A 71601-nucleotide genomic window follows, 5' to 3' on the forward strand; every position below is an offset into this window, starting at 1 on the left:
TGACTAAAGACCGCGCCTTCCTTCTGGTCTTCCTCCTGTTATGCTCTACAAAAAAGCTTTTGTCAATCATTAGCTGGCATGTTTGCTATCAGCCTGGAAATGGCTGTATTTCATGAATCCTTAACTAGCCTTAACTGGTCTAGATTAAAATTTAATAACAAACCTAGGCTTTCTATGATTACTTCAACAGCGGTGAGCCACAGTTTGGACATTTATTTTTCTCAAGGCAGCTTACTATTTCCGCTTGAAGCATTATTTTCTTCCATAAGGACATTTATGAGCGTTTATCAGAGGCGGACAACAGATATCATCTGCGTCAAAGCTAAAAAATGTCGTTTAACCACACCTGTATCGGCACTCTGTATAGAACTATGTCTTATGTACAACAGCTTTTACGAAGTGTCTCAACAAAATTAAATTCAACAAGCTGACAAATAGGAATAATACCCGATGGTTATACAAGGGCACGCAATGCAAGTGCGGCAATAATGGTACACGCATGGCCATTGTATAGCAATATTAGAGAAACGTCATTTTACATATTTCATTATAAAACGAAATAGCCTGTAACTAGCGTAAGATATCTTGCCCTTTGTAACACTATAGGCAAATGCTTCGGAATCCACCAGGCACTGCGTCATCTTTCAGACGAATTAGCTAAACGCAGAATGTGTACCGTCGCTGATTCACTAGAAGAACGCATTTGCTGAGCAATAATAACAAAAAAAAAGACGATCTGAACATTGCAAATGATGATAACATTTATTTGTCAAGTAGGTGAGGTCTAGTCAACCCTCTTAGATTAGGATGCTTTCTGACATTTTCAACAAGTCGTCTGACTTTGAGTCTCGTAAGAGGAGCCAACTCAATGAGTTAGTGCTAGTGGATTTCGATAGAACCAGTGGCTATGGATCTTCGCTAATGTTTTTCAACAGCGAGAACGCAGCATAAATTGTCTAAAAAAATTGTACTAAATGTAGCGAGGAGTCCCAACTTTATGAACGCCATGTCCTTTGCTATGTACCCTACGATGATCTGTTTGTATCTAGAAAATGGGCTATCGAACCCATACCCTGATTCCCTATCTTCGTTTAGCTTCCAAGCATTCTGCTGGCCAATGGGATACTTTCCTTGTGAGCAGCCGTTTTTCTAACTATAGATGTAGCCGATATCAAGTTTGTGCATATGGCGCTTTATGAAACTAGTTTAAGTTAAGCATAGGCTTAAAACGAAATAAATCTACAATCAGCACTAAAAAGTGTAAAAAAAAATCTTGTTAATATGTAATAAGCAGAACCGTTATTATACTATCTTCCATCTAGATCGTTTAACTAAATGATCTACTGTGTAATAAAAGTGTTGTGTTTCTTTTTCGCTAGCAAGCCCCTTCGAATGAGTTCGATTTGATTTTCCATAAAAATTATATTTTATTGACTATTCTTCGTGTCTGACGTGTATTTGTCTCTATTACAAATATAATAACCATATTACAATCTCTCCAGCGTTTCTAAGCACATACACGGCCCGATATGCATTGAGTGGTAGGGTGCGTGAAAAATCATATGGAGTGGAGTTTCTTGTACATCATACGCTTATTCCGTTGGACGCAAGTGTTAGATACAAGCATTTTTTTCTCCCGTTATGTTGCGCCTTCGCATTCTACCTTATGCACAAGTACCAAAATGTCATCTACCAGCCTCTTGGGAGTAAATCGTCAATTAAACAGCCAAGTCAACATACGCTAGGTCAACTTCTTACTACTGACGATAGGGCTGCGTAGCTGATAACTACTGTTCACAAACTATCACCTCGAGCTATAGGAGGACGATAAATGCGAACTTGGCGAACGTCGTCTTTTGGGCCCTGAACAACCGTTGATCGACAGCCCCTTCGGCTCGTTGAGACTGGTGTGTAGTATCTGTAAATTGGAGACGAAATCAAACATTAATTCAGTCAAAAATTTTCATGGATAAACCGGCACTTTTCTCCTGCCTGCATGCTGATCGGGCAGCAATATAGTATATTACGATTATTGGCGCTAACCCAGACAAAAAAATGTTTATTAAGACCAATCATTGGCCCAATAGGGTAGAATAGCAATAAATGCACTCAGTTATAGCGAAACAACAGTAATGATAATAAAGACATGACAATTGCTTTATCTATTTATAGAAGAAGGTACCCACGTAATCCTTTGGGTCCCTTTTCAACGTCGCAATAGACGATATAGATAAGGCAAAGAACATAACAATTCTGCGTTTTGCAAAATTTTAATTAACGTGAATAAGTGAGTCCAAATGTTTCACCGGCGAAAGCATCGTACTTTTGCGTGGAATTATAACTTCTTAGGTGGGCATTGTTTAAAATTGTAAGTTATGTTATAACTGTTAAGATTTTCCAACTACCTGAGTATACTGTACGTAATGCAACCATGGGATGGTATAGCCTTCAGCGTGCGATTTTTAAGCGAGTGGTCATGGACGAGATAATCTTACTCGATAAAAGTTGAAAATAGCATATGCTAAGTTTGGAAGATGACGAACACCGCAAGCAAGAGGTTGCTTTGCTTTCGGACCGCCAATAGCCCAATTACGAACCACATAATTGCAAGGGCTCCTCCGACGCATAAAACAATCCATTCATCCGTTCACCTGATTCATAGAGTTCATGAAACGAACCACAGGTGTTACCATGAACGGATGTACTCAATTACCTAGGCCAAAAAAAAAGATTGAGCTTAATTAGCAGAGTGTAATTGTCCTATTTGGAGCCAATATTGTTAAAACATGTACATTTCTCCATGGCATGCATCAGAAAGGTCATGCCAGGCTGACACAATTCTTCTGCAATGGAAAACTGCCTTTTTCTCTCATTAGGAACGTTGTAAGGTTTACGGTACTATGGCTTAATGGTAAGTGTGCTAAGGTTAACGACTGGATTCCAAATACCAATAATAACACATTTGCAATTGTCTTCGAAATCAAATGATAATAGTAATAATAACGGCACTGTTTTAGACCAAAGGTGCAATTATTTGTGGATTTTCAATATGAGAGTGTATATAGTGTATGAATAAATTCATTCCGCCGCACTATTCATGGACATAAGTCATTTACACGATGTTCTTTGTATAACTCCGAATTTTAGCAAAACTTTTAGCAAAATTAAATAACAACGAGTATGTTAGTCGCCATTGGGAGCTGTTTTCCATTACAAAAAGAAGCAAAGATAAGCAAAGTTTTATAAGTTCAATAACATCCTAAAACAATTTATTGTTGTTAATGAGTTGACCCGCATTGAGATTCGGAGCTTCCTCGATGCCCAAATCGATGGCGTTGCCGGTCTTCATGTCTCAGTTAAAAAATATGTCTCAAAGGCAAAGCGAAAGATGCATAAAGTTTAAATTAGATTAAAGAAACTTGAAAATTCATTGAAGCCGCACAGAGCGTCACTCTTGATGATTCCCGAGTTTTAATGTAGAAATTAACAGTTGTCTTTGGCAAGAGAGTGTCTATTACGCGGTTCCTCATGCTTTTTCTTGGAGTCGTAGGACAAATTTCGATTCGTCAGACTTTTTTAGCGTGGCATGTTCGAGCGAGGCTTGAGGAAGTTTTCGCATCTCAATATCCTTATTCCAAATGTTTCCACTAAGAAAAAAATATCAAATTGAAAGGAATAATTTCGAAAATTATTGATAGACGGCTCGGCAAACGGATGAATAAATACGTCCAGTCATGTATGGAAACTTTTATCAAATATCGGTTTTTAATTAGATAAGGGCTTTTGAATAGTCGAGAGGAAAATTTTTAGTTTACATACAGGGTGGAAAGAGTTCGTATTTGCAGGAAATACGCAACTTACCGTAACAAAGATTGGATTTAGCTGTGCAAGCTATTGTGTCGTGCAAAAAAGGCGCTCTACTATTATTCTTAGGTATAGAGCAGGACGCTTTGCTGTTAGTCAATAAAGTTATCTGAATGACAGCAGTGATAACCGCTGTATCACAATATTTCAGGAATCGTGTATGTATATATACTTAGTTTAAGTGAAAGCTTGTTCAAACAATTTACGTGTGGCGGTTAGAGGAATGAGGCCGTAAGTTGAATCCGTTTCAGTCCCATCACGTCGAACAAATCCGTATATCGTCGTTCTCAAACTGATGAGCAAGACGACGTAGACTGCAACAAGAAACAACTTTTCTCAATGATTATGGAACCTGGACCATTTTTTCCACTGTTAAACTGGCGATTTTAGTGAGTCCTCTTTATAAAGACTAAGAAATGTGAATTTGTGGACAAGGAGAAGAGATGAACTTAGCGCATATATTGTGAAAAAAAAACGGCCGTACTAAGAGTTTTTAGATAATGTCGAAATAATTTTTTGGTTCACTTTTCTACAATGATACCTCACTCACTTAGGTAATTCCAGCTTGTTCAAATATAGCCTTTATTGCCAATGTAATGTATTAATCTGCGGAATAATTCTCTCCGAAGACCTTTGTAGGATGCCTTCTTCCCTTTGTAGAAAATGTTTTATACTCTCATATAAATTTAATTTGCCCACTGGAGTCTCGAAAATCTAACATGTCCCTAAGAAGGGGAAGGGAACGGTGCTCCTCGCATGGACACATTTGTTTCACTTTCTTAAAGCTCAACCTTTTAAGCCATATTCATAAGCTCCAATTCGACCAAACTATAAATGTCGCTAGTCAGCCTGAGCCAGCTGTTTTTATTGCTTTGTTTATTTCTCACTCTTCCACACTGCCGTCTGAAAAAGATATGTAATTTTTCAGTATTATCCTATAATTATAGTATTGATAGTGACGGTGATTATCATGATCTAAAACAAATACGACGGAAGATTAGCTAGATCCACCAAAAGAATGTCATCTCTGCTCTCCATTGTCATTCAGCACTGATGAGATAAATCGATAGAATTTTACTGAAAAGAAGGCACTTTGGCTGAGAAAGCTATCGAACGGTGATTACGATAGGTATTGTAATTATTATTATAGAACTCTGATTACGATATTCGATTAAACAGGACGTTACCAAATAGACAACAACATGAAGCTGAGTTCCGGGAATAAGTAATCATTACACTCTAATCGATTGCAGTGTTTTAAAGTTGGTACACTTAAAAAAATCACCGGTATGTGCTAGAAAAACCTCTATGGCGCGTAATCTGCCTAAAAATGACCTACCCTAAATAATTAATGACGACACTTCTAATTTCGGACACTATCAAAAATGAACGATCATAAGACAAGCTGCTTCGCAATCTTTAGAATGTTCCCAGTGTGCAAGTACCGAAATGTATAATGAAGACCATTGTATAAAAAAGGCTCAACAGCTTAGCGAACCGTGTGCGATTAATTCCAGTTTTGATTATGTTATTTTACGGATTATTAAAGAAAGGACGGAGTTCAGATATGAGCCGCGTGTTAAGAACGCTCTAAAAGCTATTAAACCAAATACCGTGAGCTCAAAAAGCTTTTATTATCAATTTACAAACACAAAAGATCAACCTCGTGCACTCTCTTTCAAATAGTCGGGTTTCTTTCACACCCAAAAGTAGTCCAGCGTATCGTTTAAACTGACTCTTAGTTAGACATGGAAGTGTTGAAGAAGAAAAAAAAAAAGAAAAAAAAGAAAAAAAACTAGCTTTTGGTTATTTTTTATTTGGCCAATAATTTTCTCTCTTTCTATCTTTGCTCTGTTGCCACTCGGCTGAAATGATTCGAATTTTACGCGCGGTAGCGCCGTTAAGCATTGTTTCGAACGGCTGGCGTCCAGCACAAATTTGCTTACGTCTGTTTTGAATTTAAGCCACGTCTGTCTCTCACCAGGTAATAAGCCAACATGTTTATAACCCCACCATGGCGACGACATTGCTAACTGGCGAACTGTATAATAATATGGCCTTTTTTTAATGAAATGGTATCACAATTAGGTTCAAGCAACTTCTGTAGCCTATACCTATGAGTTATCGACTGAGGAAATAACACGCAAGCTGCCTTCAGGTATTTTCCGAAACTATGGTAAATTGATGATTAGTGTAAAAACCCTACACCGCATAATGTAAATTTCACTCGTCACTTGACAGAAAAATAATTTTTGCAATCGTGTTTTTCATTTTATAATAGATTAATAATCTAGAAAAATGAAATGCCATTTTTTAAGCCTCATAACGTTGTAACCACAAATAGATAATGTTAAGATCATGGGACTATCAATAGTTGATCTTTCGACTACTTTATTAGTGTGTATCAGGTTTTGTCAAAGCGCTTGTTGACATTACTGAACTTTCTTACCGGTCCAAGAATTGCGTGCCCTAGCCTTTTAGCCCGTTCGATACCTTTCCCTTGGCCAAATGATTGAATCGAGTCGCTGTTAAACGCAATTGAATCTCGGCTCGCAGAAATAGCTTCATAGCTATGTATTAGATTTCCACAGAGCGAAACAACGAGCGAGACGAAAGTACAGATCAGCACTGCTTACTTTAGTTAATATTCACAGGACATACAACATTATTTATCGCACGCCTATAGAAATAATTTTTTACAAATCCATATTGTAGCAATGGTTTCTTCACTGTTGAAGACTGGGTACATACAAAAACAATGCTATGAAAATGGCGCAACTGCTCCATCACAGATGACCTTCGAATATATATAATGAAAAATGTTGGGAAACTGTTCGCTTCACTAAGGCTAGACATAAACATTTTGTTTGTGACCAAAACTTTAATTAAACATTAATACAGCTGTAGTGTCACTTATCGTGTCGTTATGCATGTGGTATACAAACATTTGCTGATGTAACTACGACACACTTAAATATGAGCCGCCATTTGCTTTTAATATGAAGTTGAGCCTGAACAAGTGAAATAAGTATTCTATACAGTATCAATAAAAGTAGTGAACTTGTTTCCCTATTACCGTTTGTGTGATCTAGATCCACTTGCTAATGTAACAATCCGATCCTATTTTCTAAGATATTCAAGCGTCAATAATAGGAGCATGCACTGTACGACAGTCGATGAGTCATATCTAGATGAAGTATAGGTGCGTGAATCGTCATTGCTGGATCAAAAAGGGATTTATTGTGTCTCTCTCGCTTGTTCCAATTATCCCTGGATAATTTATAATTGTTTCTCCAATTCTAACTTGTAATTTATAGCGCGGCATTATATCGTACGATGGGGCAGGTGTTGGGCACATCGCCAGATGAAGCATTGTCTGTTTTCCATTCTTTTGTGGAGTTCCTACTCTAAGTTGAGAGATTACCGAGCCTACCCCTTACAAGTTACTGTATGGAAATATTCACTATACTGCATAGTGTTAATACATGAAATAAACGATAACCAATTACGACACTACAAAGAAACGGTAACCTAGGTTACGGCAAAAGGTTTGTCTGTACAAAATAGTTAATTTAATAATAAAATAATTTATATATAAATTATTACAATATATATAAAGCTGTATAGGGAACACACTATTTTGCACTTCGGAAACACATACATGCACGCATATATCTATGTGTGTTAGTAAAGACACAGCCTTAAGTGAGTAAAATTTACAAATATTCAGTCATTTATTCGTAATGTTATTGTTGGAGAGCAGCATACGAAAAAGACAGTCATCATTGATTTGCGGCCATTATTATCATCAAATTAATTGTGCGCTATCTTGAATCACCTACACCGTTCTTTTTAAATTATTCCATGTTACTATAATTCAACACGTAGTACAATAAGTACCACAGAAAGTAGACTAAATTCATTCGCTTACCTACAGCGTGGTGGCACCCTTTCAAACGCTAAGGACATGCATTACGTCCTCGTATGGTTTTTTTAACCCCAATACGTTTATTAAACCTTTCATTCAGCGAGCAAAGATTAAGCCAGCGCTACCAGACGATTCAATATGTGGTTGAATTGTACCACTAATCTGTAGCAGACTGTATCGATTTCGTCAACAATTTTATCACGTGTTTTCTAAAAGCCTCCCATTTTAAAAATTATATGTAGCAGGGCAGTTTCCATAACAAAAAAATAGCTGAATTTTCAATCTAATAATGTAAAAAAAAGACAAAAAATAATATCACGCATTCATTGTTCTCACAATTATTTTTGTTAGCTTAGTTATTAGATCAACAAAACTGTGATAACGAAGAAATCATTAGAAAGTGTCTACCATCACCTATGTTCGTATCGTAACGAAACAAGCGAAAACGGAAAAAGCACTATGTATTTAAGACAATGAATTTCCTAGATTGCATGGCTGACGTACGTTGCGTAAGCATTAGTGGGTCGAAAAACACTACCACGAAAAAATACACGCATCAGTCTGTCTATTTATAACGCATTCTTCGTCACCTTGTTTGCTCTGTAAACTAGCGTGAGCGCACATCCTGTTTGCATCCATATCTGTACCTATTTTCATTCAACTACGAATTAGAACTGATACAGGATTGACACTGGACAAAGGATGCGTTCTATCTTGGTTTTAGTGTTATGCAGTCACTTACTTCTCCGATCAATTTTTATACGTCTCTAAATTTAGCCGAAATTCATTCAACAGTTGTTGAATTTGACAACTGTTTATATTTGTAGAAGTTTGATTGATCTTTGGGCGCGCTTTAATACAAAATCATTCCCTAATCGGTACCATTTGCAGAAACGCAGCGGCCTGACTGGCGTTGAAAGTGGTTAGAAATTCGGCCTTTATTTAGACACTGATTTATCACGCTTTTTATATCAATTTCAATTGTTTCAGTTTCTTAAAACTCGCTAGAGAAATTTAATTAAACCAACCGACTACTTTTGCCGTAAGCCAACTGCTTAACCAATATAATCGACATTTACTAATCGACGTACCGAATCCCACTAAATCAATTGACCTAATTGATAATAGGTCAGTTCAACTAAGTCCTCCCGATTCTTCAATCGTCGGTAGAGTCATTCTCCTAAATCCAATGATGTTGAGGCAGCGTCTTAGCATTCTTTTTTTCTAAACTTCAATCACTCATCAACACAGTCAGCTGCATTTTCATTGGATTATACTGTTGGGTAATTTTTCTTTTCGCGATTTTTTCTACCACATATAGTTTCGTTGTGGCATCTGTATTATCTCAAAGGTCGAGCCTATGACATGCTATACACATGCACATGTAGAGTACCTAATATTATAAATCATAAAGTATATGAGTTTGATCTTCTTCGTCCGCATTGTAGACATAGGCCATAAAAGGTGCAATTTCTGGTCTATTTCGATCGCATGGCACATGTACTACCACACGTTCCTTGTTATATAAAGGAACCGCCATTCGGTGGGTCTACTATGCATGTCTTGAGAAGAATGCAGCGCCGGCTAATATGTTACAAGCTCCTGACTTCATAGACGGCTGGCTTAAATCCTGAACGATAAAAATATTAACTACGATTATTTAAGAGTATGTCTTCGTTAAGCACGATAAGATTGCAAATATCTTTCTAATTTGTAGCCGCTAGCCGGAAAATATATTGCCCGCAACAAGCCTCACGTAGGCGTCTCTTTGCTACTGTCGTGTGCCAGGAAACTGAACCTATTCAATAAATGTGTATATTGTTATCTTGAGCGAGACTTTTTTTGGTCAAATCCACGCTTCGTTAGGATCTTCTACACTTTTCAGATTGACTTGACCGATTTCGCCCAACAACGCCAGCCTGCGTCGGTGTACACACATCAAATAACCGCTTCTTCTATGCGATTTCAATGCTACAGAAATTTTGGCGCTTCTTAGAGCAGCTATTTCCTCCTGTTTTTACTTTCCAGCATGGTTAAGGCCGAATGCAGCATAAAACAAATAGATATTGCTTTAAAAAACTTCAAACTAACTTTGTAATAGCATTCACAACGAAACACTACTAACTTTGATGACGTGCAGCTGACCAAGTCCTGCTCATATTCGGAAATCTCGCCACCTTTCGCCGTTAACCTCGACTGCACCTTATTGCTCTCCATGCTTATTTCAATGTACATGATTTCATGTACATTGAAACGATACGTACATGATTCAATGTACAGCTATTTAGACAAACGCAAAAACCCACGACAGTCAACAGCGTAACTGGTACCTTCTGTGGGCAGACACACGTTTTGCCCATTCACCACCAAGAGGAGCTTGCGAGTTTACTATCCGACTCTATTGTTTAATGGCTAATCTCCTTGACTGCCAGGAAAATCACCTTGATTTAAGCAGATTTCGATGAGCGTAGGATTTTTGGATACTTGCGATATTGCCGACGCCACGGGATACACGAATGGTTCAATAACCTCGATGCTCCAAACGATGATTGCTACCGCACAACTGATCGCTGACATAAATGGCATTTTCTATATGGCAGTCCATTAAGGAAAGTTTAACGGGATTTTCTGGTAGTCTAACAATCTCGATGCTCTACGCGGTTTTTTATTGAGCGAGCACAATTGATACTGCAAAAGTTGAATTGGTCGTATTCACAGTCTTCGTTCTTAAGCTGTGATACGCGAAATCTCATAAAAGATGGTTAGCTGGATTCACAGTCTACATTGCGTAGGACCAGCTGTGATGATGCAAAAGTTAATCTAGCATTTTAATTCGCGTAGAAGTACAACTGCAATATCAAATAGAAATAATTTTTGCTAAATGATTTTTTTTCCATTGCATTTTTTAGTACGAGATATAGGTATGATGACTAAAACACTACGCCCCAGAGCATACGGAGCGTTTTGTCAGGTATGAATTTACAAACACTGCTGCACGTTGAATTAGCCTGAGGTGACTCCTGTCCCTATCCCTACAGATAGATAAGCTTGACTAAGATTTTATATCTCTAGATGTGGCTGTACATGCCTTTGTGTTTGTTTGGTTCTGAGGTTGTGAGGTGAAATGATGACGGCGACTCACAAATAGTTGACACACAATAGCGAGAGGTCCTTCTAGCCACACTGCCACTTCTATAATGGGATCAACCACTCTTCCGCGAAAATAACGATACTTCCATCAATTCTGAAGTAAGTGACTGTTGGTCCAGATGACACTTTAAGCATCACCAGTAGAATCGAATTATCGAGAAAAGAATTCCGAAACGCAACGGCAGCATAAAGCGCACAATGATCTGAGGTGGCCGACTGATTCCCCTCCTCACTTCAGCTGGCGGCGTCCTTTCATGAGTCGTAAGAGGAAAAATAAATATCGGAGCGGCACTGACATTCTGCACCGGCATAATACTTTCGCAATCCAAATGTTGCTAACTAAATAGGGTTACGGTAATAGGTTCTTCTCAGGTACCTCAATTATGCTGCAAAGCATGTAGTAGGTTGTACATCATATTGCACTTTCAACAAATAGGAGCTCAACCAAGTTCTCATTATCGCCAGTAGACTTCTGTTGGGTATTCATCGCGTCATACGACCCTACCCTGTATATATGTATGATGTGGCATTGAGGAAAAACATAGTGGCAGTAATAATAATATAGAAATACAATTTTTCATTGTTGCCGCCAATCACACTAATTATGTTACTTCCGGGAGAAACACTAGCCGTCGTTATTGTGCTATGAGTAGTTTGTTTAAACCCATAATATAAATTTATGGGTTTAAACAAGCTACTCATATATATTATATTATGGATATTTTCGGCTTCCGAGAATATCACGAACAGCAGCGCTGCAAACTTGTATATGCAAGCGCAAGTCATATACTAGCACTTAATTGACGTCTCTAAAATATCTTGTGCGGCCTGACCCTAAAAAGATAGAGCCTCTATAAGGTTAGAGTAAGCAATGAATTATACATAGTGTGCATAATGTTGTCTTGACGCGTGACCATATACAAATATTCGGTATTTCTTTATTAGGAAGAATATCAACGTCGGGTCTAAGGAACAGTAAAATAACATTTTCATAGAATTAAGTTATTTAACATCATAAGAATGTTTGAAAATTGGCGCATTTTAAATTAATCGGTTCTGTATGCTACATGCTTCCTACGAACTATATTGTTATAATACTTAATATAATCTCTTTCCCGTCTCGTACATTGTGACATATTCACACTACAAGTTAGACAAATCTTCAATGTTCGTCGCAGAAGCAAATATGTGTCGTGTACCCATAGAAAGTATAATTATTTTAAATGCGTTGTACAGTCAAATATGGGTGTAGTGCTATCTGTCTTTCTTTTACATATACCATTTATTAGTCGTAAGACTTACATTGGCTGGTGCACTCTCTTCGAAGTTAAAAGCGCTATCCAGTGTCGCAAAATATCGCAACAAAGCTAATTACATGTCTAATACTTCGCAGTGTTTTAGAACTATATAGTCATGAGGACAGCTATGACGTAACATATTTCGACTGATAGGATGATTAAGTGAAGGAAAACACAAAGACTACCACCTATCAAATATATTGGAAAATAGGCCGTCATTATTGCTCATTTTGTAATTTTTATGGAACAACATTGCCCAAGCTTATCCTATCATCTGTTGTTACTGCTTTTCGACTCGCAATGGGTGCATGACCAATCGTTCCAGTTTTTGATGAAGGTTCATAATACCGTTTTCTATTTATGCGTTTCTTTGCGTCGGAACTTTTGTGACCTTGTTGATCTGTGGATAGTACACAAAATTATAATGGGATCGGCCGCTTCAAATTTTCATATGACTTGACATTATAGTCACTGTGAAGTTGTTCATTAAATAGTTGTAGCTTTTATTTACATCGTGCTGTGTTTTACAGGACAATATGAAAGGAGAAGTGCAAAAACTTCATCATTATATATACAGGTAAAATGAAGAGTCACCACGACTGACCTACCTCAGCTAGACAAAAAAATTGTTTCATACAGTCCATTTGACCTAACAGAGACAAATATGCACTTAGCACCTATCCTAGTATTTCGGAAGTTCAAACTCCAGAATATACTTCTTCTGCATTTTCTGGACAATCCTTCGGTATGATATGTGTTACTTTACAGATATAGGCAATTTCTTGTTGCCGACACAATATTTAGCGTTGTTTCAAACGTATGTTTTACAAACGCCACTATTAATCAATAGGCAAAAACAGCCATGAGAAAATTTCAACAAAGTCTTCCACTCTCATATATAACATAGTTCTAGAAAGATATTATTGACCATTATGATCAGATGTTCCTATTATAGACATGGCTACTGTCTAATATGCAATTTTAAAAACCTCTTACAGTATATAACTGAATGATACGCAAACGAGAGCACAAACAACCATTATAACCTTGACAAGATAATTGCACAAATTGAATAATATTAACCTAAATGACTCATTTTATTCGTTGAGTATATGTTACCTCTTTAGGTGGTCTATGAATTTACGTATTATTAAAAAGCTAAGTTAGTTTACTCAACATACTTTTGGGTCCACCGGTCACTCCAACGAGTACTCCCCTATATTGTTATTCATGAAAACTCATTATTATAATAATGCACAGAAGTTACAAAAGCCCCCTAATAAATAATATTAATGTTCACTTTCAATAACATCAACACTGCTACCTAGAAATATGAGTAGTTTTTTGCCAATTATTTCTATTGAAGACAGTTCTCGGCTCTGCATTTTCCAACATTTTCTTCTTCGTACTTTGCTATGTTCTTCATCCTTCAAAAGAGGCTTCATCAAATCCTTCCAGTTTCAAATTATGGGACGGCAGTAATACCCTATGGAGGCAATCCTCTAGACCTTCACGAGGATCAATTTCGGCCATTGCTTGATCGAAGGTCACCCCTATAATAGAACCGACCTTGTCGAACCACGGACCAGGTACGGTCATCTAAAAAAAAACAGAAATGTGATAACTTAACCTTATTTGCACGTTGCACTTCTATTATTGCGATTATTTCATAACTTTATTTCGCTTGTTATATGCACCGGAATTGACGTATCTGAACCGGAAACAATTGGTTAATAGACGTAATGCCTTCAATAAGACGCGTTCACGCATTTTATATCTATGTGTATGCTAAAAGAAATGTTCTGCAGCTAGATTACTTGAGGTTCGTTCCGAAGTTTAGCTATAAGCAATTTCCTGAGCACGTATTTGTAGTGGAAAAGGGTTTTCAACCAGTGTCGAACTATCGTCTCGCCAGAGGTGCCGAAATAACCGCCAATTTCATGCCAGCGAGCAACTCGTATTTGGGATGAAGCAAACAGCGGATTCGTGGAATCATACAGGTAGGAGGATTGCTTTATGAACTTGATCAGATTGTCCAAGGTCAGCGGTTGAAAGGGTGACCTTGTAAAAACTTGTCGCTCAGTCCGTAACAAATTAGGAACCTGCGACGGATCAGCGTCGCTATCCGCCATCTCTCGATGAATTCTTGGGCTGTTTGTACCTGGAAACGTATAACAGCTGGTACTGTTCGACCAAGCCCGAACCTAGATAGTAAAAACAGACATACGTCAATTTGAGTGGCGAAAACAAATGTTTTTGAAAATAACAACAACAGAAGAAGGGAATCTGGCTGGCAAATTTGACTAGTGCGAACTAACATATGCCAAAAGGAACTCCTTGGGTTCTTCAGATGCAGATTTTCTACAGACGTCAAATATTGGTAATATAAAATATAATACGTTGCCAGGAGTAGTCGAACACACCGGCATTTTGCTGCGAACGCTTATATCGTAGTACAAACAACCCGCTGCGTTGATCTTCCGCACTATTCTACCCAGACAGATATACAAATTCTCCCTCAAACTAAAGCGGTTGTAAATTAATCAACTTGAAATTCTAGTTTTTTTGCTAACACTGTGTCAGTCAACTTGTAAATTGATAGAATTGGAATAGACAGAATTACAATACAGAGTACACGCCTTTATTTTTCGACTTCCTAGTTTTTGTGCTCCCTTTATTCGTCCTCTTAGATTTTGATATTTTTTATATTTGTATACAAAATAATTTCGCTCGACTAACTGCGATACTAATTACACATTTGTTTATTGAATAGACTGTGTTCGTAAAGACAGGTACAAGACAAATCTCTCTGGATGAGGGTATTCTTTATTCTTTTTTTGTTTCATTGTATCTAATGACACACATTTGTCGTGTAGTATATGTCATTGGCGCATACGGCTATTTCGTGCGTACGTTTCAATCATGCGCCGACCTAATCGCTTAAATATCTGATCATTTTATGTGAAAAATAAATATTGGTAACTAGATGAAGCGTCGTGACAATCTCGTACTTATACAAAAAGAGTAGCAAAAATTGCAAATATAGAAAACACATGACCACTACCACCATCAAATTTACTAATGGGATTTATTTGTCTTTATGAATTTATTCGTTTTCCGGCCCGATCTAGATAGAGCAGACGGACGTATTTTTGGCATACGCAAAGCATTTCTTTGCAAGGTACAGCACGATTAAATACGTACTTGGCGTGTACGACTGATTAAAGTGTACCGCGTAAACTTTCCCGTCATTGATAACTCTCACACTAACTAGAAGTAAATATTCATGCTTTGACTCACCGATATCAGCAGCGTTTAGATGTACACAACTATACTGTACGCATTGTTTTCCCTCCCGCTTTCTACTCAACGTAGTGTTATTGTCTAAGCAAAAAGAGGGCCCGCCAGTGCCCTCACCCACAGTTCGTTCTTTTATACACACATGTGTTTTTATATATATAAATTATATATATATAAAATGCATTAGTATAAAAATATTATAAACGTGTAGTCACACAATTGTTCTATCAAACGAGATCCATTGCGTTAGCAGCAGACCAATCAATGTCGACGTATTGTTGCTAACTCATATGTGCTAGGTCAAGATGGCTGTATGAGTAACGAGAACACTCAGAAAAACACAGACCGCCTATTTGAGATCGAATGAATGTTTGCAAGATTCCTTGGCCCGTGTGCATCATAGAGATTAATTTTATCGTTTGGAAACAAATTACGTAAAATAAATGAAGTAAGAAACCACAACTACCAAGCAAAAAAATAACAGAAGACACGTAATTCAAATCGATATAGTATATACAGTATTAACCATGTTACTATTATTTATATATTGTATGAACCTTGTCAGTTAGTTACAACTAGCTTTTAGGAGGAAAGATTGTTACCCAATTTTTGGTTTAGTATGTTTTATAATGAAGCCCAACAATATTTTGTAATGAAATTAGCAGAAATCGAATATCAAACTTTCATAGAAGAATTTAAAAATTGCGCGCGTCATCTTGGCGGGTTGTAAAGAGGGGGAAACGTGGGTCTGTCTGTCGCAACACACATCTCTCTCCAATCGTCTCGCGACATTACTCGAATTTTCGATTGATAGCACTTTTCTTCCGCAGTTGTTTGTGTGTGTTAGAACCCTTGGTGTATTATACAGAAAAAGAGCTATCTTATAGCAATGGCTGAAAAAATCCAAGAGGTATGTAGTATCGCATTACGTCAAAAAAGTGCTGTTTTATTCAAACTTCTTATGGGAAAGTATTAGTAGCGCGGAAGTTGCTTGCAAATCGTATTCTCGTCGTGGCCAATCATTGGCAAATTGCGGAGCATTAACAATTATTCATTAATCTAGTTTTCAAGAAAACAGGAACTGACCACTTCGTTAATACTTTAAAACTAATCGATTCAATGAGCACGCAAAAAAAGATTTTGTTTAAAAACTCGTGTAACTGACCACGCAGTAAATCAGCCGTAGGACCAAGTAGTATGCCTGATTTTTAATCAGATGTACTACTAAATTTAGTAGTACGTACATAATGATATCTAGTAATAAAAATTTCAAAGGTATGTGATCGTGGATATTTTGTACCTCACATATCTGTAGTAATCTTCTTCTGTGCATTCTCCCTATAAAAACGTTACACAGTTATGAGTGAAATAATAAACTGGAATTTTATTTGAAACGATTATTGGCTGCACTTACGTGGAACTGCGGGTACAAAGAACATCCAAATAAAGACGAAGAAAACGGACAAAAGTGGATTTGATAAACAGTGCGAAGTAGCACGTACCTTATCGAAGAGGAAAAGTACATTCATAGTAGGTTTAATAGTGGGCCTATGTTGTATAAGAATCTATTTTATTTGAACTTTGATGAGCAATCAACCTAGAAAAACAATATATTTCGAAAATTTTCATTTGAAGCTCCAGCTAGCAGCATCCACCATGCAATGCGGTTCCAGTTACACGCACAGAAGTATGCATGTATTTCTATTAAAACTAAACAAGCTGATTTGATACACTAAAAAATACTAAAACGTACTTGTTTAAAATTTAATAGTGCCAATATTTATTGGGTGATTATAGAGAGCGCTAAGTATTACTTTCGAGAAATAAGATTTAGTAAAATTTCCTTCGTCTCGATAGACACATGTCTGCGTAGTAATCGCACAAAAAATCTACAATACATTCGTACTGACTAGTCGGCTGGTTCTGTATAAATAATTTTACTAATTTTACCAACGGAGAATTCATTTATGCTGCATTTGTTTTCACTGTTATGTTCTTTATAGTTAAACGCAGACATTGAAGAGTTGCGGTCTCTGCTCAAAGTGGCTACGCGTCAGAAAGTGAAGGACGTGCTCGGAATCGAGATTCGGAGGCTCGAAACGAGTCTTATTTTTCTAAAGGCGGCCGAGGAAAGCAAGCCAAATGACCCGTCTGGCAAAACGAAACCTGAAAGTAAACCACGACCAAACAATACCGCGCCTATCTACAAGATTAGAAACTATGGTACAGTTAACATATGCGAATTTTTTTTACATCGTAGAACTGTATATAGGAGCATGCAATTTGGGAAGTTCCTGGACTGTCTTCGCAAACGAACAGAACAGAAAAAAAGATATGCCAAGGTGACAACAGAAGAGATCTGGAGAGATTTGATCTGCGGAGGGAGTACGATGAGGGAGAGGCGATATAGACTACGCTATGATTTCTTCTGCGTGATCGACAAAGCGTTGGCGTTCAGTACAAGTACTGTTGAACTTAGCAAAGTCTCAAATACGGTCCGGGTTAAAGTATTAAGGTTAAAAAAACTGGGATATTCGGGTCAATTAAATACTTCTTCCCTCATTTTATAGAACGTCAGTTAAACTAAAAAGAAAATAATCAGCACTGTAATTGTTTACTATTATTTTTCTGTACAAAGGCTACATTTTACAAAACATACTGTCTAGTCCGCTTACGGTGATTTGTAAGTTCCTTTCAGACCACGAAATGAACAAGTATTTGCTGAATGCGCTATTATGTTGCCTCCGTAACACTGGTTGTTTTTAGTGGTGATCAATGTTGATTTTTAGCTCATCACCTTACACATCAGTAACCCCCATGTTATATACAGAAAAACAATGGAAAAGTTAGAAATCTAAAATACCACAGTGACACTATTTAATGTGTTCAAAAAATCTTTATAGTAGTACATTTCTAAGAATTAACATACATTATTGTGACATGTGTGTTACAGCTTGGGACCAATCGGATAAGTTTGTCAAATTCTATGTTGCCTTGCCCCAGGTTCATGAGCTGGACCCCAGCTGCGTCACCCTCACAACAAGTTCAACAAGTTTTTGTCTGGAAGCGCGGTTCCCTGACAAGGTTCAAATGTTTGGTTTTGAAAACCTGCTTAGTGAGATATCAACCGAAAGGTCACATCATAAAGTAAAGACCGATCAGGTTGTTATCTTTCTTAAGAAAGTGCAGGAGGGCAAAAAATGGGCTTACGTAACGGCCACAGAGAAGCAGCTCAAGGAAGCTCGCGAAGCAGAAAAAATGAAAGATTTTAGTAAGGATAAGAATGAAGACGATCCTTCCGCTGGATTGATGAACCTCATGAAAAGGATGTACCAGGAAGGGGACGATGATATGAAACGGACGCTTGCGGAAGCCTGGACAAAGGCGCAGGATAAAAAAAATTCAATGGATATGTCTGGTGATCTGTAATATGTTAAGACAATAGTGAAATGATAAAATATAGATCAACGATGTATTGGCGTTTGCTCTCACAGAGCAGCACGCGGCATGTGAGGCAGTAGAAAGAAAGGAATATGGAACATCATTCATTGTACGTTTCATGCTTTTGCTTGTTCTTGCTACAGTACTTGTCTTTCTTTCAATCAACATCAACAATCATTCTTTAGTTTTAAAAAGCTGTTAGTGTGTCACGATCGGGCTGGTATACGCTTGTCATTCACTACATTATTTTAAATCTATTAAAGTAGCCATGAGGCTATGGGAAGAACCACCTTTCATTAACTGCCTATATATACGTCCCATTATAAATATAACGTAAATTAATAAATGCTTAATATCTAGTTCAGTTGTTGTTTTTTTTTTTGTTAACAGGCCATGTAGACCTCGTTCTGAATGAGCTATTTTTCTTTTCCATGTTTAGATGCTACTCATTATGAACTGAAATTCGAACCAAATCTGTTGTAGGATTCCAGCTAAAAATGAATTCGCAAGAGAGCGCAGTTGAACAGAGCTGATAACGTACACATATTCTTAATCACTAAAAGCACAGCCGTAGCATACATTAAAAATGTTTTAAGAGCGCTTTTTAAATTATTGATTCCGACAAATTAAAAGTATGGAGGACATCTTGCTTTTCGCTACGGAGTACCACACTTCGTTACTTACGATAATATAAAAATGTTTAACCATGTTCTTCTATCTTGAATACAGACTTCATTTTATATTGTTTCTAGATAATAAGATTCTAAGCTAAATAGTTATAGTTGAGTATCGGCAGTAATAGAATAAAAAAATAATGGTGCTTGTCAATGAGATTATTAATTTATACTAGGGAGGAGTATAGTTTTTCTCCTTTTTCGTAGATCTCGATCTTAAAAATGAAAGGATCGATGGTTATGTTAACGGGAAACATACCCTAGATATGGTACCAAAATAAAGGTAAGGTAGACAAGATCTCAAGTAGAATCCGGTTTTAAGTATCAGAAAATACTTCTTACTCAAAAGGGAAAACCGAAGTCTACTGAACCAATTTCACCTAGCATTTAATTATCATACGTAGCCAACTTTAAAGATCTTTTTATTGACCGGCAATATGCTATTTAAAGCGTATCTGAGGAGCGGCTTAATAAACAACAAAAGTTTAAAAATTAGGGATCGTTGACTTCGCACAGAAGAGTGTAACTCAGTAAAGAAATTATATTATGAAAAAAGTTAACTTTAAAATTTAGCTGTCATTAGAGACACTTCTATTGTAAAGGTATAGTCAGTCCTTCAGTCATATTTATTTACACGCAGTGTTTTTTTAGTGCACACAAAAAGGATACCTTACGTATTCACAGAACCTTTCCTTCATATGGTTTTGTGTTTCAGCCGCTTTTAGGTTCTAGGCACCAGAACACATTACATATAAAATAACAACGTTGAAAAACATCAAGAAGAGACATGCAGTCAACAAACCGCAATTATTTCATTTTTATGAGAAAAAAAATAACATTTTCTACGAAATCCGCCTTCTAGCATATACCTTTTATGTATATATGTTGCCCGACTTTTTTTGCTTTTTTTTTGGTCTTTAGTACCGAGGAAACAAGAAATTCATGAGTGAAGCTTTAAAAGCCAGGAACGTGCAGGACACGTCCCTTCTTCGACAATTTTTTAAGCTTATTGGTAATCTTCGCTTCTCGGCGGGCCAGTAAATTTTGTTTTCGTTTGGCCTGTTTCTCATCCTGCTGCTTCTTAACCGTATCTTGGCGCGCTGCCCACTTTTTCCTCGAACGTTCTTTCATCTTTTCTCGTTTTTTAATGGTTTTCTTTAGTAGCTCGGCATTATCCTTCTTCTTAATGCCTCGAGAACGATCGAGTGCGTCCAACCACATTGATTTTTCTTCGATTGCTGCAGCTTTCTCGGGATTTGATTGCTGGAATTATAACAGTGTAACCATGTCAAATCAATGCAAAATTGTGGTCAACAAAATATAAGATCATTTATTATCTTTGTAATATATACGGTTGAAAGGTCAAGCCTGCTGCTACGGCTTGTTAGATCTACAGAAGATCTTCATAAAAGAAAAAGCATAACGTAAGAATGAGTTCTGTTCACGTAATTAATAAAGCCTCCCATCCCTTTTTATAAACAGCTTACCTAATTCTAATCAATTTGTTCTGTTCTCCCCTTAATAGTGATAGTGCTATTATTATTCTCTTTTTGCACCACTTATTCATATATCCTATCATTAAGGCTCAGGAATTCCATTAGTTGCCGAGGGCTACTTAATATTATTAAATAGTTTAGGTATAGATGCGGTTACCTGTTCTACGTCACGAATATGTTTAGAATTATATTATGTCATTGTATATTTTCCTTTATCTGTATACTTCCGACGAAAAAGCATTTATAAAGCCACACGCAATGTGTCGTAGTGGGTACTGTTAAGGGCACAAAGGAAAAACAATATAAAACTGAAACAGCTTAAACATTGTTCACCCTCACTCGGACATGACTTTGAATGGGTCGTAATAGTGGGTCAGATAATACACAAGGACCATTCGAGAAATATAAACACAATTAATAGAGTAAAAAGTAACTAACCTTAAGTTCTTCGAACTTCTTCTGTTTTTCTTCAATGAACTCTAGTTGCTTTTTGTATCCTTTTAAACCTTTTACATTTGTCATCTTTTTGAGAGCATGATTGTGAATAACAGGTGAATCGGTTTCAGCTGAGTTACTGAAGTCAAATTTACTGAACACCATCTTTCCTTCTGCGTTGTAACTAGGTTTGGCAACACTCGATGCGGTTGCGATCCTCTGTTCGATTTCGTCAGCATCTGGAGGACCTTCTGCAAATAGATGTAAATGACGACGACGTTATAGAACGATACAGCATATATGGAATATAACACCTACACATAAAAATGATATTTTTTCATATATAAGCAATTATAAAAAGCTAAAGCATGTGAAAATTACAGGAGTTTTACATATAGGTTCATTGACTTGAACAACTTGTATGTCAGCCCACGTGAAAGTTTTATCTGCCGTTACTCTTATAACCAACTAATCTGGTTTTTAGTTTTACACCTACTTCTCCTATGCATGCATTGGACAACGGGACGGCGTGCACCTTTGAGGATGCCACCAATGGACTGAATATATAAGCATTTTTGCTGCACTTACGCTTAATTTTGTTTCCGGATTTTTTCTTATTTTTCTGATGTTTCAACTTCTGTAGCTCTCGTCGTGCCCGAATCTTCTCAAGATCCCGGCCTTTATTCATTATCTCAACTTTGGCTCGAAGAGTTTGTTGAAGCGCCTCAATAGACGACGCCCGATCTAGCGCAGCGGAATGTAAAGTGCCGCCTTGTTTACTTAATATATGTAGACGATCTTTCTTCATTTTCCTTTGCTTCCTGTTAGCGATTCCGCGTTCTTGTTCGTCCACCTCTTTAAGAATCTGCATGACACTTTTGTTAATCTGTGGATTGAGCTTGGCGAATTTATGCTTGCCTACCTGGCCCACCTTGAATTTGCTTCCATGGTTACAGCTACCTGTAACGATTTTTCGGGAATTGATACTTAAAGCTAATCGATTGCGAAACAAATGACAAGCAGTAGGTAACATCTTGGCTAATAACTGGGTTACGGTTGAGCAAAATATGCACTAGATATGCATTAGGTTTTTATATAACGATCCGTACGTCAATTATTAAAGGAGCTTGACCATAAATTTTTGCTGGAGTAGCAAAATATATTTGACAGAATAGAGCGGACACTATGATTGAAGCACTTGCATTATTAAAATAAAATATAACTCATCTCTATTATCAGAATCAATGCCTTTTAGGCAGCAGGAAGTTTTACTCTCTCTGTACGAACAGTCATTAGAGAGAACATAGAATATATACATAAGATTCCCTTCGCTATATACATTTTTTGGCACTGCAGCACACAGACAAGTTCAAATACTTGCTTTCAATCAACGATTATAGCACCGAGCGGTGTTCACTTACTAAAAACATCATCCGTCTTTCGTAGAATGTTATCACGGATCTCCTTTGCTGTATCCTGATCGAAGTAGTATCTCGCAGGAATACAGTCCACTAGAGAACAAAAAAACTCGTCATCGCGACGCATCTCCGGCAAGGCCGTTCCTTCCTTCACCATCGGTGAGGAGTTGCCCGCTTCATTTGTCGTACGCATCTTCTACACACTTGCATCCGTCCATGTACAGCTGAACTACACTGTGAAAACGATCATAGAGATCGACATAAACGTTAACCTTTGACCACTTTTGATTTCTGACAAATATAAAAAACAAGAGAAAAAAGGACCACGTTTTGCCTGTGCGGATGAAGTGTGAGCCTCCTGCTTTATGCACGGGAGAGTTACAGACACCGTGTGGATAGACGCCAACGAACGGGCGCTCTTCTCTGTTATTGTGTTCTTTCGCTGCAGCAGCTCGTGTTTGCAGACGACGCCCACGTGGTGCCTCGCACCAAATGTGAATAGTTTCCCCTCCCTTTATTGATTTTTATCCTTGGAGAGATCTTGCGCAAGGATCGGCGTATCATTATAGGAGCGATCCTTAAGGAAAACTTCCGTTTTAGTTAACTTAGAGGTATTACATTGTGTAGCGGTTCAATAAAAGGCGTAACTGCCATTTGTACAGGCGCATCCTCCATCTTGTAAAGGTCTATTTACTAACAGTTACTTTAATGCTGTTGTGGTACGCCGAATAATCATCTGCGCAATTTCGTGTACAGTGTGATCCGAACTGACTTCCTGGCCAAATTCCAGTAAGTGCATATAGCAAAATCGTTTACAGAGCCTTTAAAATCCGCTCAAAAGAACACAGTCGACAGATGTCGAAACTCATATGTAATGTCGACTTCATGCCACGGTCCTATAACTCGCTAGTTGGGCGAACAGCTGATTTTTTAGAACTGTCATCCACAGAGACGGATATATGTGTGTAATATTATATAGTGCGAAATTCTTACTATTTGCATGGTCTCGATTATTCGATGGTACTCTTATAGGGGCAATTTTTGTGTTCTTGTTTAGCGTGCCTGATGCCGTCTTAACGTAAGAGAGGCAAAGCACATAAATGGTAGTTAAGCTATATATGAAATCCAAACGACACATATACAATGTGCCCAATGCAGCTGCTTATTTTAAATATTGCTAGATCGAAGCATAACTAGACTCAAAGTACAAAATGAAATGAAAGCATTGTTTCTATTCGTGCAGCGCATCACCTTGCTATTATCACAAAAAATTTGATATAATCTAGTAATACATAATGTAAGGGGATGAAGTAATGTTAAATCGTTGCGATGACCCTGGAACCAGAGACGCCTGGTTTTGAAGGCCGTTTTCGGCGCGATTTCGTCGTATCGTGTTGCTATACCAGGTTTGATCGGTTTACCGTCAAGGTCCTAAAGGCTGCCCATATGGCGTACCGTTCAACATTAACAAAGAGGACATACAGTTAGAAGTAGGTTTTAAGAATCAACAGCAATCCAAATGAATTCATTAGATGCTCATATAAGTATGTCATATCTCGTGAAATCTTGAAATATTTCGATAGTGTTTATATTGTTTAGTGGATCTTTTGCCCATAGCGTAGCGTATTACAGTCAAAAAAAGGTTCACACGATTCAAACGTGGCTTTCCTTCGCGTTGTTTGAACTAATAAGATTTCACCTTGACCAAACCGATCTATTTAGCTGGAAATTAGTATGGGATACGTTCTCCCAAAAAATACTGAAAAAAAGTTAGCTGCCTAAAGTCAAAGTGGATACTATAGGTATAATCAATATCATAGTTGAATGTACAGTTGAAGAACAATCGTTTTGATATCGAACTTTGTAACAAACGAGTGCGTCGAGTATAATCAGACATGCATAGCTGATGGAGCACAGCTAGCTGATGAAGGTGGCTTGTGTCGCAATACTTTCCATGGGCATCTTTTCTAAAGAAGAACTGTGAACTTGCGGAAATGATACATTTAGCAATTATTTACTTGTAATAGCTATTTCACCCTCTGAGCAGACGAGCAATTTAATGTTATTATTAGTTATGAATACGAAAAGTCAGTCCTCTTCAGCACAGCAAACGAATACAGTTTCATTTTGGGCTACTCCTGTGAGCTTCTGGGTTGTCTTCTACAAAAAACGTGTGAATCTTATGATGTAGATAGCCACGCGACTGTCGCAACCGGTATACAATATAAGTATATACAATATAATACGCAACCTATTTGAAAACAAGATAATTTATTTAAAAGATTCAACTGACAGGCAATACAATAGCCTCTTTATTCAAAGAACTGTTATGCGACACCGTCGTATGATCAGGCATGACATCAGTTAGAGACTACCGCGTCAATAGTAAATATAAATGCTCATGGATATTTGTTGGCCATGGTCTCATCCTTATAAGAGATTTGGTTTGATGTACGTTACTTTTAGATCATGTCCTCTGCATCGCCAGGTGTAGATTCGGCCTTCAAAAAATTACAGAGGTTTCTCTTTATGGGAGCTGAGAATAATCGGTACGTATGTCGTTTCTGTTTGAATAGAGTGTCAAGACATTTTGCAGTGTATCCAGATGAAAATAGCAATAGTGATGAAATATTATGAAAGTTTTCTGGCGGACACATTGCCTTGAATGGTCTCCACAAAACTTTTTTCCACTGTAAGGGAGACACAGAGATATTAACCTAATAATTTGCCTTGAGGAGTTTAATGATGGCTAGAACATTCAATATTGCCTAGAAATAGTCTTCGTCAACTATTCTCATATATATATATATATATATATATATATATATATATATAGTGAATATTCACATTTTAATGGTGAACCGTGCCAATTCTGCCATTACTATAGGTATTTGCATAGGCGGCGTCAGTTGACTAGCGACCATGCATGGCACATCAAAGATCTTATACACCAAGGTCGTGGAATAGAAATCGTTCGCGAAGTCGTACGCTTTTCAACGGAGCAAATATCAATATGTCCAGAGGCGCTTGCTTTCGTCTTGGCTATCTGCGCTCAGTCGACGGATCAGGTTAGCTCGAGCTCTACGTTATCTAAAGCCTTTTCGCATATCTCCGGGAATATTTTTTTTAAATTATTGATACAATTATATTCATACAAATACGTCAGACGATACATCAAGAAATCCAATTCCAAGCCAGATTTCAATAAGTAAAAATCCGTATGTAGTAGATTTTGGCTTGTCAACTCTTTAAATACCTTTTAAGGGCGGCGACACACTGTTGGACCCATCTTTATGACCTTATTATAAGAAAAATTCAATTTCAGAAGGTCCATCGGGTCATTTTCATAGTCTTTATGGACGCAACGCGCTCATTTTAAATTAAAAGTATAGGTAAGGCAAGAATACCGAAGCAAATATGTGTTAATAATCGTTTCCTGTATTGACATTTCTGTTAAGGCGACAAAAAGCGCAGCCTACAACTCCTTAAAGCAGGTCTGTAACACGGCACAACTACTATTCGCGTTCACCAAATTCATGGAGGAAACCCAACGGCCAATGAGCACCGGATGGGGCCGGGCTCATCGGCGAGCCGTTACGAATTGGTACTGTAGTCGCAGCCCGACGGAATTAGCTGAAATTGTTACAAAGACGGTATCTCGATATCGATGGTCACACCGTGACCTGCTCAGATTGGCTCATGTAAAACCGCCTACACCTGGTCAGTATAAGCAGCAGATGATTAATAATAATCGGTAGGTTTAGATGATTTCAAAAATATTTGGAGATTATCTGACATCAATATTGTGTACCCGAAGTATCTTCAGAATCTAATATTTTATCGAGCCGTTAATACGAGCTTTGTCAGTGTGCTCCTGCTTGCGAAGGTTTCTGATACTATCGGTTAGTGTATTTATCGGTGGCACGTATTATGCTTGAAAATTTACTATGTATCAAGAGATCATTACAGACGCAAAATAGAGTAAAGAATCTTAATAGTTCTCACACGTTCAACTACTATGTTTTCAGGAATATCATGTGTTTTTCGCTACGTGTCGAAAGGATTTATAGCCACACGTGAAGAGTATGCTTCGAGCCAAGATCTAGATGTACAAGACGCGCTGCGCTACTTACGGGCTGTGCATGAACTTAAACACGCACCTACGGAAGATCAAGCCGCCTCGATTATCGATAACCGACAACTTGCGGTACGATGACTATCCAAATATAGAATTGCTCTTACCAGACCAATTTCACATTCATTTTATGAAATTAGCTATAATTACAAATTTCAAGCATGTTTTGTTCTCTATTTCTCAACCTAATTCTTCCATGTCACCAGAATTTTTTGAAGGAATTCACAAGGTAGTTCAACATTAAATCCCAATTGCACGCTATGAAAAGTAAGCCTTCAAACAAGAGTATCGCGTTGGAATTATGCAGAAATATTGACAGAATTGCTCATTCGCTTCAAGTTTATCGTTTTTGTTTTCGAATCACGGGCTCGCTTCTTCTTCTCATGATAATTACAGTATTCTTCTTTAATAGCCATAACGATTTTTCTGTATTCTTAACATCACAGGTGGAGCATATCCCGACGCACCTTTTGCGATCGCGCGATGTCTGGCTTGCCTGTCTTCCACGTGCGCCGATTGAATCGCTACTGTTATGGCTACCCCACCTTGTGCATTCGAATCTGCTTCGTCCAAGTCTCGGTTTACTTCGGCCACTTTTGCAAAGGTGAGCGTTTGTCGCTAGAACAACATGTTAGATTGACGACGATTAAACTTCTGGCAGAGAAAGCCGGGGGTTGTTGGTTCAGGTTTTGCCAGGTAAGTGCTGCCAAGAGTATGTGTGGTTAACAGAGAGTGCACTAATACTCTGCAGTTCAACCAAATCAAGAAAAGTCCTAGAATTGTGACCAAATGAATGGGGTAGATAAACACAGAACAGCCGTAGATATCTGTTACTACATCTGTGCGATTTTAAACTTGTTCGGAGGCATCTGGTAAAAAAGAGCCGTGAACTTAGAGAGCTTTTTTGCGTCATTTTTTTACTGGAACTGTAGAATATCGTCGGACAACGTGATGTCGGCATGTCCTTGGGGTCCTTGCGCAACTTACCTTTTGCTACGTGCGGTCGGTGGTGACGGAGGAGGCTGTGGAGGTTTTTCGGTGGTAATTGGCGACCCTGTGATTCTCCCCCCAACAACAAAAGTACCTCCGGTGCCAAGACAGCTTCAACAAGTCCTTTACACTTTGCATATGGCGTCGTTTAAGGTGATTGCGATTGTAGATGTTTCAAAAAATACATTTGAAGTGTTCGTTCAAGTCTGACATTGTCGTTTTAGGTTCATATCTAAAATACAGGCCTGTAAGGCATAGCTTAGGATCTTGCTCATATATTTGATATTTTATATTAAGACTAAACAAAGTCGTTGTTGGGTGCGCTTTTCACGGAGCTTTATTGGTAGTCGATTCTGCTCAAAAAATTCGGACATTTGAAGCATTTATGTTTGCCGTTGTATTGTTTGCCTGTCATTAATGATCTAGGTTTCATACAAAATTTCACACGATATTTGACAATATTATTCAATGCAATCATCTCATTAACAGACATTAAAGCCAACGAACAAACGATACCTTGTGGTAATGGATGTTCGAGGTACTATGTGGGAAGGCGGGCCCGCTGGCAACCCAGTCACTTCCATCGAGGCGTCAGTTCTCGTCGCCATGGGACTATGTCGAGGTGAGGGACTAACGGGTGGTCGTGTTCAGGCGTTGGCTTTTGGCCGAAGCGGCCTGCGGGATCTTGAAATCAATGCTAAAATGACGATGGCGGATATTCTACAGAGATGCGAAGCTGAACCCGGCGGAACGGCCAGCTTAACACTTCCATTAAGGTAAGACTCTAATGATAGGTAATATTTTGACGTGATTTTATGCACTTCATAGATACTGGCAATCCACGATTGTCTATTTTAAACAATATTAACAGATTTAGGCTTCTCAATGCCCTACATTCAACGTAGTCGACTCCGTGATAAGTATAATTATGATTTAAAGATCTTTGACGGAGTTAAAGGAAGGTGTTTTATCGATCGCCGTTAGGATCTTTGAGTTATCATGAATTACAATACTAGTAGGGATTAAAAAAAGGTGAGGAGATTCGATCAGGATCCCTCTAAGAAACAAAAATTTTAATTGGCAATCACATTTTTACTACTAATAGGAAAATTATAAACTTAGTAAAAATGTATATATATTCCATTTGAATGCAGTACGCTAAAATATAAGTGAAGGGTAGGAATCGATACTATTTCAATATTTGATTATTGATAATTTTTTGTACCCCTACAGGTGGGCAGCTCAGCGAGGTTTGGAGTTTGATGTGGTAATCGTTTGTACGGATCGGCAGTGTAATACTGAGGATACTGAGCACCCGGCGCAAGCACTCAAAGACTATCGAAGTATGGCCAACCTACCTAATGCAAAGTAAGTATTTTTGTACATTAATGTTAGAAAATGCCACCTTTATATTATATATAGTAACATTGTCACACAGTGATGTAGTCAAAAGACAGTGCCCAACAAAGGCGATGCAGTTATTAGGATATATCCGATGCAAAGTCTAAGTTTTGTCGAGATCCTCAAGGCCCTTTTTTGTTGGGACAACAGTGATCTCAGACCTTGAATTATATCAGTCAGCTTTAAAGATGTTCATGATCTGAGAACAGCATCTTATCGGGTGAAACAACGTGATACAAAAACGGGTAATACAAAATTTCTGTTTGATTGTTCTGTGCTTATTCAGATTTGTGACCTGCGCCTGGACGTCACGCGGATTTGCTGTAGCCCCACCGGATGAAAGTGCAATGATGGACGTGTGTTGTTTCGATGAAAGCACCCTTAAACTGATCACCAATTTTGCTAACGACAATTTCTAACAAAATTCTCACTGACGGATGCAAAATATCATCTTCAGGGAGCTACATTAACCTAAGCGCAGAACTGGTGAAATACGTAAAATGACAGTGAACAAATGCGGGAAAGAAATACACAGACATTTGACAAAAATCAAACGAAGAGAAAGAGAAGATTGATATCATTTTGCCGGGTACAAGATCAAAATTGCAACAACATCGAACAACATCCGTTTTGAAGACTATAAAAGTTCGGGGTATCCCCGGCATAGACCCTCTCTCCACAGCAAATGTACAGGAAGTGGGTAATTGTAAAGAAAGATTCTATGCTGATTAAATGAGAATAGAATTCTCAAAGAAATTACCAATTTATGCCTGGCGCCAATGGCGATGAAGCGCTGATGTTGAAAGGATTTCGATATTTCTGATATTTACGTTAAATTATATAGCTGTCTTTCTCCAACTATCACAAGTTGTAATCATTATCACCATGGACGTATGGAATAAGTGATACCTAAATGGCAATGGCATTGTCTGGAAAGTGAACATGCGTTTAGTAATTGAGAACGTACGTGGCTATTGAGTTGACGGTTCAGCATCAATCAGCATTTCATCAAGCGTTGGCGCAGGATAGGTAGTGCATTGATATTACTAATACTAACTACTAATCAATTATAATGTCCGTTAAAAAGCGGATAGTGTCTACTTTTCCTCGCCTATTAATTACCTCACACTTTATGTATACCTTATGTATATTATATATAAAGAACGGCACCATTATTATTATTCTTACTACAGCTATCCTACTACAGCTATTGATTGGAGCTCTGGCGATTGTCGCTATACATATACATGCTATGTGTACATTTACACGTAATGAGATAAAATGGCAACCATATAGTGATTGCGTTAGCTTTTCCATATATTATTATCTATTAAAAGCAGTCATGATAAGCAATGTACCAAACGTACGAATTGGCGTGAATGTAGTACACGTTCGTGAAGTGTTTTCACCGATGTTTCGAATTATGCTTAGGTCGGAAGAGAAGCACCTATAGCAAACAACAAGCAAAACATTATTGCTGGAATTATTGGAATACGTAAACGATTCAGACGTTGAATGAAGCTATCGTTCCATACGTGGCCAAACCAAAAAACGCCGACCAACTTTAGGTGCCGCGAAAAATTTACTTGGCTAAATCGTAATCAACTGAAGATTTAGCTAGATCATCTATCAAATGATCACCGATGATTACAACTACACTGTGCAACAGTTATCAAACTCTACGGAAGATTTAAATAACGCAGTCACTGAAAAGCGTCGTTGTAGAATTATTTTCAGTCCATTTTGTGAAGTTATCCTTTGTCCTCCATTACGACGAACATGTTAGATCGTTATGGTTTTTGTTATACTATTATTCTTATTAATGTAATTAGGGATATGCATCTGTTCTCCTCATGCGTTGTCATATATATATATATATATATATATATATATATACACGTGTGCTACCGCTCTTACTAATATTATATAAACATAATCATGATTACTTGTTGTAGAGTTATTTTTAAGACCAGTATTACTATCGTTAGAGAAAGCTCTCCATATAATATATGGTCACTAATAATGACCATATATTTAATTTTGATGAATAAGTATATGCGTGCGCTGGTCGACTGCGTCTCGACATATATCAAGCATTTATCTGGCCTGTATTTGCTTAGCAAGCGCTCTTACAATTGTAATCATAGCAGAGTTGTAGCAAAGTCCTACCTGTATCGTGGCACAGAGCAACGCGCTGTTTATTGGAGTGCATGTAATCGTGTATATATATACACCTTGCAGAGGGCATAAGAAATGTTGAGAGTGTTAGTAAATGACGATCGATGATCATGGGTGGGGTTGTACTCGGTACACTGACATACGTTGAAGAGGGAAATTGACGAAAAAATAAATCTTCTATTTTGAGGCGTCAAGTTCTAAGACATCCTGTCTAGTTGCGCGGTGTATTTTACCCTTTAATATACAAAACACGTAGTTGTTTGTGTTATCTATTGAAAGTATTTCTAGCCCACTGTATCACCTCCGAGGCTCTATTCTAAACATCCTTCTCCTAACAAAATCTTGCATTTAGCGATGATTCATAACGAGGAAGAAATATTCATAAAATATTTCATCTACAAAAGATGATAATTAAAGCTTTAGTACATTAAGGGTGTTCGCTTAGTATATAAACAAGATTGAGAGATATTGACCTATAACTTTTCTCAAGGCACGTATATGCCCTAACCTCTTTTGCGCTTTAAGTAGCTTGTGATATTCTTCGAATGAATAGATGCAACCAGAAGTCAGTGTTACACGTTGACAAGAAAAATTAACGATACCTTGCCTTCACGGCATTTTGTGGTAGGATTACGCTAGCAGTTGGCAGAACTCTTCTATATAACATAAACAAGCGCTGCTTGAATTAGTCTGTTGACAAACGGATTCGTCATAGGACTGTATCTAACAAATTCTGGGGCGCTTCAAGTGACGCTTCTTTCGCGCTCCTTTCGCAATTAAGAACACATAATTAACACATGAACACATTAAAACACGTAGCCCAAACTAGTTCACGCATATTAAATCGGTGAGCCGTATAACGGAGAAATTATTGCCATTTGTGATGAATTCTTTTTACGAGATAGCATTAGGATATAACAAATATTCAGTGCACAATGGAATCGTAGAGCACAACTATGACCGTAGTATGCTCTGTTATAAATATTACCCAGTTTGACTCAGTATCGTGATATGAATAAAACTGTGAATAGAAACGTCAGACGAGCTGAGAAAACTCAAACAAGTTGTCACGTAAGTAAACTAATCTGATATATTTATCGGTTACATTACTTTTGCTGACAAGAAAGCAAATTTCATATCGAATAGAACCGCTTATCGAGTTGAGGTTGCCATAAGGTAACCATCGAAAATAAGAGGAAGGCAGAAACAAACAAAAAAAAAATCAGCCGACTACATATATTAAGTTATGCCAGCCGTCTTTTCAAATCACACTGACATGCTGGCGGGCACAAGGAAGTACATAGATCGCACGAATATAATTACGACTATATTACTATTATTCTCCCATGTCTTTAACAGGATATTGTCGGTAGCGTCTGTGGTCTGGCAAAGCGTGATATATCGTCATTGATCCGGTACTAGTGTCAATCCCTTTGCTGGAACGCGTTACGACGACCCAGGACAAAGGAAAGCGGATGTCGAAACGAGTGTTGTAGCCTTCGTAGAAAAGGCTTAAGGGACAAAAAATCCGTGCACGGGCGAGGCTCTTCATTTAATGTGACCGTGTTACTGCCAGCACGCATTACTTAATGGATGAAGTCCACGTAAGTTGGCAGATTACGATTCACACTAGCGTTCATGCGTTTGCATGGAAGTGTATTAGTATCTGCCTTGGTGTGGTGTAGATAAAAGCGGCGCGAAGAGAAAGAATCAGAGGAATACAATTCGAAGTTTAAATTGTCGTAAATTGGAATAGCCAGACAAATAGGCAGGCAGATAAGAAGGTCAGTTCAGGTTGACACACAAACAAAATCAGCCGTAATCAGTGATATTGATATATAATTATAAAGAATAAGAACATTAGAAAGATAAGCCCTAGAATTATATTTTAAATGTGAAACTTTCGTTACCTTTCTTCCTTTGGTCTAAAAAAGTAACAAACCAGAGAGCAACAGATACCAGCGCCACAGTTTTCGTTTCGAAAAAATAGAATCATTGTACGAAAACCGTGTATTATCATAAATACTGTAATTCTGATTAAGATTACCAGTTTGTTACGATGGCGTAATGAAAAGAAATATGGATCAGATAATGAAATAACCTCTAATACTTGTATATGCGTTTGTATATATCTCAATATATATATAAGAAATAAATGTATTAAGTCGAGGACGAAACCGAGGAACAAGTTTGAGTTCAGGCGTGCCAAAGGCACTACAATAATAAAACAGTTGGTTAGATTATAACATAACTTTACGTGCAAGGATAATAACAACAACCGAAACCATCTGTGTTAGTCCTGAACATTTACTATTGTTCAGTTTATATTACTACCGCTAGAAAGATAGTCATTTGTAGCCATGTTTACAAAAGGGTCTAGCCTAACATGACTTTGTGAAATCGCGCCGGCTAATTAAGCTATATGAGAAATCATATTACAAAAGGAAATTGCATTACTGTTTATTGTAAGAATAACTTTTCGGCTTATCATTTCTATGGACGACGGCGTACATATCCGGATCAAACAGAAGCAGGTCGCTCTACGAATTTTTGTTTCATATACGCAAACAAAGATAACTGCCTCTTGTCATTACTGATACTTAGTTTTATCTTTTTTTGTCTCCCAATAATATTATGTAAATTAAAAAAATGAAGAGCTACAGCATAAACTAAAATTGATTTTATCGTGAAATCTTACGAATGCAGGCAGTATGCCGAATATAAAAAAAGATAATGGAGTTCTTTTCATGAAAAAATAGGCAAAATTTATATAAAAGTATATACGTATACATTTCGCAACACACAGAATATCTACAAATCAGTTACATTTCTACTAGAAGCAGCAATTGTCAGGATGTTTATTAATGCTCTTTTGTGTCTGACATGAGAACGCGGACTCTGTGAATGTTATTTTTTGTTATTTGAAAATGCATACATACATACACTGTTGTATTTTTCTGGTGCGTAGTAATCAGAAGCTATTCTCAAACAATGAGTCGGCAGAAAAATGAACGATTTTGGAATATTTTCTACAAAAATAAAGCAAATAAATGAAAGCTAGAGAAAATAAGGTAAATAAATGTGTGAGCACCAAAAAGTTAGGGAGACCAGAGCTTAAATGAATGCGAATGAAGTACGAAATGTGGAAACGAATGTATAACATAATGAAGTAAACAGAAACAAATGTAGACTGTGAAGAAAATTAAATTGCACGTTTATCGCAAATTTGTTGGGCTAATATATTTGAGCTCAAAACCTCTACTCTCTAGATTGAAAAATGTAACAGCAAATATCAGAATTGATGCCAATAAATTCGATTGGAATACATATGAGTCAGAGACGAAAATAAATTGAACGAAGAATCAATGGAGACACAATGAATACGTGTAGTTATTTGGGACTTGAATAAAAGTCTGCTGCAAGTGAGCAGTTTGCCTGGTATTAAGGAACAGTAAACATCTAAACTATGTAGTGTATTTAGTTTGGACCTGACGGTAAGTTCAATTAAACGACAACGAAACGGATACCACTCAGAAATTATATTTCGTCGAACTTCTGCTATATATTCTCTAACACTGAGGCGCAAATAGCACGCGCTTCAACCAGGTCAGGATACTCTCCAGAGGCCAATTCGCATAAACCGACAGAGCTTTCGAGAAACCTGATCTAGCTTTATTTATTATTACTACAACCATGTTTTGCAAGATTATTGCGACAGCTCAGCTTGCAGATACCGGATTCTATTTCTGAGTATTTATCAGAGCACTGTGGGCGTTATCCAGCATTTTCTAACTCTAATACTCGCCAAATTGCTACGTTAGTCTATTCTTATTTCTGGACCGGTATTTATTTGAACACTACTTCCATCCTGTAAGAATCGTTCAGAGGCCAAATTTACCTTTGGTGCAATACAAATTCATCTGTTAATTCTTATAATGCTGCTTAATTCTCATAGAATTATTGCCGAATCTGATGACACGAATGTAGTCTGGTGATAATACCACCGCTGCCGCCGTGACAACTAAGAACGTGCGACAATCCAGTGGCATGCCGTACAAAAATCCTCAGTAAATACATTAATTACTATTATTCACTCGTGTCTCAGACACATCACTGTAAATTCATTTGCAACTAATGAGATTGCAAAATGCTGGTTTCCATGAGGAGTGTCATAGAGAAACTTATCACACGACCTTAAAAAGCCCCGACCAGTAGCGACTCATTTGCTGTTAGTGCTCCGACATGCTGTTTCCTATGTGAAATATAGGTAAAACTGTTGCCCTTGCTATTGGCCTTTTTTTTTTATACCCGTCTCTTGTTTGGCCAACATCATCTGCTCTGAGCGATGTGCACATATAATACGCCTGCAGCGATGAAAACATTCGTTATTTAGAGTCCAGCCCCACGCCTCTATTGCAGTCGCCGGTCGTGGGATGCGCAAATTAAACAGTAAATCGGGGAGCAGCCAGAAGCTGACGAAGTCTATAGTGTTTTGGTGGTGGTGGGATTTTGACCACCATGAGTGTCACTTTCTGCTCACTGACGGCGTATTTTTTCCTGGCTTTCGACTATTCGCCAGCTTGGATCGGTCGAACAGCGTTCGGATCGAAGGATGCGCTCATCCAGGCAATTCGTACCGGCATGGATATAGGAAAAGGATGGTGATGTAACCGTTCGTTTGCTGATCTGTCTGTCTGTCTGTCTGGTTTGTCTATAACTGTGTGTATATCGCCCGACAGCCTTTGGTCCTCCGCATGTAATCAAGTGCTGAGCGTAATATCTTTTTTCGCTTTCGTATCAACTGTGGCATCTTCGCTCGTTTAGTCGCTTGCCTTGCTCACTAGCTTTTTGCCTTCGAACTTCTGACCACTTACAACGTGGGCAGAGTCACTTTCAGCAATATAAAAAGAAGCAGCGGCGGAAGTAGCAAGAGCGGGCTGGTGGTGTCATCGATTGCATAATTCACGAGTATTTGTTTCTTTTTGCTATAGGCGCAGTTTGTCGAACAAATGGTTGAATGTCCCTTGTGATTAATATACGACCCATGTGTGGGTGTGTATGTGAATCACACCAGTGAATTAAAAGATAGAAACAGCCAGTGTCAGCTTTTTAAATAAATTGATTTTTGCTGCTGGCAGTAATTGTACGAGAAATTCTATTCCTGTGGATGCCATAACTTGTCCCTAAAAAGAACACATTTCGCAATGCGTACTGGTACTTGCTAATTGACTATTGATTATTCTTTTAATGGCAAGCCGTAAGTTTTATGAAATAGTAACAAGCCATAGGTACTACCGCGTGTGTTAAAAGAAGTGGCGAACGTAATGAATCAAGTTTGCTATAAAACAATTGCAACATTATTCTTTTAGAACTCCTTTTGTAATAACGCAGCTATTAAAAGTTGTGTTTTGTTATGAACGTGTGTTAACAAAATCACGTCAATAACGAATTTAGCATTCCTTTTTATCATAAAAATTTTTTTTTTTTTCTAGAAACCGCCGAATTATTATAAATAGTTGAATCATTGACAGTTTTGACAGAATCCATAAATGTGTACCATCGAGTCGTACGTTTCAAATTTATTGTAATAGCACAAATGAAATCTGTTGATCCCAAGCTCAAGTGAATATTGACATTTGTAACTAAGTTCCTAGTAAGTTAAGCGTGGCTATAAGTATGTCGTGGTAATATCTAGGGATCCCCGATTAGTGTGTTTAGTAGGGAATTGTTTGATTTGCGACGGTGATTTTCTGTAGTCGTTCCAAATTTGGCGATATTTCAGCGAATAATCGCCTGCCTTAGATAGGTAACAATCTGCTGATACTGTTAATCCCATGTACATATATGCATGTCATATATCTGAATGAAGATAGTGGCGACGGAAAAATGCATAAATAAACTACCGAAGTATGTTTACACCGCTATTTTCAACCTTCCGTGCCGCCTATAGTTATCTTCGTCGCTCTCTTCAACACTGCGCAAACATGTAAACATGAAAGCTACGAGGTATGGAAAGGGTGATCTTCTCGAAACCGGCCGACCCAGAAGTCGCCGACTAAATGATTACTATACTTCTGCACGATTTTGCCCTTACCATCTCTCCACCGTTCAATCGCCAGCAGTTTCGAGTTTAATTACCATTTCGTTATGAGAATCGTAGTATGCAATAGAAAGAAAAATCCTAGGGTAAATTAAGTAGGGGGAATCTGCGCTCAGAGCCACTGCTACTGGGCTTTTCTTCTCCTTGATAGTTATTGCAAGGTACAGACAGGCCGTGTTACAGTCTAAACTTTTGAAACGTGCACTTGTGATTGCGCTACTATCGGGGGTGGACTTAATATATGCTTGTGCGTGAATTCCTTTTCAGAGTTACAACCAAACCCAAGTCATCATTAGCTGAAGCCACTACTGACACCCTCTCTAATCCATATGTACATCTACATGACACATCCATTCGGTCGAGAAAGTCTGTCTAGGTTGTTAGTTCTTGCGTATGACTGCTGTTTATAGGTGTCACGGTCGTAGCGATTGTAAACCATCAACGTAGCGAAGCAAAACGGCACGATGTGGGAGCAACGGGCATGTTGAGAACATAGAAGAGCAAGGCGGAAATCGCTGGGATTGTTCGCATTCGGAGGTTGTCAGCTGTGGGATTCTAAGGCTGAAGGTAGAATATTAGTGCTTAATACCTCTGCCGTCACTTGGTTAGAGCTGACCGACTGAGGTGGCATGATCTTAGCGCAAACGGTAATCATGAAAGCAATGGGAAGCTGGCGGCTGCACATGTGTATGGGTATGTGTGACAGCTGGCAGACGACAACGTCAATTGGTAACGGTAAAAATTAGAGTTGTTAGTAGCTACTCGTAGGGAAGCAGCGACTGATATAGCATATAGTGCTGTGCTGATCGTGATAGTTATGGCAATAGCGGCAGCAATTGTGGTAGGTATAAGTGGCTAGGGGACTGCAAAGAACCCTGGAGTGAAACAAGTAGCTCTTCGCCCTACTGCGGGCCTGGAAATGGCCAAGGATTAAGAGAAGAAGGAACAGTTGCTTACTGTTGCTTCGAGCATGGATTTCGTCAATGAAAGAACGGTAGAGGCTTCGCTTAGGACTCAGGAAAGCTGGTTAGGAGAAAGTGCCGCTTAAGTTAGGGATGAGTGTGAAGTTGTCCGTAAACTCGTCGGCTCTTGCGTCTTGTGCCTTCATGATTTCCGTATCATGCTACAATGTATCTGCTGCAACGTGGCCTATAAGGTTTGTTCGTTTCACGTTTGCAGGTTTCCTCTTCGTGGTTCCGTAACTGTATGAGTTATATCCATCATGTACATGGGTGTACGCTAACTAGTGCGTATGTGTATATCTGTAGGTAGACCTTCCCATTTTGTCGCTTTTGGCCTGCTCGACTGGGCAGGAGCAAAGATGACTGTGGGATTTACCACATTAACAAATAGCCGTAAGGAAGAGGATTGACTCCTATGGCTAGTAGACGGGTTGGCGATCAGATAATTATAAAAAAATGAATAATCTTTGCTTCTGTTAATATATGTCATAGAAACAAAACCCAAGTGAAAATTGCTTGGTAAAATCTAATAAATTACTTATGGTGCCAGAACTCGACGAGCATTACGAATTTCGCTATATACAGCCCTTAGTAGTCTATTCTTACTAATACTACTATAATTTTATGGTTATGCGCGTGCTAGTGAGATACTCTCCTCTAGTGAAGATCACAGCTAACTCAGCGATACTAAAAGTGAATTGAAGGGAAAATGATTCGAAATGCATCGTTTGAAAGCGTATTAATAGAAGATTTCAACTTTGCACAAATGAATGAAGCTTTAAAAAGTAAAACAGCTGATGGTGTTAAATATATGATTTGAATGCAACAATAAAGTGCGGCGAACATAGCTAAAGCCCCCTAGGTATCGATGCTGGGATTACGTCAATATGCAACCAAATACGGCTCTCATTTTTCCAGTATGAGAAGCATCGTCTGTGGTGTGTCTCACGACAAAGCATGCCTCTTTTTGGTAAAACATATCTGTTTCTAACGGTCCCAAGAACAAAGACTCGCTAATTTATACTAAATACAGTATACATAGCAAATCTTTCTTTGTGACCTTGTTTTCTCCGTTCTAGTCAAAGATTTAGCAGTTGACATCCTATCGTGGGTGTTTATATATGAGGGATTCATTTACATGGATGCACGTTACATTTATCCCTAAACCACTTCTTCGTTAAGCTTTTATGTGTCCATCAGGATAATGCTATAAGAAAAGGCAAAATATTTACAACCAAACCGGCAACTGGGGAAAGTAATATCAACCACTTTGCCATGATATTATCATATTATATTCAAGCATAAAATGAGCAGAAATAGAAGTTTCTGGTGCAAAAGTCAAGACCAAAAGATTTATCTGTGCTCCTCTATATCTAAAAGATAATAAATTTGCTAACTAATTAATGGTAGTATTACAAACACTATACAGCTTAGTTAGTACAGGCTTGTTTCTGTGTTTTAGAGAAACACGTGGATTGAACAAAAACATACGGACCGTTTCGGCTTTACATTGTTTACAAATCGCTTGTGTAGAGCAAACTTTGGCGCTCATACCATACTGCTGCTTCGAACAGGCAACTGCTTAACTCTGCGAACATTCCGAAACCGGCGTTGAAGTATTTATAGGCTTGTGCGTAAACAAGGAAAGATAAACAGTTCCTTCACGGAAGTAATTTGCCTAGTAACCAATATGGTGGCTCTAGCAGAAACAAACACAGCGAGCAAGCGGCAAGCTCGGAGTAAAATATATATTGTGTCACCAGACATTGTCTGCATCTTTTTCTCAGTTGTCTAATAGACGAGTAATTCTTCAGAACTACAGATAGGCCCATCCAACTAGCAAGCATTTACTTGTTCGGATTTCCATAATGTAGCGGATAAATTTGTTCTTAAGCGAAGATATATACGTACTGACACGGGGGCTTATGTTCGTATGTAGTTGCTTTTCCAAAGTCGTACTGTAAATACTTATTAGTACTTGTCATAGAGCGTGATACGGACCACTTTTTCTGAAGCATTGTTGTCGGATTTATCAGAATCAGAAAACTATAGTGTTGATTAAAAAATAATGAAAATCCTAACGCACAAACATAACTTTATAGCATGTAGTAGCTAGTAGTAGATTAAGTAGGCTTCTATGATTTCATACTTTCAGTAGTTTTACAAACAGCATCATCACAATATTTTTTACGTAACAACTTGTGATTATCAGTCAGTGTGGTAATGCACCGAGCTCACAGGATGGAGGGTGTAACGAATTTTTTTGGGCCATTATATCTGTTTTTTTTTAATATATAAGCGGCAATACACGAGAGTCGAAACTGCAAAACGTCCTGGTTCGCAGGATGTCCTATACATTAATTCTTACGCTCAATATAAAGCGATTTTCAATAGTCTCGACTAAGTACACATGGCCTTTAGAGTTGTCATTCGGGTTTTCCTTTTGTCCCTTTCTATAGGTGCGTTAGAGATCCAGAAGTTCTAGACTATAAACAGACGTATCGCAAGTGCATCACTTAACGGCCCAGAAATGAGAGGTAGATTTTTCCTAACTCATATTTCTATAGTGTCCACGCTCACAGTGCCTGCTTTAGCAGTCGTGTCGTCAGTGGCTCCACTCAGGTCCATGTCAGCCTTCATCGTTGGCGATCGTTAGACGATTTTATCTTGAGTCGTTCAATTACTATTGCGGCCGGTTGCTGCTGCGGGACATCCGGAGACCTTTCCTCTATAGAGGTATGCCAAAACCTTCGGAATGAGCAGGTTGCCGCGTCACGACTTTGGTGGAGTGCTGAATGTCGCTTCCCAGAGAAAGGGCAGAGAGGTGAGAGGGGAGGCGGATATGCCACTGGGGGTTTTATGAGCCCATAATTACTTACTGGGTTCGAAGATAGAAGCGTAAGCAAAAAGATTTAACTTCTTAAATCACGACTGCTTCTGTAGAGCATTGCAAAGCAAAAACCAAATATAATGGGTTGTCAAAAAGGTATTGACCATTCTAGTAAGATGGTTTTAGAGTCACATCTTAGGCAATATAGCTCGTGTTGGTATCAGTGTCATTTGAAAGTCCAGATTTGACAGTAGTCAATGTGCTAAAATTGTTGAATAATCTTCATTCGGACTTAACATATTTATTAATTTTCTTATGATTAAGGCACAAATTATGTCTAAGCCCATAAAAAGTCACGCTGTTTATGGTCAAAAGGCGTTATCGAAAGAAGGTCCAGAAATAGCTCTGTCGCTTTCGTTCTGAAACTTTCCATTTAGAACACGTTCCTCGTTATTTGACAAAGTTAATGAAATTATTGCGAAAATTGAGCAAGGGTTTCATACTGGTCGTGATATCGTCAAGGAATTAAACATTCGCCACCAAAGAGTACTAAGCCATTTGACAGAAGCTGCGTACAAAAAAAAGCTTGATACTGAGATGCCACACGAATTGACGCAAAATAATTGACTCGGTCTCCAGCTGCGAGAAAATTTCAAAAACGATTGATTACAAGGGATCAAAAGTGGATCACATACGACAATAGTATACAAATAAAAAAGCAAGAAAAATCACTTCACTATTTGTGGTGACTGATGTCAAAAAAATTCGATGTGTTTGTTAGGAGTGGAAAGGGATCATATACTCGGAGGTGCTGCCACCTAGCAAAACTATTGATTCGGACCTTCACTGTCAACAATCCACAAGATTACAACAAGCTATTAAAAAAAAAAATCTACACGAAGTAGTAAACAGAAAAGGCGTCGTTTTCCACTATGACAATGTCAAGTCATGTACATTTTTAGTTACCCGACAAAAATTGAGAGAATCTGATTGGGAAGCTTTAATGCATCTTCAACATGGCCCGGGTCTTGCACCGTCAGACTCTTATTAGCTGTTTCGGTGTCTTCAAAACTCATAATGGCGCTAATTCAGTATCAAAGAAAAGGGTCAAAATCATTTGTCTTAGTTTTTCTCCCAGAAGCCGTGAAAGTTCTATAGTGATGGATTATGGTGTTATCGAAAAAATGCCAGAAGATCGTCGATCAAAATGGCACACAGTTAATTAGTAATTTGATTTCGAAATATGAAAAATATGTATTCAATTTCTGCATGAAGACGGTCAATATCTCTTCGATAATACATTACACTGAAGCGCGAACGTGAACTTTGACAGTCGGCATGATACAGAGTTCATTTTTATTATGTTATAAATATATTTACAAAAGAAGTAAAAAATATCAGAATTAAATTAACATCCGCATACGAAGTATTTAGCAATAAATCTAGGTATTATATGAAGCAAGAGGCGAGCTTATGTTGCCATATTTATTTATCTAAATTAGCAAAAATATTAGCTAAAAATCAACAATAAAATTGCCATAAAAAATATGGAAAATAAGCGGAAAATATTTCAACATATATTTTAAACATGAGACTAGCTTTTGGTGGCTGATTTGTTTATGAATACGGTGTGACGAAAGTGGTACGGGCTAAATATTCTTTCGAGTTTTACGTCCATTATAGACCTTGAGGATTGCAACATATGATTAGCAAGATTTTTGAAAGGGACATATACAAGGGAACACAATAAAATATAGATAAAAGAATCAAAAGAAAATCTGTTGGTAATCATTGAGTGTATCACAAAGCTGGGATTGCATGAAATTGTGCACTTTTCTCTGATCAGCTTATTCACGATATTTAAGAATCTCAAACAGCACACTATTTAATACGTCTTATATTCTCGGCTAACACTCTCGCCCTTTTGATACATATTTATTCACCTTGAAACGTTATATATTTCGAACCATACATTTCTAATTTCATCTTGGAAGGGCCTATCAAAAATGATTCCACTGATATTTTCAGACACATAGATAAATAACAGAATTGTCATATACTTTTATTCGTTAAACGTAACACAACGTATTCCAGATCGACTGCATAGACTAATATCACCACTCAACTGAAATCGACAAAAAGATATTCATTCGTCTACCTATACGATGAATCGGTCCATTTCCTGAATTGGCATAGGGTGCCGATAGGAGCATCAGTACTTAGCACGTCGCCATCATCAACACTAACTAGTAGGCCCTCTGATCCCCGGTGGTCGAGTTCAGCTTCTATTGATGTGGGTGATTGGTGTTTGACGCAGCTCTAATTTTCCCATTCACAGGAACACGCCTCCACACACACACACTGACAGTTCCGGGCTCGACTATCTTTCGGCCAAATGGGTCGGCCGCGTAGTTAGTCTTGGTGGGGGGGGGGGGGGATATTGCGAAAAAAAAAATGAATGTGAGACAGCACAAGACTTATTGGGCAGCGTTTTATCTAAATTTCTCAATCGCCCGTTTCTCTCCCCTTTATTTTCATATTTCTTCCTCCTTTATTTTCGCTTCTCGTTTGTTGCCGCCATTGGGCGACGTGCGGACGTGCTTCCGCACCTTTTTATCGACTCTAGATCCTACACTACTCATTCGAGTTTTGCGCGTCTTTTCCGCTCGCACCGTCCCCACCGCCCCTCAGTGACTGTGCCCTATTGCCGTTCACTTTTAGCGTTATGTTTCAACAGCGGTCGCAAGCTGCCGTCAATACCGATCAGCTTCAACATCAGTAACATCATACTCTTAGACCAATAGCCACAGAGTAGTAGGAGTAATAGCTTCAGCGGCAGCCACGGTCGAGGCTACGCCAGCCTGCACGTTGCTTCTATAGATTCTGCCAGCACCCCTAAAAGAATAATGGGACCGTTTCCGTTTCCGTTCCGAAAAAAAGTGAACGAGTGCTGGTCGATCCGCTCTTCGCATTGCTGATGCTTTTCGCCATCCATCATCACCATCAACACTGCACACCTATTTCGGAATCGAATATTGTCCGCTGCCGGCCTGTAGCAGGGCCACGCTGCATAAATAAAAATCCCTAGAGGCAGCCACAGTTTGAAGACCACGCAAGCCGCCAGGGGAGGCCCCTAAGCTCAAAAAAGGCTTTTTACCACCGGCGAAAAACTTCTGAGCCTTCTTGGTTTTTTGCGCTCTTGGTTAGTTTTAGGCTGGCTGAGCTGAGTGAATTTGATGAGAGAAAGCCTCTCGGTTGCTTACCCAATCAGAGTGACCGGGCGCCGCAGCTACTGATTTTACTGCGTCTGACGATGACGATGTGGTAACTGTGCGAGTGCAGCGGTAGTGGCTTTCCTTCCTGAAGGATGAAGGAATGCCTATTGATCATTGATTCGCTGTTCGGCCGGACCGCGACACCCCACCAGCTCTGTGACTCTGCCACCGACATTTAACCATACCCGTATTGGTGCTTACGCTGCCTTCGCTTCTACCGCTAGTAACAAGCCCCTTTGATGGCCCGCACCACTCGGCTGATACATTCAACATCCTCAACCTCGTGAGCCGAGACAGGTTATGAACACAACTAGCACGAACGTAGTTACAACTCGTTTAGCCGATATACCTCAGATGCTCATACCTTACGGGGTAGGGAAAGCTAGCGCGATCAGCGGAATCGCAGCGGCAGTAATACTGATTACGCCCGTGACGGTTATTGCTAGGAAATAACGTTACACAGGGCGTTATAGGTCTAAACATGGCCTCGCCAGTGTATGCAAGCATGCACACACATGCATAGAAGGAATCACATGGTATGGTAGTTAATAGAAATAGTATATGTTTGAAAAGTAATCTTGTGGGTTCGTGTGCGTCGAACGAGATAAGTAAGGAGAAATGCTCTCCGAAGGTCTCACTAAAGAGAAATTTTGGCTAAATTGGGGTTACTTGGGGAAAGCCGATGACTGACCGGTAGTGGTACGACGAAATGGGCAGCGCGTTGAATACCTAGCAATTTGACAGCAGACACAGTTGCGGCCAAAGTGTTAGCCGATCAGCGTTCAGTGGTCGATATATTCGTCATAAATTTTAAATTAGCTATATAGTTAAAATGCTAAGGTATGGACGTGGATGATTAATCTGTCAAGGAAACGGGGAACAGCTCTGGAGCTGGTCCCAAACATTGCGCACGGGTGAGATGAGGTAGTCTATAAGCGTTCTTTGAGACAAGCCACAATGCCAGCCGTTCTAATCATTAGTGGCGTATCAATGACGAGTACAGTCCTATTAAAGAAGATAATCATCGGGCCTGTGTTTAAAAAAAAGAAATCATTTCATGTTAACCATACCCTCCCCTGCGATTGGTATCAAGCTAAATTCGAGAAGCAAAAGCAGGACACATTACTTTAAAATGACTTTGACATTTGCACCTGGCCTTCTAGGTAAGCTACCGGATAAGTCGTAGCAGATGAACGTGGGGCAGAAATGCTATGAGCAGCAGCAATGGTGGCAATTCGAAGGTCGAAGTGAGGGGTCAGGCAATGCGTTTCATTTTGGCACGCCGTTATTACACTTATATGATTCGTTACTTCTTTAAATTTGCTGACGAGAGATTCCATACTTGGCTTATGTTCTTTGTGCCTCATTTAAAACAAGCTAGTCAAATAATCAACCTGTGAACGATGAACAGATTTTGCTTTTTAGGCTGATTCGGTTACATTCATGACGTTCAGGTGGCTCCCAGTATACCAATCGACAAAAGAACGGCACAATCGTACGTACGTATACATCGTGCGTAAATATTCCAGCTCCCTTAGCGTCGACCACGAAGGGCAGAAGGAGCTTCCTGACATGAGTGACGTTACAAACAGGGAGTGATTGCATTTAATGAAAACACTGCTTGCTGCCCTGGTGGATCAAAATTACGGCCTGGACTGTTTTATGCCATATGGGGATCGTGTGCAAGCTGAGACGGGGTCATCTGATGCACTTACTCCTCATTTCATCCGTTTAACCAGCGTTTGTGCCGCCTGCTCAGATCGATTAAACTATGCGGGATAATGTGAGAACAAGGCAAGCACAGGCATATCGTAAATCTCTAAAAGAAGACCTCTGTAGACTAGAAGAGGCTTCAACAGAAGAGAAGGAGGTTTGAAGAAAATTTTTTATAGTATATATACATGTATATATACACTTATGCACACAATATGTGTGTGCGTTTACGGCACTGTGTTGTTGGTAAGTTGGGTAATACCTTAGATTCTGCCTCTTGTATCATGAAGTGGCGTTGCTCGCGGAAGTTGGAGAACAATCCAGCGGCACCCTTATACTTACTGTTATAAAACGGAGTCATACATTGCCCGCAAGCAGGCAGCCATCCCCGTTGCCCATACGACTATAATGTGAACTTCATCTTCATAGCTTTGCCTCAACAAACGCACTCCAGCTTCGAAGCGTTCCACGTTTTCTTGTGTACTCCCTTTTCCTCTTTTGCTCGTGTTTTCTGAGCTGTGCTAAGTCAGCAAAAGTGGCTGTCAGAGCACACTTGCCTTATTGCACTTGTTGGATTGCCTTTGGTGCCCTTGTTGCTGGTGTATTCTCTCGATCATCTCAGCCGTCGCCATCGTCATACAAAAAATTGTCCTCTAGAGTAGCAGTCAGCACTTGGGAGAACTATGGTTGCTTCTGGAGCAATTCATACAAGTCTGCTTCCGCGTATAGCGCCTAAGGATGGGTGGCGCCGTCAGTCGGAGAAGAGTCAAGGAGTCACTTGTGGATACAAGGGGAGTTGCAGAAGCCACCACGAGATGCCGACCGCGCGGGGTAGGGAAGTGTGCGGGGAAAGCTAACGCTCGTCGTTGTAAGAGATTTTTTTCGGACGCTAGCCATAACACCACCGCATTCATTTGCGCGCCTTCTCTTCTGTCTAGATTAATAATAACAGTGCCTTACTCAGCGATGGCAACTGTGAGCTATCCTTACTTATTTATTGAAAGCCTTGTTCTTGTACACAGTAATTAAGTTATAATATGAGGGTTTGATTATTTGTCCCTATTGAACGATAGGCATGGCGAAAAATACCGGTTTACATTGGCTGACCAATAATAAGATTTATAAATATGAGCCGCAAGCTACAGCACGAAGTATCGTATTATGCAACAAAGAACCTTTGTCCAGGCATTCTTTGTTTATGTATATGTCCACGACGACATATCTACACAAAGAGGATTGTAGAGACTGAATATTCATTTCAATATCAAATATTATGAAAACGTGTCATGTCGGCATAACCTTATATTTCACAGCGGTAGATAACGCTAACTTGTATACACTCATTATGAATGAATATATGGGCAATATGACGTATGCTTAAGCATTATCGGGAGTATCTAAGCCCAAAGAAATCTTGTCCAAGACATGGTCCAAGAAATTCCACTTGCAAAATAACAATGAACTATGACGATGCATCGTTGAAGTTGACGTATGAAAAAATAGGGAAAAAACGAGGGTTTAATAACAATTGTTGCACCAAAAATTGTAAACAGAATATTGAAATCTAGGTGGTGCGAACTGAGTCTAAAATATCTGCTGTCTGTTCTGTTACGCAATCAAGAAGTAGGATTTTTATTTAATTTAGTTAATCATCATGATTTCGCCTTTTGTTCGTCACTCCATGATCGAATACGCCAGAATGCTAGGTTAGGTTTGAGGCGCAAGCATCTGAAGCCATACGTTTAGTTATCTCGCGACAGATTTGATTGAGCCGAGACGAATTCGCAGGCGTTCTAGAGCTCTACAAAAGAAGTTTGGGAAGTTTACATGTTTCAGATTTTACGTTTTGTACTACCGTAGGCCGTTGGCTCTTGTTAGGTTTGCTTTAAAATGCAAACATAGTGGACTACTAATAAGTTTATTGCAGGAAATAATGGCGGATTCCGTTTGACTAATGGAATCGTCAGATTGTCTAGCTATATGTGCATACCATATACCATATATCGTAAGACAGACTATAATTTTTCCAGCGAAGAACGGCCAGAACCTATTTGTCGCTGACAAATAGGTCATACCAAGTGCTTCTAGGGTGAAATTATCAAGTATAAATAGGTAATCTTTTCTCATATAAATCTCTGTTATAATCAGTCAGTCAGTTAGCCTCATGTGCACAAGTGTATTTTCTGTCGATACAAAAGGAATGTTTGAGATGCACATTATTTTTTAGCAATGTGTAGAATTTTGCCATTTAGTTTCCAGTTTTGAGCGATTCTAAGGCACATATATATATGCCTTAGAATTTGTAAAGTCAGTTTGAGCGGTATAGAACATCAATTAAATGGCAGGTTCACCATGGTTTCCCGTCTCCAACTGATGTAACGACCCCCAGTTTTCGTAAGCTTCTATAAAGGATTTGAGATTTTGTAGCACTTTTTTCTAATTCCGGCGGTCTACCTCAGTGGTAGGTGAAATACCAGGATGACTGATGTTATTTGTCGAAAGTCAACGCATACCTTAGTCAGTAGAGTAATTGGTTGCACTTTAACAGAAAAAACGTTGAATCTCGATCTCCTGAAAGGCTTAGTAAACAAAGGTCTGACATGCTCTAAGAATGTATACTTGCAGATGTGAATCGTGCGAACTTGTAGTTTGGTATGGAGCCTTACGTGCATGACACGCCTCTTTGTACCCTATACGTATTGAGTTTAACCTTTGTTACCACGCGCTAACGTTCCGCTACCACTGTAGAGTATTCCATTGTAGGTTGTTCCAAGAAACAGGTTAAAAAGACAGGTATAAATCAGAAACACATTTTATTGATATTTATTTTCCGCGTAAGGAAAATACGCGTCTATCGCTCAGCTCTCGTACACTAAGATATGCGCGATCAAATTAAGATATACCAGTGCAATAAATAGACGGATAATTGCCTGCGCTATAATAGCGGCAGCGCTAATGAGAGACCTTATTTTGTGCTTTAAATAGAACAATGTTGACTTTGGAATCTTAAAGCATCGTACAAAATGATAGCACGGAAATACCTAGGATTAAATATTTAATTTGTACGCACTATCTGTTTATGTATCCCAATATATGGCCTATGACCGTTTGCACTTTGGGCTACTTTTTTTTTTGAAGGTTTACTCAGAATCCATGAGACGATACCCGATAATGTTCTGTGCGCTCGTTCGTTTCTCTTATTGTAGATTCGCTCCAATGGAACGCCAATAATATACGCGTTCGGTCCAATAGGCTTCGGACTTCGGCAACCATTGCACCGAGCCATCGCCTTTTGACTTCATTGTATATATATTGAAGCCGATATAGAAGCGTTTTAGTACTTGCTGCACGGCTTTTCGGATACATCCATGGCCACCCATCCTTTCAAAGTGGGACGACATGATCGCAGCTCTAGCCTAGGTTCGTGCAACTCGCAATGAAACTATGCGTCCCTTAATTCGACACGGTGCGCATTGACGAGTACTTACAGAGGAACATTTGCTCCTATATTAAGCCCAACAATGGTCCTGTTCAGGCAAGGCTTTTCCTATATTCTTCGATCATCCGTCTGCGAACTCTAGTCTGGGTTTTATCAGGAGCCTCGTATCAGCAACAGGTTTTTATTGCGTTTTATGGTAATGGGTTGGATTTGATTGTTGCTCTTCGCGTTGAAATGTCTGTCTTTAAAACGACTTCCCGTACGAAAACACAAATTCTTGAGCTACTCAGAATGCTAGTGCCTGACCCAGCCGGCGGGCCATTTCAGGCAACCCATAGGCGAATCCGGTAGTTGCACGCAAGCTTTGAAAGGGCCGTGAAGTTTGGTAATGACCCTGCAGTAGGACGGCTAAAAGCCCTACCAATGGCACGATTCCTTGATTTCCTGAAGTAACAATCGAGTTCAAATGGCAGCCTGATGCGCTTTAATAAAAACGGTTTTTCATGCGCGAACGTGTACAGGTCCCTATCAGTCCTAAGGAGACACAGAAGTCAGCTGCGTGGGGTAGTGCTTTTTTTTGGAAATGTTCGAATCGTTCGAGTCAAACGACCAGTCAATTCGAGAGTGTACAAAGTTCATAAGAAAGCGGCTGCCGATTTGTCAATTACACTACCAATAATATGAGCCTAGGTTAACTGCGCAACAAGGTCTATTTTATTACGATAATTCGGATTACCTTCTCAGGAGTGAACCGAAGCAAAATGAAGAATGGAGCATTTATAAGGTTTGAGCTCATTTTGCATTTAGAACAATACATGCATATGTATGCCAGTGGGAAGTGCCGTTCTTGTAACAGACTTCTGTAGTTTACAGCGATGATTGGGTATACGGCAACCAAGATTGGAAACGAAGCAAAATTGCCGGTCGAGAATGGGGTCAACGAGGGTTTTTTTGTTAAGCTGGAAGTTGTCTTCAGCATCAGTTATTATGATTATTTTTAAAACAATGTAAAATAAGACAAAAATCATGATGTAGTTTATGTTCGAGCTAGGTCTGAATGAATAGGTCTACAGAGCAGCAAAAAATTGAGAAGTATCTTCAGGAATTGTTTAAACCCCATTGTCGCTTGCACATAGTGAAACTTTTGTTGGTAAGCGCTGGTATTTATGACAAAAACAAAACAAACAAAAAATACTTTAGAGAACAACAGGTTTTGCTCGCTAATCTGTCAGTACATGTCTGATCAACCGAGTAATACAGTTCAGAACAATTCCGATCCTTATATAAATACGTATTCATTGAAGCAATCATCTGATCTGCACCACCAGAACAAGCCTTAATGAAGCTCTGCAGCGCCTAGCAAAAATTTAGCACATCAGCAAAAAATAATGTGGTCCTTATTTGTCATAGGTACGAAATTTCTCATAGGTTCGCTATAACTGTTAGGCATAGCTCATACTCATTCGGTAAGCTGGTGCAGACGGTAACAATTTAGTGGGTTGTTGGTCTCTTTATTATATATATTATAGTCAACTTAATAAGAGACGGCATCTTCCGGTGCTTAGGGAAGAGCTATAATCCAAATAGGCCTGGGCTATCTAAACATTTGCCGCACTGCTTCTGCATTCCTTGTTTCGCTACTACGAACTTACTTCGTTCTACTTAATTAACAGTTTTATCTCCAGTTTTACCCTCTGAAAAATATTTTATACGGATCGGAATACCAATGTAAAAATGTTCTAGGACTTGAATGGAAGGGTGCCTTTTTATTCCATCTAGCCATACCAAAGTGACTTTAGAGATCTCCAACAAGATAAAATACTATTTTTGAAGATTTTCAGCAGAACGATAAAACGTGTAACGGGAAGTTAGTGTAGAATATGTTTTCTCGAAAGTCAACGCATGCAAGTTCTACGAAAAATATCTTCATGTTCTCAAAAATATTATACCTTTGACAAAATATAACAATTTTTATATAATACAACATGGTTCTGACGATCACTAACCTTTACCTAACAAATATTTATGTTATTTTCGACAAAAAAACAAAATGGGTTTAACATTACATAAATACAAGACATTCACACCCTGAAATCGCTCAAAGATAAGGGTAGATATAACAGGAGTATGTCGGTCTCTGTGCATCGTATTTTATCTTACTTTTTAGAAATAATTAAAAATGCTACCCAAAGTTGCAAATTATGTTTTATGAAGTAAAAATGAGTAGCTCTTCAATGACTGATAGAGGTATACTTGAACTGCAGCGGTAGCAGAGTATTGTACCTACAGCCATGTCATCTCGGGGTCGAGTTTCGGCTTAGAGTCAGTGATTTTTAGCCCAAGCTTTTAATATAAACCCACCATGTAGTCACGCAATTCTCTCGAAGTGAATATGCTAGCGCTTTCTATTGGCAGGTATTGATGTGATGTTTATTGCCTTGATTTTACTTGATTATTGGCCTGGAGAGGTTTCAGATGTTGGAGAAAAGAACGTTAGCGAACCATGTCAACAACAAATCATCATATCATTTTATTAACATCTAGGGCATTGTGATATCACTAGCGTTATAATATGAGCACTGTAAGATAGTCATCATTATCTAATAATCGTTAGCTATACGAGGCTTCCCTGCTCAGCTAACTTTTTCCTGCGACCGTCTGTATAATTACCTAATAAACGCTTTCTATTATTTCGCATGAGAAAATATGATACTAGAAAACACTCCCGTCTGTGCTGGGTAATTAAAACTTTATATAGACTTAAATGTAATAATCTAAAGTTGAAGGGCGGTAGTCGCGGTACTAAAAATTGAAGATCGCAACAAAACAACGGAGTGACCGGTTTGCCAAGTTGACTAAGTTTAGTCAGTTTTATAGAAACTTATAGGACCTCAAACATGTCCTTTGTGCGTTTCAAGCATCGCTCGAGAATGAAGGCTGTAACTTTTCGAGGACGAATTTATTATCTCGATTATTTTCAGCCTCAAGTCATAGCATATAGAATCGGTACGCTGCTTTCTTCCTTCCTATAAGCTGTTTGTTCTTTTGGGGTGTCATGATAGTCTGATGCTTGTTCGTTCATAGTGAATCTTTCAGTCAAGAGAGTGTGGTTTTATGTAACTATCATTGAGATTTTTCGATTACAAAATTGTACCTCGTCCAACCGATACAAAAGGTCATTGACTACCGACACGCGGCGGAAGCCGTAACAGATTCATGTTCGAAGAAGTAAAGTTTTTGCAAACTACTATGCAATGGCATACGTTATCGATGTTGGAGATGAAATAGATACTCTATTTTTAACTCGCCCCTGATCTTATACTTATCTCTACCTGCACCAAGACGTTTCAGGACGGCTTCGTAAATGGCACTTCCAGTCTCCACGACCGCCGGTAAGGCAGTGCACGTTACTTTGATGGCATATAGCATGCGTTTACCATGTTGGCATCGGTCAGGAGGTTTCGTATAAGCTAGGAGCTCCACCATATGTATATATATATAGTAACAGATTCTGAAGAGGCTGGAGAAAAGCTAGTTATCACAGAGTACACCATGCAGTACTTCATGATTGTTGACCTCGATCATTTACATGGACTTAATCTCGAGGTACAAAGTGATACAAAATAATCTCAATTTTTCTAATGCCAAAGTTGCTATACTTTCTTGCAATGCCTTCGTTTCTGCGGGTACTTTCTCATTATTATTAATTTTTCCGTAGTTGTGCGCGTGAAGTTTGTATTTATTACGACTTTATGGAGGATTACATTTTGCCTGCCTTTTGTGGCTTTTGAGCACATCCGTTATCAACAAAATGTGTGAATACTTTTGTTTAGAAAAAGCTATGATCCTCTCATATTTTTCTTGAAAGTTAAATTATTTGTGTAAGGAACGAGCCTCCAGCCCTTAGTAACCAGTTTCGTTGTTTTGCTAAAGTCTAGGAAGTTGGCATCATCCATGGCACGTTAGTGGAAAAGTGGGAGCCAAGCTCTGCCTTTGTCTACATAAGCCAATATATAAAAACGCCCATGTTAGTTATAGATAAGGATGAATAAAAATAACTTCTAAGAGTATATTATATGTTAATTTAATGTATATTTAATTTCGTTTGAGCGGTCTAAGATAGCAATTGTATTATTAGTTATATACTAGCTATCGCTTATACGTAATTATATTTAGAAATATTTTTTCGGTTCTTTAAAGTTTCTCTGTGACTCTGGCCGTACTTTGGCAAGTAGGCATTAATATATAGAATAAATTGTCAAAATTCACTTTTTATCCAGCAAATAGACTAATTGGCTGAGCTTTAATAGAAAATCGATATTAATTAATTAAAACGCTTTTCTCTGTATGCACATTATTTGACCGGTGGTAAAAAATGTTGCTTTAAAATGAAGCTTCACATGGTTGAAGTGCCATTTTGTATCACCTGAATCGCCTAGAGATTACTCCGTTTCGGGTCGATGGTTAATCACATCTATAGGATTTCTAGTTGATAACGAAAAATAAGCCAAAAAATGAAAAAAGCTTCAACATTTGTCATTGTTTATTGTTTGCGTATCTGTGTAAAAGCTATCTTACTTACTAAAGTAAGTATCGAAAGTAGCGTAAATTAGCTGACACTGCACTGTTAATTGACATGTAACTAACAGTATGGCTGACGCTACCTGTCTTCTATTGACGTTTGAAACGTCAGCTGTCAAACAACTTCAGAAGGAAAGAACCTCATCGAAAAGTTTTAAACGTCTTTATTGCTGTTAATTCACCTATGAAACCGGAAAATTCACAGTTCAGTGAAATATGCCTTCGAATGCATGTTGGCAGACAAAAATGGAAAACTTAAAACTAATAGAAACATCCACAACAGAGTATAATAATTCCTTAGGGAACGCTACATTGCTTGATGGAAAACCCGAGGATACTTTAATTTAATCTAACTAGAGTTAACTTTCATTTTATAAGTCGGACTACCTTTATTGTGCGTAGTTCGTATGTATCGGATGGTGATGATGGACAATAATAACAATAACCATTAATCAAAATAGACTTGATAACTTTTTTATACATAATAACTTAAAGTAAGCAAAAAGTATTAGCGGCGCCTTAAATTCGAGGAAGAAATAACTATGAATTTTTCCTTTCTCGGCCAACTTTAACGCCTATTTGTTTCTGTTTATATCTTATAAACCCTAAGCAGAAGATTAAATAAATATTTAAATGGGTACATTGTCCTTACAGCTAAGCCTGACCGGAAATCACTGCTGTTGCTTTTACTTGTTCTCCGCATACAATATGCAAGAGGGCCACCCAAACTGGCTCGACCCTTTCTATCTTGTGCTAAAATTTAATGCCAGCTATCGTCCTGATATCTCGAAGAGTCCACCTCCATACGTTACAACAGAAGCCTGTGGTTTGTGCTTAAACTTCAACAAGATACAAAAATATTCGCGCTCGGAGGGACAAAGGGAAATCGTACGAGAATTATAAAGGACATCAAACCTATATTTGGTGCCATCAACATGTCTGATTTAAGTAAGGGTACCACAGGCGCAGGAACGAGCGAAAATCGTTTGAAGTGCACTATTTTAGTTATGCTTACAAGAGTCACTTTCGCAAGCGGAATCGTAGAAAAAGAGTTAATGATTGTGTTTCCTTATTGTTGGGTTCAAGTTTATCCTACGATAAAAGGGCACCGGCAACTTTATATACCACAGGCATCTGACAACTGTTAATATTAGGTCGGTAAATAAGTGATGGATGCTGTTTAAGTGGTCGTTTCTCCTTTGTTTCTCCATTGTTTGTCTCCTTTCGTAGGCTATTTAGAAACGTTTGCTTTCCTTCATAAGTCCATTGTAGTTTCTTTGTGTAGTGAACGATTTTTTTTTTAATCTAAATCATCGAACACCGAAAAAGATTTTACTTTAGATCTAGACTTTAAGATCTAAAACCTAGGATTACCCTATTACTTTTTTGACGGGTAGGAGAATAATAAAAATTTTATATCTATTCATGTACAAGTACTACCCGTTAGATAGCTTATCCTCTTACTTTTATCCTTATATCACCGTTCATAAGATAATCACCGCGAATTTGCCAACTACATTTTCGTCAGTAAAGATTGGCCTTAAATGTTTGCTGAGGGGAAAACTTCATTGAGGATGACATTGGGCCTGCGCTACGAAGGGTGCTTGTTTTTATCAGCGCTTCGTTAAGTGCATATATGAGTAACGCCTTGATAGCATAGGCGAACCTTTTCTAGTCATCAAACATCTTGACTTCTGTTTTTATATTTAGATTGCGAACAATATGGCTGGAGAATGCACTCAAACAGTTGAATCGCACGGGAAATGACATCAAGAGTATCAATCGAGCTAATCCCGATTCACATTTTTAAATAACGGTAACGGTTTTCGGGATTTCAGATGGTTGGTAGCGTCCTCATTACCTAATATTATAGCATTTAGTCGATTCTGCAGCGACATTAAATTTGTATATCTACTCGGCGGAAGTTCATTAGTGTCAGTCGTTTAATTATCAGACCACGAAATCATCGTCTCGTTAGTGCCGTCAATGATCGCAAGTATAAACAGATCTACTGCAGACGAAAGACTGATTTGACATGAATATTCTACAGGGATATTGCAACACATATATTGAGCGAAGTTAAAAATACGTATGAATAAGAATACACCACATTGGGTGTTTCATGTTTCATCTATCAATGTCTATGAAGGCGATCTTTTTAGACTAAGATTTCCATAAATTTTTCCATAAACATCTTGTGAATGAAACTTAACATATGGTTTAAACTCTATCTAAACCAGAATTTAGACCATGATTATAGAATCGTGCGTTCGAGGATAAAGTTCGGTGCAAGTATCGCAGACAGCTCTGATAGACATAACATATCGCGGTTTCTGTTTTCTGACAACAGTCGTTCCTGGATATCTGGATGGGGTTTATATTTCTGGTTCCATCTATCTACAGCTTCAAGTGGAAGATCCGCCAAGTGGAGGGTCCGCGAAGCGGAGTAACATCTGGAAGGACGAATTCATCTTCATATATTATGTAGCTGATTACTAATTCTAAATAGCTACTAAATGGGCAATATGCTAATTAAAATGAGGCATATATAGGGCAAGCACTAGAAGTTAATGTGTCTCGCTAGTGATTGTCCTCACAGCTGAGACATTTCCACTGCAGATTGCAGAATTCTATCTAAATCATATACGAGTTGATTATTGGAAAAGGGCACAAATTAAGAGATATACAGAAGGTTTGTTTAAATATCATCATTGGCACATCGTGGACTAGATGCTAGGATCATGTGAGTGAAGCCGGGCATCCCTCTATATTGAAGCGCAAAGAAGTACGGAATACACATTTATACCATATAATTATTTTGCGCTTTGGAAAACGTTTGCGGTTTGAATTTGCCTTCGTTTTAAGACTGCATGCTGTAGGTATCATAGTTACGTACACGATGATATCGAGTCGTCGTAGTAAGTTAAAATAGCTTGTGAGAGATTTTAGTTAAAAGGCAATTATTTGGAATAGCAAATAATGCCCATAAGTATAGTATCGCACTTCTGACCGATCGATTATTTTTATCTAAAGTAAAAGTTGCGTAGATTTAAGAAATGCTAATTACCAAAACAGCATGCTTGGAGAATGTGGCACCTTTCAGGCGCTTTTTCAAAAGGTAAAAACATCTTAATCCCTGTTGGTCATACATTTATCGTCTATTGAGTTTCTGAAGCTGTGAGGTATGCTTCTTACCTTTAAACATGCTAATCAGACTTTTTACCATACGTCATAATCGATCTACCAACTGATAGCACCTTAAGGTAGAATCCAAATAATCTAGATTTCAGTCTTGTACAGCGCACGTAAATCCGTTCTATTTACCGAACACCTTGATCTCCAGTTGTAGTTTATATTTTTCAGAGGATCTTCTTATATAAAAATGTCAAAGCTTCAATGTAAAGAGGTCTTATTTAGGACTAAGCAATATCCTTGAGGTTTCCACTCTGTGTTTCACGTTTTGCGTACCGTATTGCCGTTAATTATTCCCTCAAGACAGACGGTTGGCACCCAGCACGAAACGCAGTCTGTCTATTTCCGGATTCGAACCCAGACCACGATGACTCATAACATAATAATCAGGCATAACAAATTCGCTACCCATTAAGCTATCACAGAACTATTACGTTAAAATGAAACTATCGAACCTTCTATTCATCGGCTGCTTCTGTTTTGTTAGCAATCCATCTCTCTATAGCTGTGTGGTCTCTGTTTGTTGTTTTCCCTTGAAGGGTGCGTCCATGCAAACTACTTTTCTAGTGAAATAGACACTAAATCACTCGGCAAAACACAACCTGTCATCTCTATTAGTTCAACGCGCAATTGATCTTCTTCTTGAGTTTATTCTATCAGTTAGTAGTATTAGACTGGGATAAAAGCAAAATCGTTTCTTTTTACTTGTTAAGGAACACGGCTCTTTCACCCGAATTTGAGTGAAAATATATTTGTTATGTAATCACAATCATTCTCCACTGCTTTCTCTTATTTCTTCAGCATTTTCTATTACCTTTTGTTAGACTATTTCAGGTTTAATATGGAAGAGTTTCTCTGACTGTTTCTTCACGGTAACGAACTTCAGTTTCCAGTAGTTGGGAAAAGTGATGATCTGTTGAAGCGAGCTCTGTAGAATATGGTCGATGTTCTCTATCGGGACAGCCTCGTTTATTTGGTGGAATTACAAGGCAAGGCACAGATTTTTGCCACCGTCCTTTTCCTGTCGAGCACTTCCGAGTGGATAAAACCCTTCGAGATCCACCAAATGCAAACTATCGTTCTTTAGCGGTGGAGATTAGTCATCGGTGAGACTTCTGTGTAGAAACCTCTTGTTGTGGCTACATATTGCGCCGTAACGCGCGACATGTCTGAAGGCAGCGAGGAGTCCTGTTTCCTTGTACATTTTATCCGGCTTTATATATTCAGGCTGCTTACTTCTAATAAAGTTACATACATTTGAGATACTTAACAATGGTCTGGTCTTTGCAGCTTATTCTCTCGGCCAATCAACGAAATGTTTTCCATCCGGGACCTCAAGTAACCGACTAAGATTGCATCTTAGAGCTTATCAAACCCCTTCTGAATCTTCACTGGACACGGCACAAATATCCCAACCTGATACGGTACATTTTGAGGTGAAAGACGACATAGAATAACAGTTGGAAGTGCACGGTTTTTTCATCCAAAAGCTCTATCTTTAGAGCCTGAAGTCAACATAGGTTTCATCTAGCTATTATGTGTGCCTACCTTATTTATTTAAATGCCAGCAGTCATGTTTCTATCTTATCATATCGTCTATCTTTTTAGATTATCTAAATGAACCATGGTTTTAATTTAAGCAAAATATTTTATGGTTTATAAAGCTAAATTGGTATAAATAACAACTGAAATATTCGACCTTCGACTCGAGATTCTGATAGCTTTTTCGATTGTTCAACGATTCTTTCGGGACGTATTACATTTGAGGAAGCAATAAGTATACTTTTGCCTGGAGCTCGGTGGGTTTAACACTTGTTCGTTGTTGTCTTTTGTACATTACAGAGATTAACGAAACACCTAAAACTGCACAACGCTTTGGGAAATTACATTGATCAGCACATAAAAAAGACTCGGTGCTGTCGGGAAATAGAAAAGGGTTTCAAATCCGTTCTCCACGTCCGTTGTCACACGGGCCCCTTATTGTATCCTTTGCTCCAAGGCAAGATGCCTTGTAGTATATAAACGACGCTACCCCGCGCGTTACGATCACAGTACAGGGGTAATATCTCTGACAGGAAATACAAGGCACGACTTGACGCGATTATGATTAGACTATACAAAATGCGAACTTTTTATGCGACAGGCTATTCTGTGCTACCAGTAAGTTTGAGCGGACCCCACGAAGACGCCATTGACACAGAAAGGAAGGGATATCAGTGATAATAATAGACCATCTAATGGATCATTGATAAAAACAGGATCGTGAAAAATAATCTAATCTGCTTTTTAAGCGCTGCATTTGGGCTAGTCCAACCATAAACGGACACTGACAATTATTGCATAACAGATACGCTTGACGAATATGTTTCTGAGACCTAAAGTTAAGCGAACCTACTCTTCCGGATATTATTCATGCAAAATAGTAGACCAATTTCATTAAGAAAAAAAAAAACTTTGATTATTTGTTTCAACCTTTACCGAGCGATCTCAATCAGATGCAAAGATTGGAAGTTTATTGTGTCTGAGTGCAGGTGTCGAGCACCTGCACTCAGACACAATAGAATAGGTTTATGCAAACGTGCCTTTAAAAGGGTTGACAGAACACCATCTGCAATGGCAATTTTTAGGCTAGCGATAAAGACGACAACCGTCTCGAATATGCTTCTTTTTCAAGCCCAGTTTGACTTCATAACTGTGCAAGAACCTGTAAGAGTGGTAGATTACGAGGCACTTAAACGATCATCGGGCACTTCTTATAGGTGTATTTGTAGATGATCTGGGTCAATAATACATCTGTACATTGTCTTAGGCAGTAGACATGTGTAAAGTAAGCGTTTCTTATTTATCGGTTTGATACGTACAATGGATAAACGAATGCCATTTAGTGTACATATTATACAAGTCGGTCTCAGATTTTGTTATTGCTATCATTCCTGTGAATATCATAATCAAACAACGCTGCAACGGTCAGTCTAATATAAAAAAAAAAAAAAAGTGCGTGGAGAAGCCTGTATGTGGCTGCTAAGACTGGAAGATGAGGATCTGCGTTTTGCTCAGTTTAGGCAATTTTATGCTAGGCCTATTGTCGTTCGTCTAAGTATAGCGTACATTGAAGGAAAACTGAATAGTTTTTTAGTAAGCTGTCACAAGTTTTTTGCTTCTATCGTAAATTAAGCAAGATACAGAACAATTAGAGTCTTTCTGTTCATTCGAAATTATTCATTATGTTGATTAAGTTGACTTACTTTTGACAGATCGGTGAAAGCAATAAAGATGAAAAGGGCTTCTACGGCCTTTCATAATAATCGACAATAAACCTACTGGCTGAGAGCATCTTCTAGAGCTTAGGCCAGAGGCATAACTCAAATTACAGTGATCATCTAAATATTTAGCAGATATCTACCTCCCGTTGAGTTTTTTTTACTCGTATCTGCCAACAAGCCTATCTGCCTATTCTCTGAACAACTTATTAATGGCTTTGAATTTGAAAAATATTATTCTTTCAATTTCTATAGGTTTAATCGCTTTCTGTATTTTGAGTCTTAATCCTTCCCTTCCCTAATGTTAGGGACAGATTATGGCCTAGGTCCGAACATGGACATGAACAGGGATGCTGAAAGTCAGTTGTGCGATGTAGTGCCTAACGGCGATACGAGACGGAAAACTCTTAAATTTTTAGTCACCTAGGGTGGCTATAAGATTAATATTACTGGCCACACATGCAGCAGTCAAACCGATTACGTGAGGAAATGATGGGCTATGGATTAGCCGATGTTCATTCGGCCGTACTGAATACGTTTGTCAAAAGTATATACTTCATTGTTATTACTTTTGAAAAATTCACTGAAAACTTGTCGTTTCCAAGCACAGGTATAAGCATAACTTCCTAATGAAATGCTAAAAAAGTTCGTTAGTAGAAGTTTGACAAACAAATATCGTCCTATATAGCATCAAGTGGCTACGTTACACACACTAAATATTCTTTCATATCATATACAAAGCCGTGTTTTTGCCAAAAATAAAGGTTTTCGAGATAGAACGCGAATGATGCCGTGTTGAAGATAACGTAGATTCAAGTTAATATAAGCTTTCAATGGATTCAAAAAAAAACCCGTTGGGAGGCGTCCTGTTGAACGTTGCTGCAAAAGGGTTACATCAACTACCCATAGATCGACGATTCTGTTTCAAATCGGAGCTCTGTAACTGTCAAATTTATCGAATTTCTAAAATCAGTCACAACGCGCGTTTACTCGTACATTTTGTAACTGCGCTTTGCTAATGTTCGGCTTTAGCCCATCAAGGTCGGCAACTTACCCTTTAGAGTATATTTGCATTGAAAGGTTTCGGATTTGCGAAACAACAACCGCCCTGGAAAAATCTTGTTATAGCTATTTGTCACCAAATAACTGATCAACAACATCTACCATAAAGGTTTGCTATAAACAAAAAACAAGTAATGTCCAGTAAGAATGAATGCAAAAGTTTTTATTTCCTTCGGTTAAAAAACAGGAATAGATATTGGCCTCACATTGTGTGCATCGTGATTAACAAACAACGGTGAAATGTGTCAAAGGTAATGGAGCTGAACTGCTTTTTACCACAGGTATACACGAGGAGCTTGATTAATAATAGTCATCATTTTTAATGTCTCATGTATCCCGTTTGTTGGTTGGTATTGACGAGTGAACACTTAAGATCGTCACCGTGTCTGATTGCCATCGCCATGGAAGCTTTTTGAACATGAACGCTTAGAATAACCCCATGAAGGAGGTCGCACCTCATGATTGTCGGCCCTGATTTGGAACCCCCGATAAAGTAACATTATTCGGCAATAAACTTAATTAGGCATATATATCAAATCTTAATAAGTTAAGTATCACAGCTCTTTTGTATATTGAACAAGAATTCTCAAAGGTGGAAGGCTTGGCGTTCAAAACCAAATAGAAGAGTGGAAATTTGCGATGACCTAAGGCTAACCATTTAGGGTAAAAGCGGTTTGTGGAAAGCAGTTGGCTCAATGAAGCTTATAATGGAGTAAAAACCGACTGTCGCATCAAGGTTATTGTCAATCACTAGGAATAATTTTTGCGGGGCACGTCCAGTGTAAAGAGGCTAACATGTTTGTATTTTTCCATAACTTTAAAATGCTATTATTAAGAGATAAATAAGTATACCCTTATATATATATATATATATATATATACAACGAAAATGCTCCGATGTCATTATCGAAATACTTTAAGAAATGTTTAAATTTATTTCAGTTCACTAATTTTTACTGTGGGCTCAGTAAATTTATCGTGGTTATCTCATATGTCAGGAAACGTACAGCAAACTATGCTATGGATATAATTCTTCAAGCTCTGACCATACATTTGTATTTAATCGACAAAAAAGTTTCAGAAAGCCATGCCATTGCTCTGTTAATCTAGTAGTCTCGTAAAGAATTATTACGTGCGAACGTTCTATAGAATTTAGAGATATTATGTTGTGTTTAATAATCAGCATTTTTTTTTTATGTCCTATTCTCTTGACATGCGTACACCACATATACGCCTCAATTGTGTATGCCTTGTTACCAATATATATTTCAATGCATCGGTGATGACCTGTGCGTGGTCGATCTTTATTGTTACTTTTATGGGGATCATTTAAACACCGTAGTAAAAGCAAATTTTGCACATTTCAGTGAGAGCTAATTGAAATACTAGACTTTACTATCCTAAAAAGGTGAGCTATTGGGTTTTGTAGCCTTACGGAAGCTTGAGGCAAATATCCAAGAACTTAGACTGCATACTTCTGTTTTCTAACAACTTTAGAAGTTGACAAACTTTCTGTGAGCAAATTGGGCGCGACCCAATCGTTGCCACAGATCAAGAGTCCATTCAGCGTCGTTACGAGAGGCCGCCTACAAGTCACGTGCTGCAACACCACTGTTAGCCGCTGCATGTTGTCTCTTCTTGTTCTGTCGAACAACAAAAAAGACTTTTATCTAATAGAAGTAGAATTATTTCGAAAGCATGCTGTTTCCAACACTGGCACCTGACTTACGTCATAGGATAAGCGTATTGAACAACATTGCTTTATATTGGGCTCCGACACAAACGAAGCCAGCGACTCTGGTAGTATGTTATCATGAAAAAAGGAGCATATCTATATTATATCAGTTTTATGCCGTAATAAGAAGAACGCAAATAGACTGAGCGGTTCGACAGTTTGAACTTGTCAGTAAACACTGCCAACCTTAGTATGAACCTACCTGACTAATCTAAAACGTAATTTTGCAGGCAAAAAGTTTACCCTATATAACACTCGTGTCTGTACCTGATTAGCGATGGATTATACCGTCATGCGCGGTAATTTCATTAGCTTTGTACTGCGTAAGAGATACAGAACGTTAAATAATGCGAATGGGTTTAATTTAGAAGGAGGATGGTTCGTCAGCGTTTACGGTCCTCGTGTCTGCGCAAGCGAGACAGGTGTCTATAGCTCTCTGTGTGTATTCGACTTCACTTACGTAAGATAGGTACTGAAGCCATCTCGAGGGGGAATTTCTAGCTGAAACGGTGAAATTTTGAAGACCGCTCAGATGTTATTAAAATACGGTGAGATGCGAATAGCGTCATATAAATTCTCATCTACAATCTTTTGAAAAGTCCAATTCGAGTCAGTGAAAAAACCTTCAGCTAAACTTCGTAATGAGGTAAATATTGAAGCTTTCTTCTTCTTTTTTTTTTTGTTTCAGTTATTTTCCTCTGCATCGTTTTAGTTATGTCTTGATATGAGGATCTTGGACTGTGTACAAGAACGGGGCAGTTGAAAACAGTCCTAATCACTTTTTTCTTAGGGGCGAAACATAGCCTAGCTGACATTTTAGTGAAGTCGTAGATAACACACGCAAGATATTAGCCATCTGTGACTTAGTTCATGTTGGTTTTGGCTAAAGTAACAGTTGTTTGTTATATAAGAGCAATCTTCAAATTTTAATCTAATCGCGACAATTTCCAAACATATCATATATTTAAACACTATCATATTTTTTAGCATCTAAAATTTGCAAATCTATCTTTCTTTGTATAATGCCAACATTCATCAACAAGCATGTAACGTAAACTCCATAAGGACACTGCTTGCAGAGGGGGCACGGAAGACCTTTGGATGTATCAATACTGCCTGTACTGCGGTAACGTTATAGCATATTGTATATCACACAACTGGGTAATATTAAAAAACGGGTTGTCTGGTTTGCAGCTTACCTCAACGACAACACTTTTCACAGTAACGGCCAAGCTCTTAGTAAGTCTTTGAGGGTATCCTGCCAAAACCCAGTTAAATTTCATCACCTAAATATATGAATACGGACAATGCACCCACCCGCGGTACGTTCTCGACCCAGCGAGAGAATTCTGCGGTCCTTAAACGAGTTTCGAGTCCCAGATCAGAGAGTAACCGCAGAATACTGTTGGATGCAATAAATTATCCTGACTCGATCCGACTAAAGTGGAAGGAATAAAAGGAAATAGCGGGCGAATACACACGTGCAACATATTCTAGAGCTAGCTATAAGATTTCCAGTAGTTGTCTAGGGTTAAACTACACTCCAAAGTTTTGGTAGCGTGAAAGGTGCCAAATTCTTAGATGACAAACGAAAGCGTCTTGCAACGAATCGATTCGATCGGTAGTTGTTTGTTGGCTTTCAACTTCTATATAGCTGCTGGTTTGTCCACGAGAATTTTATTTATATAAATTCAAAAAATAGGTTGAAGAAAAGCGGCACCTTCAACGAGTCGTTCTCATTTTAAAGGTCGGACTTGCGGGCGACGCGAAAAAATCCCTTCGCGAGGCACCAAAGCATTCAATTTCAGATTAACGGTAACAGTTAATGAACATGAGACGTTTGCAAGTACCTTTGCGAGTGAGATTACCCTGGCTGCATATATCGCTTCATTATAGGAACAACCGACAGCTTCGTACGATCGATTATTTAGCGGGCTCTTTTGGCTTACGAAAAAAATTGTAGGGACAGTGGAGCACACTATATATATATTTTGTTTCGAAACTGCATTATTTTATTTTCATGTACAAAGTCTAAGATATTATTAGACAGTTCTAAAAACTTGTTTTGAAGTTCTTTCATTAATCATTTGCTGCACTTGGACGTCTTTTCACATAAAGATTGTGTTTGATGATGACAACTGACGTTACTAAAAATAACGTCGTTTACTGTTTCAATCTGTTTATGCATCGTTAGGTGTCTAAATTCGCGTGCCTCCCTCAGTGTCTATTTGCATGGCCAGTGGCTTGCGCACGTGTAGTTAATTGTACGCGGATGTTTCCTTATGCTTTATTATACTAAAGCTACATTATTATTAGGATTATTATTCAGTCAAGAATTTACTCCGCTAGTTATAGTTACCACTTCTTGAATCGGTAAAGGTCAATCGACTTACGACAAACAAATAAATATCAACAGGGTATAAGGTTCAAAAACTATGTTTACCTGTACCTTTATTAGAAGTTGCACGATTTCACTAAAACCACCTACGACTAAATATTATACATCTAATTATCATTTAGCTCAAGCAAGCTTTCTTTGTTCTATACAATGATATATGTAGGAGACTAGATGACAACTATGCTTAGCAACGGTATTGATATCCGAGAGCCAGAAAAAGGTTAAGTACAACAGCATTAAATAATGCCAACAATTTTATTTTACCTATTTTCAGATCAGATCTTTCAAATTGACATTCAATTATGAGAAGAGTGATGCTTTCCTTAAAGCAGCTTGCGGCACTTTCAATCCTAATCGACAATTTTCGCCCGTCTCTACCATTGGTGCTGCTATTATCTCTCCAATAACTGCCGCGCCATCGGCAAGCTTCTGTTCTCTGTAAGCGATTTAGAAACTTTATCGAAATAAACGGGTGGATTTTCCTCTAAGGTTAATTTTATTGATATCACGTATACCCGATGAAAAGGTGATGATAAACAAGATCAAAGGTATCTGCTATTGCTGGTGACGAAGATCAGTCAATGCAAACATTGCGGACGTCATTCTAGCCTAATATTCGTGGAAATACAAAGGTATAGTCCTTGTCTCTTGGTTTAGATCACACCTTTAATAATGTGCTTTTAAAACACCCTGCTACAAACTAATCGAATGTGAGTATCGTCTCATTTACACCTATCTCAATCAAATGGTTTCTGGATGGTAAACAAAGATAGTAGAACTTATGTTGTCTTTCGTAGTGAACAATGTCAGATAGATTTGGCCGAGAATAATTATAGGGCTTAATATAACAGATTAAATATAGTAAATAATTGGAATTTCTATTTCGAAATGCACGGTTACACCACAATCACTTTGCTAGGGTCGACAACTTAAAAGCAGATACTTTCTTTTAAGCATGATTGTCCTTTGGAAGACCTTCAACTACGCAAAGATTTCTCAGACAGCTGATTCCAATCGCGTTTCTTAAGCTGCTTCAGTTTAAATTTCGCGCCACGTCCTCAGTATTTGCTTCAACACTGCACCATTCGTTAAGGCTATTAAAGCAAACTGAGCTGGAGACATCTAATTTAAGGAAGCGTATGATGCTTTCTTAATTCTCTAAGTAGTGCTCGTAGAATATTAGTGTACATATCAAATACTAATGACTCTGGCACCCGTTCTTTGGTTATCGCTATTTCTGCTAGCTGACGTAATCGTTTAGCGCGAGCTTACTCATACGTCAGCTTCTGCTACGAGTGAAATGGAAGCACTTTCTTGTCTGTAGATTGGTTTACAATCGTTTAGTTTATCTACAAGAATAGATGGGTCTTAAATCAAATTAATTGAATCCTGCTTATTACCCCTTATTAGTTATAAAACAACTGCTTCGTCGTCGCAATAAAACGCGACTTTAGCTAAGTCAGTATTTACGACAATGCCAACGAGAAGCCGGCCACAATGAAAGGCTCACAATGTTTGATCGAAAGGTGAAGCTGTTGCCAAAAGTTGATGGAATAGGAATATGTAGCAAAATTAGATATTTTTTGCAGGTTTCATTTTTGCCACCTGCCCCCTCCGGGAAGAAGAATTGCACATTTGTAATGACATGTAACATTAGTATATTATAAGCTGCGCTTAATGCCGACTCATGGACAAAAGCGACGCCTGGGGCAGTCCATATGGCGATAAATAAATTTGAGATGGATGTGTAATGTTAGTGTGTTGCTATAGGTCTAACGTAATGAATGATGACTGTAGTTAAACAGAACTAAAAAAGAGCTGATATTATCTCTTTTTTTCAATACACATAAATATATTATGGAAAAATTAACAATTCGAAGACTTTCAATACGCATACTTATATATAACATGTCTGTATAACACGTAAAATTAGTATGTCCAATAGAAAAACGCATAGTTTCGTCGATAACAGGATAAATGTGACCTACTATAAGATAGAATTCAGCAAAAATCTATGTTATGTAGATGCAAAATTTCGAGCAAACCACTCAAAATTTAAATCATTCATTTTCAAATAAATTAAACATTACACGAACTTAATTTAGAACATTTTGCAACGAACTGCATAAATTCGAAAAATAGCTGCTATTTTAGCGACAAATTCGCTTTTTCAATCCACGTATTCGAAATAACTTTCCGTGAGCATCAAAGCCACCGTACCAGTAGATTAGAGCTGAACCAAAATACCTGTTTACTTTACAGCTACTTTTATGTAGTTATTGATTCTGACTTGTATCCTAGACGCTCAGTTTTCGGACTAGTACATATTTACCGCAAATTTGTTGGCTAAAACCTACTTTTGAGACCCGTATATGTACCCGAGTATTTCAATACGTGCTATACAACTGGGTTTAGCAACCGTGCTAGTAAATATCTATGCTTTACGCATCTCGCACTGATTTACAGGTACTTCGACAAATTCGTCCACACTTCAGGTTCCAACTTAAGTCATGCTAATTCAGTTTGACCCCCAGATCCACGTGACGAATCTTCATTCATCCATCGATTAGAACGGCCCTTGGCAGTGGTCATAGTAGTGTTAACCTAAGGCGATTCCGCCAGGGGCTAGCCAAGCCTTTCTGGTCACAACAAGTATTGTGTTTATCGTTTGTTTATTCTTTATCGATTTAGCTTTTTCGCTTTTGGCTGGAATCCTTTTTGTCTTTGGATCGTCGACCGGTCTTGTTTCGTTGCTGTCTTCCCTCTCGTAGACAGGCGTGCTTCCATCAAATGCCCTTCAGATAGAGTTTCCCCTTAGGATCCCTGCGTTGTAGTCTTCCTGCTCCCAATCTTCCGCCCCCTGCGGCTCGTCTCCTGTGGTCCTTCCGATAGCTTTCGTTTACTCGCAGCGAAGACAAGTTTCGTTCGTTTGGTCGGTGCTGTTCGGCGTTGATTTCTGCGTCCCTTCGTCGTTTGCCGTATGTATCCAGTGTCTCCTTCAAACCATGCTTCCCTCCGCCACACGCAGGCCGGTCCTCTCTCCACTCGACCCTTTCCGCTTTATGTGGTCGTCGTACTTCGGTTACGATGGAGCACATGCCAGCCTCCCCGATCCTGGCGCTCAGCATAAACACTCAAGAGCAAGTTTAAGTCTACTCTCCGTTCAGACAGACGCCGAACGCTGTAGTGCGACACCAATTTTTTGATGCTTTTTCCTAGAGCGTCGAGTGCTCACAGACACGTCTGGAGTATATAGCGACGAAACAGTGTCCAAACAAAGAAATAGCAACAATATCATGATAAGGATTTTCGGTGATATCCAGAGGAAATGAGCATAAAAACACTCTATTTTGTTATGACAATTCACCGGGTACGGTCTAATATGTGTGTTCTTAAAACAAGTGTCTGCATGGGGTGTTGAAGAGATTTCTTCCTCGTTCAACTGTGGCGTCACTGGAACCACAAAAATAGTAGAGCTACATAAAATCGTTATATCTGGAAAATTTCAAGCGTTTACGCTACTCTAATTACTGTAACTCTAACCACGATAACTAAATGAATTAATTGTGATTCGTTCGGCGTTGCTGTGAAGACGTACGTAAATACGCAGGGAGACGCGTAGTGAAAACACAATGGGAAACTTGAATTGTTGATGAACTTTGTTTTATACGCTTTTAGCCAACTTGAGGATAACCACAAAAATCGCTGGTACACCTAACATCGTCTGGGTAGAGCGACATTGGCCAGCTTTATTACAAGGTAAGTTAGTTTTTCCTTAAACAACAATGGCGAGATGTCGCGATTGATTATGTCGTTTAGCAAACTTAGTCAACTTTGGTACTTTAACAATGGAACAATAATATCAAGCGAGTTGAATAATAGGGAATCTGTTTTGTATGTCTAAGCTTTGACGTGACTGTTGTTTTTCTTTTATGAGTAACCTTGACCACGTATAATCTCCTAGTTGCTGGACGAATTCTTCTGTCAAGTACTACTCTGAGCTAGTCTGGTTTTCTAAAGTGAACACGCTCGTTTAAACTTATCTACCACAATAGCTAATCCCGCTAAGAGAGCCGATGATGGTGACTGTCTTAGAATTTTATCAATTGACTTACAGCGTGCTCTCGTAGTTGCGGCAAGAGCGAGCTGATTCTCGTTCCATTAACCAGTAGGTCGCCGGTAGGCTCCGCTACGTCCTCGCGATAGTTTACTGGGTAACGTATTTGCTCTCTAATCTTGGGGACACGTTCTGGTCTGGGTTCGAACACATAATGCATAGATAAACACCTGATTCGTTTCGTGCTGGGAGCCAGTCTCAGATGGAATGCCTAACAGCGGTACCGAACGTAAAACTCGAAACATACAGGCTAAACCACTATTACCGATAAGACCAAACCGGAATAGAATAAGCAATTGGAGGAATTTGTGATTCTTCTTTTCACGGTTATTTCGACACATACCGAATGTTGCCTTTGGCGGGTTAGCCAGCTGCTTCTACGACGTGTTATTGGTGACTTCTTACTAGGAATAAGTGCAGTGGTGATATTTCGTTCGGTGGATTCTCCGACTGTTCTATTTAGGTTACTGTAATGCAACGACAAGCCAAGTTAATGCTACATGCGCATTGGTTGTCACTTTAGCAAAGTGAAACTGGCTGTGTCCGTAGTCAAAACTGGCTCAAACTTCGAGTATCGTATTCACTGAGCAGTAAAACACAGAAAAAAAAAAGCAACAGGGAAAAAAGAAAAGGCAACTATTTAGGATCGATTACCACTAGCCGCAGTAGTGTAATTTTGAAGCTGTTTGTAGCGGCATTTTGTTGTCGTGGTCAAAATTGGTACTCGGAGGTTTTCTATTGATCCAACATGGTCGAAGCTGCTCTATTTCTATTTGACAGGCCTATTCCTGCAATGGCAGGGGTCTAAACTCGCTACTTTTTTTAGTGATAACTGCCACTACAGTTCGAAATGGTTTGGTCGTTCGCGATTAATAAATGGCCGGCAACTAGTGGAACCACCGTCAAGAACTGCACTAAGGAAATAGAAAACTATCACTGTCGAGGCAACAAAAAAGAGACAAACTCGAATGACGATTAGAGAATAAAGGCGAAGCCGGAAATTGCTTGTGTTGCTCGTTGGCAAGGCAAGCGTTTACGACTAGCGGCTATCCCGAAAATGATGCTAGCCAGAAATTTCGCGCAACCGGCCGCTTAGTATCTAGCGGCAGAATTGGAAGAGACAGCGGACGCTGTTAGCGGCAACAAAAAGTTGAGCCGCGACGTCGGTGAAGCCGGAGAATAAACAAACCATATAGCAGTGTCTGTTTTGGATTGGCAACGCACTAATG

At 38.6% G+C, this 71601-nt stretch overlaps 5 protein-coding genes across 14 annotated transcripts; 2 read left to right on the top strand and 3 right to left on the bottom strand.

Annotated features, from left to right (window-relative positions):
• Positions 1-740: 740 nt before the first annotated feature.
• LOC111259028 (uncharacterized) lies at positions 741-10872 on the bottom strand. Of its 7 annotated transcripts, none has more exons than XR_002679370.2 (4): positions 6314-6892; positions 4071-4178; positions 2406-2713; positions 741-1918 (listed from the first exon to the last, which is right to left on the bottom strand). XR_002679370.2 is itself a non-coding variant. In XM_022830697.2 (4 exons), exons 1-4 carry the CDS (start codon positions 10376-10378, stop codon positions 1815-1817), a joined length of 411 nt encoding a protein of 136 aa, XP_022686432.1. In that variant the 5' UTR covers positions 10379-10872; the 3' UTR covers positions 741-1814. The 7 variants fall into 7 exon arrangements, 3 of the variants coding, with proteins under 3 accessions (XP_022686432.1, XP_022686434.1, XP_022686433.1); XM_022830697.2 differs by lacking the exon at positions 6314-6892 and adding an exon at positions 10234-10872 and having other exon boundaries at positions 2598-2651; XM_022830699.2 differs by lacking the exon at positions 6314-6892 and adding an exon at positions 9918-10227 and having other exon boundaries at positions 2598-2651.
• Positions 10873-11860: 988 nt separating this feature from the next.
• Positions 11861-15791, bottom strand: LOC111259029 (uncharacterized). Its single transcript, XM_086967704.1, has 3 exons — positions 15541-15791; positions 14058-14444; positions 11861-13839 (listed from the first exon to the last, which is right to left on the bottom strand). The coding sequence occupies exons 2-3, from the start codon at positions 14370-14372 to the stop codon at positions 13663-13665; spliced, it is 492 nt and encodes a 163-aa protein (XP_086823830.1). The 5' UTR covers positions 14373-14444; positions 15541-15791; the 3' UTR covers positions 11861-13662.
• Positions 15792-16293: 502 nt separating this feature from the next.
• On the top strand, positions 16294-19345 carry LOC111259026 (calcyclin-binding protein). The gene is made up of 3 exons (XM_022830696.2): positions 16294-16450; positions 17544-17763; positions 18494-19345. The coding sequence occupies exons 1-3, from the start codon at positions 16430-16432 to the stop codon at positions 18967-18969; spliced, it is 717 nt and encodes a 238-aa protein (XP_022686431.1). The 5' UTR covers positions 16294-16429; the 3' UTR covers positions 18970-19345.
• A 715-nt stretch (positions 19346-20060) lies between these two features.
• Positions 20061-23451, bottom strand: LOC111259025 (uncharacterized). 3 transcript variants are annotated; one of them, XM_022830694.2, is made up of 5 exons: positions 23339-23451; positions 23008-23238; positions 22175-22546; positions 21590-21837; positions 20061-20918 (listed from the first exon to the last, which is right to left on the bottom strand). In XM_022830694.2, the coding sequence occupies exons 2-5, from the start codon at positions 23195-23197 to the stop codon at positions 20610-20612; spliced, it is 1119 nt and encodes a 372-aa protein (XP_022686429.1). In that variant the 5' UTR covers positions 23198-23238; positions 23339-23451; the 3' UTR covers positions 20061-20609. The 3 variants fall into 3 exon arrangements, with proteins under 3 accessions (XP_022686429.1, XP_022686430.1, XP_022686428.1); XM_022830695.2 differs by having other exon boundaries at positions 23008-23233; positions 23339-23436; XM_022830693.2 differs by having other exon boundaries at positions 23332-23435.
• A 220-nt stretch (positions 23452-23671) lies between these two features.
• Positions 23672-35085, top strand: LOC111259030 (RNA-binding protein Ro60). 2 transcript variants are annotated; one of them, XR_002679382.2, is made up of 11 exons: positions 23672-23793; positions 25471-25553; positions 25892-26072; positions 26463-26724; positions 27033-27211; positions 27586-27743; positions 28072-28282; positions 28619-28905; positions 29363-29497; positions 29817-30226; positions 33068-35085. XR_002679382.2 is itself a non-coding variant. In XM_022830700.2 (10 exons), exons 2-10 carry the CDS (start codon positions 25474-25476, stop codon positions 29947-29949), a joined length of 1626 nt encoding a protein of 541 aa, XP_022686435.1. In that variant the 5' UTR covers positions 23672-23793; positions 25471-25473; the 3' UTR covers positions 29950-35085. The 2 variants fall into 2 exon arrangements, 1 of the variants encoding a protein (XP_022686435.1); XM_022830700.2 differs by having other exon boundaries at positions 29817-35085.
• The last annotated feature ends 36516 nt before the right edge of the window (positions 35086-71601 follow it).

The sequence above is a fragment of the Varroa jacobsoni genome, unplaced genomic scaffold, assembly GCF_002532875.2.
Source record: "Varroa jacobsoni isolate VJ856 unplaced genomic scaffold, vjacob_1.0 scaffold_288, whole genome shotgun sequence".
In the NCBI taxonomy this organism is placed as follows: domain Eukaryota; kingdom Metazoa; phylum Arthropoda; class Arachnida; order Mesostigmata; family Varroidae; genus Varroa; species Varroa jacobsoni.

Bases quoted from the DNA above. Each gene is read 5' to 3' on its own strand.
- LOC111259028 (XM_022830697.2), bottom strand. From the start codon at position 10,378: ATGCCATTTATGTCAGCGATCAGTTGTGCGGTAGCAATCATCGTTTGG. The intron at 4,179-10,233 runs GTGATTTTCCTG...TTCTTGTTGCAG, and splicing joins CGAAATCTGCTTAAATCAAG to TCTACGTCGTCTTGCTCATC. The intron at 1,919-2,597 runs GTTCGTAATTGG...TCCAATTTACAG, and splicing joins GGAGCCCTTGCAATTATGTG to ATACTACACACCAGTCTCAA.
- LOC111259029 (XM_086967704.1), bottom strand. From the start codon at position 14,372: ATGGCGGATAGCGACGCTGATCCGTCGCAGGTTCCTAATTTGTTACGG. The intron at 13,840-14,057 runs GTAATCTAGCTG...GTTTTTTTTTAG, and splicing joins AACTTCGGAACGAACCTCAA to ATGACCGTACCTGGTCCGTG.
- LOC111259026 (XM_022830696.2), top strand. From the start codon at position 16,430: ATGGCTGAAAAAATCCAAGAG. The intron at 16,451-17,543 runs GTATGTAGTATC...TGTTCTTTATAG, and splicing joins TGGCTGAAAAAATCCAAGAG to TTAAACGCAGACATTGAAGA. The intron at 17,764-18,493 runs GTACAGTTAACA...TGTGTGTTACAG, and splicing joins CTACAAGATTAGAAACTATG to CTTGGGACCAATCGGATAAG.
- LOC111259025 (XM_022830694.2), bottom strand. From the start codon at position 23,197: ATGCGTACGACAAATGAAGCGGGCAACTCCTCACCGATGGTGAAGGAA. The intron at 21,838-22,174 runs GTAAGTGCAGCA...ATCTATTTGCAG, and splicing joins ATCCGGAAACAAAATTAAGC to AAGGTCCTCCAGATGCTGAC. The intron at 20,919-21,589 runs GTTAGTTACTTT...TTATAATTCCAG, and splicing joins AGAAGTTCGAAGAACTTAAG to CAATCAAATCCCGAGAAAGC.
- LOC111259030 (XM_022830700.2), top strand. From the start codon at position 25,474: ATGTCCTCTGCATCGCCAGGTGTAGATTCGGCCTTCAAAAAATTACAG. The intron at 28,906-29,362 runs GTAAGACTCTAA...GTACCCCTACAG, and splicing joins AGCTTAACACTTCCATTAAG to GTGGGCAGCTCAGCGAGGTT. The intron at 29,498-29,816 runs GTAAGTATTTTT...GTGCTTATTCAG, and splicing joins GCCAACCTACCTAATGCAAA to ATTTGTGACCTGCGCCTGGA.